General features: G+C 38.2%; 4 long non-coding RNA genes across 7 annotated transcripts; 2 read left to right on the top strand and 2 right to left on the bottom strand.

Moving 5' to 3' along the window:
• Window positions 1-41,644: 41,644 nt before the first annotated feature.
• LOC309500000 lies at window positions 41,645-53,052 on the bottom strand. Its single transcript, XR_014206428.1, has 3 exons — window positions 52,622-53,052; window positions 43,888-44,040; window positions 41,645-41,838 (listed from the first exon to the last, which is right to left on the bottom strand). It is a non-coding gene; the product is annotated as an uncharacterized lncRNA (long non-coding RNA).
• Window positions 46,012-52,274, bottom strand: LOC309499975. Of its 3 annotated transcripts, XR_014206398.1 has the most exons (8): window positions 51,524-52,274; window positions 50,639-51,463; window positions 50,223-50,260; window positions 49,971-50,041; window positions 49,641-49,696; window positions 49,317-49,398; window positions 47,128-47,238; window positions 46,012-46,569 (listed from the first exon to the last, which is right to left on the bottom strand). It is a non-coding gene; the product is annotated as an uncharacterized lncRNA (long non-coding RNA). The 3 variants fall into 3 exon arrangements; XR_014206400.1 differs by having other exon boundaries at window positions 50,639-52,175; XR_014206399.1 differs by lacking the exon at window positions 47,128-47,238 and having other exon boundaries at window positions 50,639-52,190.
• A 7,578-nt stretch (window positions 53,053-60,630) lies between the features above and the next one.
• LOC309498953 lies at window positions 60,631-68,680 on the top strand. Of its 2 annotated transcripts, XR_014206080.1 has the most exons (5): window positions 60,631-61,477; window positions 63,245-63,290; window positions 64,457-64,515; window positions 65,964-65,997; window positions 68,147-68,680. It is a non-coding gene; the product is annotated as an uncharacterized lncRNA (long non-coding RNA). The 2 variants fall into 2 exon arrangements; XR_014206081.1 differs by lacking the exon at window positions 68,147-68,680 and having other exon boundaries at window positions 65,777-67,867.
• LOC309499872 lies at window positions 63,503-64,432 on the top strand. The gene is made up of 2 exons (XR_014206381.1): window positions 63,503-63,924; window positions 64,011-64,432. It is a non-coding gene; the product is annotated as an uncharacterized lncRNA (long non-coding RNA).
• Window positions 68,681-72,089: the final 3,409 nt, after the last annotated feature.

The raw sequence follows: 72,089 nt of genomic DNA, 5'->3' as shown, positions 1-72,089 counted from the left end.
ATATATATTATATAAAAATGTAAGGGATAAGACACAGATAATTTTACTTGCCTGACCTGATTAGAACAATGAAAAAAACTTAAATGAAAAAATAACTTGGGAATCAATAAAACGGGGGCGCGATTGAACAGTGGACACATAAAAACATACTCTGTCATTTTGTTCAGAACATCATTCAAACTGCAAAGTGTTAACTTATATTTTTGTACAGTAGCAATAAAACACAACATTGTGCTTTTTTTAAATACATTCAAGCAATCCGCCCCGAAAATGAAACTAAAATGCTCACGGCTGCACAGGCATTCATAATGGTGCGCGTCCTCAGCGAGGAACGAGCAGAACAGAGTCAACGTTTTTTAGGTCATTCCTCCTTCCATAGGAATTTATTGAAAACGCTCGCTCTGCTCCGCACCATTATCAATGTCCGTGCGGACGAACATATTTTACTTTCGTTTTTAAGTTAGCGATTAAAAAGCCCCCAGCGGTGTCACACGTCAGTTAACCAGTGGTAAAATATTCTCACCGTCACATACCTAGTATATTTTTATATAGATATAATAGGCCTACCTGATTTTGAACACAAGAGGGCAGTATAGCACTATGTTTGACTTTATTTATTTATTGTTTAGACTAAACAACCATTCTGGCAGTTTTTAAACTTAAACATTCTTAAATTGAAAAAAAAGAATAAAATGAGTTAAGTTCTGATATTTGTATACTTTTATATAGTAATAAATGGTGTATAATTACATTTTTAGAATATATGAGCCTTTGAGTGTTTCCTTTTTAGACAATACTTTAATCCCTCGCCATAGCAAAACCGTTTGAGATATTTATTATCCGTTCACAATTTAGCATCATTAATATATTTTTATCATGTTGAAAAAGTTTGGTGGGAATAAAATAAACCACTTAGATAAAGGTGGCTAAAAATTCAGAGGCTGATTTAGCAAAAAAATCCACATTCAGACCAAAATATCTGACTTCCTGATGGTCAGAGCTAATGACTTTAAATTAGAAAGTTGTCCGGCTCGATGAGACCAATATACGTACTGATTTTTGTAATTGTGGGTAAAACTAACCCCCCCACTTTTGTCAAAAACATTTTGAAAGTGACACACTTCCTGCTGCCAGTTGGTGGCGCTATAACTTTGACTCACAATAGTTACATCCATCTGATCGGCCTCTTACCACGAACACACTGCTGAAGTTTCATCAAGATCAGTTAATGCATGCAGAAGTTATTCCACTTCGTGTTTCTCTTTTCTCGCCATAAATTCGATTCCTCGCCACGGCCAAACCGTTCGAGATATCAAAAATCCGTCCGCAATTTAGCATCCTCAAAGTCTTGACTACATGCACACCGAGTTTGGAGGGGACACGGTGAATTTTCTAGGAGGAGTATTTCACATTCCACAGCAAGGGTTTTCCAAACAACCCATAATAGCCGACTTCCTGTTGGGCTGGCGTAAAACTTGACCAGGGGAAAGTTGTTCGGCACAATGAGATCTATATGTGTACCGAGTTTCATATTAATTCATGCAAGCGTGTTTGATATATGGACCAAGTTTTAGAACCCCGTTCAAGGGGGCGCTGTTGAGCCCCCCTGCCACGCCCGGGTACCAGCTTCAGCCCGTCCCTGATGGCAGGGGGTTCTGACTTGTGTGCAAAGTTTCAAGAGTTTTTGAGCACGTTAAGGACCCCAAAAGCCCCTGAAACCTTGATTAACAATATAAAAGCAATAGTCAAATCCCCCCCTCCCCTCACACACACAGAGACACAGAGAGAGGGAGAGAAAATTCTTCAGAAAATCCACATTCAAACCAAAATATCTCTCTTCCTGTTGGTCGGAGGTAGTTAATGTCAATTAGAAAGTTGTCCGTCTCGATGAGAACAATACACATACCAAGTTTTGTTGCTGTTGATAAGACTAACCCCCCCACTTATGACTAAAGGTGGCGCTACTGAGCCCCTCACCACGCCCGTTTCTGAAACTTTGCACATGTCTACGGGCTAATAAATGTGATGTGTCTGTCGAGTTTCATCCAATTTCAAGTATGTTAAGAGTCTCAAAAGCATCAAAAAAGAATATTAAAGTTTGAAGCGTTGCCATGGCAACAGTATTAAAGATATCAAAAATCCTTTCACAGGTCTACATCTGCCGTGTGTTTACAATATACACATAAAGTTTGAAGCAAATCGGGTAAAAATAAGAGGGTGATTTCAAAGCATTTTGAAAGGGACACACTTCCTACTGCCAGTTGGTGGCGCTATAACTTTGACTCACAATAGTCACATCCATGTGATCGGCCTCTTACAACGAACACACTGCTGAAGTTTAATCAAGATCAGTTAATGTATGCAGAAGTTATAACACACTTCCTGTTTGCATTATTCGCCATAAATTTGCTTCCTCGCCACAGCCAAACCGTTCGAGATATCAAAAATCTGTCCGCAATTTAGCATCCTCAATGTCTTGACTTCATGCTGACCGAGTTTGGAGGCGAATGGATGAATTCCCTAGGAGGAGTACATTAAATTCCACAGCATGCGTTTCCAAACAACCCATAATAGCCGACTTCCTGTTGGGCTGGCGTAAAAAGTAAAAGTACGAAAGTTGTTCGGCCCGATGAGATCTATATGTGTACCGAGTTTCATATTATTACATGCAAGCGTGTCTGATGTATGGACCAAGTTTTCGGACCCCGTTCAAGGGGGCGCTGTCGAGCCCCCCTGCCACGCCCGGGTACCAGCTTCAGCCCGGCCCTGATGGCCGCGGGTTCTGACCCGTGTGCAAAGTTTCAAGGGTTTTCGAGCACGTTAAGGGTCTCAAAAGTGCCCGAAAGGTTGACAGAAAAATAAGAATAAGAAGAATAATAATAATAAATAATCCTACCGAAAACAATAGGGCCTTCGCCCTTTCAGGGCTTGGGCCCTAAATATAGCTGCGAGCAGCGATTGCGGGCCCAAGCCGGTGGCACCGCAACCCCGGTGCCTTTAGTTACCTAGGCAACACCTAATGGCGGTTTAGTGTTACGTTTAAAAGTATCATTCTTTCCAACGTGTGTGCACCATTATCAATGTCCGTGCGGACGTCCGAATTTTACTTTCACTTTTATATTAGCGATTTAAAAGCACCCGCTCGTGTCACACGTCGATTAACAGTCATATACCTAATACATTTATATTTAAATACAATATAGGCCTACCTAGTAAAAAGTTTTATATACTATATGTATATCCTTTTGGACACAAGAGGGCAGTATTGCCCTATATTTGCTTTTTTGTTGAACCAAATAGCACTAAATAGCCTGTTTTTAACTTTTTTTATACTTCTTGAATTGCAAAAACAGAATAAAATGGGTTTAGTTCTAATATTTGTATAATTTTATATAAAAATAAACGGTGTATAATTACATTTGTAGAAGATATGAGATGTTTTCTGATTCCTTTTTTGACATTACTTTAATCCCTCGCCATATCAAAACCGTTTGAGATATTCAATATCCGTTCACAATTTAGAATCTTTAATGTATTTTCATCATGTTGAAAAAGTTTTGTGGGAATAAAATAAACCACTTAAGAGGACTGGGTAAAAATTCAGAGGCTGATTTTGCAAAGAAATCCACATTCAAACCAAAATACCTGACTTCCTGTTGGTCTGAGCTAATGACTGTAAATTAGAAAGTTGTCCGGCTTGATGAGACCAATATACGTACTGATTTTTATAACTGTGGGTAAAACTAACCCCCCCACTTTTGTCAAAAGCATTTTGAAAGTGACACACTTCCTGCTACCAGTTGGTGGCGCTATAACTTTGACTCACAATAGTTACATCCATCTGATCGGCCTCTTACCACGAACACACTGCTGAAGTTTCATCAAGATCAGTTAATGTATGCAGAAGTTATAACACTTCGTGTTTCTCTTTTCTCGCCATAAATTCGTTTCCTCGCCACGGCCAAACCGTTCGAGATATCAAAAATCCGTCCGCAATTTAGCATCCTCAATGTCTTGACTTCATGCTGACCGAGTTTTGTGGGGATTGGACGAATTCTCTAGGAGGAGTATTTCACATTCCACAGCAAGCGTTTTCCAAACAACCCATAATAGCCGACTTCCTGTTGGGCTGGCGCAAAACTTAGAGCACGAAAGTTGTTTGGCCCGATGAGATCTATATGTGTGCTGAGTTTCATATTAATTCATGCAAGCTAGTTTGATCTATGGACCAAGTTTTCGGACCCCATTCCAGGGGGCGCTGTTGAGTCCCCCTGCCACGCCCGGGTACCAGCTTCAACCCGTCCCTGATGGCAGGGGGTTCCGACTTGTATGTAAAGTTTCAAGAGTTTTTGAGCACGTTAAGGACCCCAAAAGCCCCTGAAACCTTGATTAACAATATAAAAGCAATAGTCAAATCCCCCCTCCCCTCACACACACAGAGACACAGTGAGAGGGAGAGAAAATTCTTCAGAAAATCCACATTCAAACCAAAATATCTCTCTTCCTGTTGGTCGGAGATCGTTAATGTAAATTAGAAAGTTGTCCGTCTTGATGAGAACAATACACATACCAAGTTTTGTTGCTGTTGATAAAACTAACCCCCCCACTTATGACTAAAGGTGGCGCTACTGAGCCCCTCACCACGCCCGTTTCTGAAACTTTGCACATGTCTACGGGCTAATAAATGTGATGTGTCTGTCGAGTTTCATCCAATTTCAAGTATGTTAAGAGTCTCAAAAGCATCATAAAAGAATATTAAAGTTTGAAGCGTTGCCATGGCAACAGTATTAAAGATATCAAAAATCCTTTCACAGGTCTACATCTGCCGTGTGTTTACATTATACACATAAACTTTGAAGCAAATCGGGTAAAAATAAGAGGGTGATTTCAAAGCATTTTGAAAGGGACACACTTCCTGCTGCCAGTTGGTGGCGCTATAACTTTGACTCACAATAGTCACATCCATGTGATCGGCCTCTTACAACGAACACACTGCTGAAGTTTAATCAAGATCAGTTAATGTATGCAGAAGTTATAACACACTTCCTGTTTCCATTATTCGCCATCAATTCGTGTCCTCGCCACGGCCAAACCGTTCGAGATATCAAAAATCTGTTCGCAATTTAGCATCCTCAATGTCTTGACTTCATGCTGACTGAGTTTGGAGGCGAATGGATGAATTCCCTAGGAGGAGTACATTCAATTCCACAGCATGCGTTTCCAAACAACCCATAATAGCCGACTTCCTGTTGGGCTGGCGTAAAAAGTAAAAGTACGAAAGTTGTTCGGCCCGATGAGATCTATATGTGTATTGAGTTTCATATTATTACATGCAAGCGTGCCTGATTTATGGACCAAACTTTCGGACCCCGTTCAAGGGGGCGCTGTTGAGCCCCCCTGCCACGCCCGAGTACCAGCTTCAGCCTGGCCCTGATGGCCGCAGGTTCTGACCTGTGTGCAAAATTTCAAGAGTTTTCGAGCATGTTAAAGGCCCCAAAAATGCCCGAAAGGTTGACAGAAAAATAATAATAATAATAATAATAATAATAATAAATATAGCTGCGAGCAGCGATTGCGGGCCCAAGCCGGTGGCACCGCCACCCTGGTGCCTTTAGTTACACTAAAGGCACCGGGGTGGCGGTGTCACCGGCTTGGGCCCTCCATCGCTGCTCGCAGCTATATTTATATATATATATATATATATATATATATATATATATATATATATATATATATATATATATACATATATATATATATATATATATTAGGGGTGACCCCGAATAGTCGAAGATTCGATGCTTCGATAGGAGGAGCCTGATTCGACTACCGATCTCACGGTCGAATCTTCGCAGAGGTGTTATGAAACGAGGATCATGCCACTTTGGCTATATGAGGGCGCTCAATGTCTGATTTCACATAGAACTAGCTTTTCTGTCAATACGTTAATATTCAGCCTATTATGATAATGCTGTATATAAAAAATGTGCAAAGAAAGAAGCTTTTTAATAAATATTTTTTAACGTGCGTGAATAAATCAAAACACCCCGTGACAGATTTAAGTTTCACTTTCAATCCGTGACCGACAGAGGAGCGTCTTCGCGGCAAGGATTTAAATCTTTAACAATGTCTGGGATAAGAAAATCTAAAGTGTGGATGTACACCATCAGAAAGGATATTCTCCAAGGCTGGATTTAGCATCAGGAAAACCATGATCGCACTTCTGCCGGCCAACGTTAACATGTTTCACGCATAGACTGGGTTTCACGTTAGAATGTATTTTATCCGCGCGCACAATTTGAAAAGACTCCAACGGACAGACAGAGTGAAAGACTTTCAGGATTTGTTCTCTCGATCAGGTACAAGTGATTTCAAAACTTTTCAGCCGGTTCTAATTTTATTTTTGGATGCTGTGAACATGTTTAGCTAAAGACTGCCTCTCCAGTTTAGCATTTATTGTTGTTTCTGCAGTTAAAAAGACAAAGTTGAAAATTCTGGCTTCTATCGTTATTTTAATAATTTCATTATTTTTATTTATTGATCTGTCAGGGTTATCTAACTAGCCTATTTGTGGCTTGTGTTTTGAATATATGTTCCCCTGCACTTTAGGCATTTTGCACACATTGCTCCTCATCCTGTGACTTGATTCTGATTTATTTCGTTTTGTATATTTATTTACATTTACATTTACATTTATTCATTTAGCTGACGCTTTTATACAAAGCGACTTACAATTGCTATATATGTCAGAGGTCGCACGCCTCTGGAGCAACTAGGGGTTAAGTGTCTTGCTCAGGGACACATTGGTGTCTCACAGTGGATTCGAACCCGGGTCTCTCACACCAAAGGCATGTGTCTTATCCATTGCGCTACCACCACCCCTATATTTATTAGAAAGGTATTCTGTTCTAATTTAATTTGGTAAATTAATTGTTTATTTTTTCGGTGCATCGATGTTGTGCTGTAGGCTGGCCTGCTCGCACAGGTAATTTAGCCGATTTAATTTGATTTGCATGTGAAATGCAAATCTGCAGTGTGGCCTTTCTGGAGTTATGTTATTTCTTAGTTTTATTGATCAAAAATGTTTTTATACATTTTCTTCTATATCTTTGTGTGATTTTCTGTACATTGCGGCTTTGGAACGTTAAAGCCCCGCCCCCAGCCCCACCCCCATACACATGATTCGACTATTAGTCGACTATAGGCAAGACATGACGATTCTGATTCGACTATGAAAATCCATAGTCGGGGACAGCCCTAATATATATATATATATATATATATATATATATATATATATATATATAATAAAGACGGGAAATTTTACTTGTCTTACCTTATTCTGATTTTATGATACACTCAAAATATTCCACAACAAATCCTTTAAATTTAATGTAAAAATAAAAACGAAAGTAAGCCGTGTTGGTCTCACGTAACCCTCTCATTAGAATCAAAATGTTTCAATATTTGCGATGTATTTGGATGCTAAACTATCCTTTATTATAGGCTTTGTACTTCACTCGTGTTCCAATATCGATGGAAAAAATCATCCTCTTCACACGCGCAAAAATGTGCTTGGAAACATCACAGTGGAGCTCTGCTTACTGTGAATGGTACAAATTGTACTACTGACTATTTAAACAGAGCAGTGTAATTCGTATATGTTATGTTGACTATTTTGATTATTATATTGTATTAGGGCTATAATGAACAGGCTGCGATGTCAAGATTGCAATTCTGGAATGTGTGTGTGTGTGTGTGTGTGACGCGGTTGCGGTTGAACAGTGGACACATAAAAACATGAATAAAATGTATTCGTTTATTCCTACTTCCATAGGAATACATTGAAAATGCTCGCTCTACTCCGCACCATTATCAATGTCTGTGCGGACATCTGTATTTTATTTTCGCTTTTAAGTTAGCGATTTAAAAGCCCTCAGCGGTGTCACACGTCGATTAACCGGTGGGAAAATGTTATCACAGTCACATCCCTAATATATTTATATATAAATACAATAGGCCTACCTGAAAGAGAATTTTACTTGCCCGACCAGAGTATAGCCTGATTAGAACGTCAATAACAAAAAAAATTACTTGGGAATCACTAAAACAAGAGATTATTCTAATTTCATTACATTCATTTTAAGTTGCAATCAGCAGTTAATAATAAATGTATTACTGATCAATGGTAACAAGGTTGCCCTGCTGAGGCTCATGCAGCTTCTCCAGGAGAATTGTAAACAAATGAGCGCAGCACACAAAAAAGCAACCCAGTTAACAACATACTGACTATAAAAATTACAAATATGGAGTTTTTATATATTTTATAACATAGAGTTAAGCAACCTCACTTGACGAGTAGGCTACTATTTCCTGAATACAATCACGATTGAAACTGTGACATTGATTTCATACAACAGGTTAATAAACAGTTACAATTAAGTCACTTACATTTTAGATGCAATATTGACTGTTTTTGTTCTGTTTCAGCAGCAAAAATAGTTAAACAAAGATCACAGCAGAACCATCGCGCATCTCACAGCAACTTGTTTTCTCATTACTGAATGATTCAGCATTTTGAAACGAATCGGTTGACTCAAAGATTCAATGGTCAATCCATAAACATCTGTCTCAATCATGAATGACTCAGTCATTCGAACGAATCGTTTGAACGAATGAATCAATGACTCGCTCATTAAGATGGTCGCCTGGCAACACCTAATGGCGGTATAGTGTTTAAAATTATCATTCTTTCCAACGTGCACCATTATCAATGTCAGTGCGGACGTCCGTTTTTTACTTTCACTTTTATATTAGCGATTTAAAAGCACCCGCTCGTGTCACACGTCGATTAACCGATGGGAAAATATCCTCACAGTCATACCTAATACATTTATATTTAAATACAATAGGCCTACCTAGTAAAACGTTTTATATACTATTTTGATTTCCTTTTGGACACAAGAGGGCAGTATAGCCCTATGTTTGCTTTTTTGTTGAACCAAATAGCACTAAATAGCCTGTTTTTAACTTTTTCATACTCCTTGAATAGCAAAAACAGAATAAAATGGGTTTAGTTCTAATATTTGTATAATTTTATGTAAAAATAAATGGTGTATAATTACATTTTTAGAAGTTATGAGATGTTTCCTGCTTCCTTTTTGACATTAATTGAATCCCTCGCCATAGCAAAACCGTTTGAGATATTCAATATCCGTTTACAATTTAGCATCATTAATATATTTTTATCATGTTGAAAAAGTTTGGTGGGAATAAAATAAATAGTTTAAGAGGAGTGGCTAAAAATTCAGAGGCTGATTTTGCAAAAAAAATCCACATTCAGACCAAAATATCTGACTTCCAGATGGCCGGAGCTAATGAATGTAAATTAGAAAGTTGTCCGGCTTGATGAGTACAATATACAAACTATTTTTTTTTTACTGTAGTTAAAACTAACCCGCCCACTTTTGTCAAAAGCATGTTGAAAGTGACACACTTCCTGCTGCCAGTTGGTGGCGCTATAACTTTGACTCACAATAGTTACATCCATCTGATCGGCCTCTTACCACGAACACACTGCTGAAGTTTCAACAAGATCAGTTAATGTATGCAGAAGTTATTCCACTTCGTGTTTCTCTTTTCTCGCCATAAATTCGTTTTCTCGCCACGGCCAAACCGTTCGAGATATCAAAAATCCGTCCGCAATTTAGAATCCTCAATGTCTTGACTTCATGCACACCGAGTTTGGTGGGGATTGGATGAATTCTCTAGGAGGAGTACTTCGCATTCCACAGCAAGCGTTTTCCAAACAACCCATAATAGCCGACTTCCTGTTGGGCTGGCGTAAAACTTAGAGCACGAAAGTTGTTCGGCCCGATGATATCTATATGTGTACTGAGTTTCAAATTAATTCATGCAAGCGTGTTTGATCTATGGACCAAGTTTTGGGACCCCGTTCCAGGGGGCGCTGTTGAGCCCCCCTGCCACGCCCGGGTACCAGCTTCAACCCGTCCCTGATGGCAGGGGGTTCCGACTTGTATGTAAAGTTTCAAGAGTTTTTGAGCACGTTAAGGACCCCAAAAGCCCCTGAAACCTTGATTAACAATATAAAAGCAATAGTCAAATCCCCCCTCCCCTCACACACACAGAGACACAGAGCCTCTCTCTGAGAAAATTCTTCAGAAAATCAACATTCAAACCAAAATATCTCTCTTCCTGTTGGTCGGAGATCGTTAATGTAAATTAGAAAGTTGTCCGTCTTGATGAGAACAATACACATACCAAGTTTTGTTGTTGTTGATAAAACTAACCCCCCCACTTATGACTAAAGGTGGCGCTACTGAGCCCCTCACCACGCCCGTTTCTGAAACTTTGCACATGTCTACGGGCTAATAAATGTGATGTGTCTGTCGAGTTTCATCCAATTTCAAGTATGTTAAGAGTCTCAAAAGCATCAAAAAAGAATATTAAAGTTTGAAGCGTTGCCATGGCAACAGTATTAAAGATATCAAAAATCCTTTCACAGGTCTACATCTGCCGTGTGTTTACATTATACACATAAACTTTGAAGCAAATCGGGTAAAAATAAGAGGGTGATTTCAAAGCATTTTGAAAGGGACACACTTCCTGCTGCCAGTTGGTGGCGCTATAACTTTGACTCACAATAGTCACATCCATGTGATCGGCCTCTTACAACGAACACACTGCTGAAGTTTAATCAAGATCAGTTAATGTATGCAGAAGTTATAACACACTTCCTGTTTCCATTATTCGCCATCAATTCGTGTCCTCGCCACGGCCAAACCGTTCGAGATATCAAAAATCTGTCCGCAATTTAGCATCCTCAATGTCTTGACTTCATGCTGACTGAGTTTGGAGGCGAATGGATGAATTCCCTAGGAGGAGTACATTAAATTCCACAGCATGCGTTTCCAAACAACCCATAATAGCCGACTTCCTGTTGGGCTGGCGTAAAAAGTAAAAGTACGAAAGTTGTTCGGCCCGATGAGATCTATATGTGTACCGAGTTTCATATTATTACATGCAAGCGTGTCTGATTTATGGACCAAGTTTTCGGACCCCGTTCAAGGGGGCGCTGTCGAGCCCCCCTGCCACGCCCGGGTACCAGCTTCAGCCCGGCCCTGATGGCCGCGGGTTCTGACCCGTGTGCAAAGTTTCAAGAGTTTTCGAGCACATTAAGGGTCTCAAAAGTGGCCGAAAGGTTGACAGAAAAATAAGAATAAGAATAATAATAATAAATATAGCTGCGAGCAGCGATTGCGGGCCCAAGCCGGTGGCACCGCCACCCTGGTGCCTTTAGTTACACTAAAGGCACCGGGGGTGGCGGTGTCACCAGCTTGGGCCCGCCACCCTGGTGCCTTTAGTTACACTAAAGGCACCGGGGTGGCGGTGTCACCAGCTTGGGCCCTCCATCGCTGCTCGCAGCTATATTTATATATATATATATATATATATATATATATATATATAATAAAGACGGGAAATTTTACTTGTCTAACCTTATTCTGATTTTACGATACACTCAAAATATTCCACAACAAATCCTTTAAATTTAATGTAAAATTAAAAACGAAAGTAAGTGTTGGGCTCACGTAACCCTTTCATTAGAATCAAAACGTTTCAACAGTTGCGATGTATTTGGATGCTAAACTATTCTTTATTATAGGCTTTGTACTTCACTCGTGTTCCAATATCGACGGAAAAAATCATCCTCTTCACACGCGCAAAAATGTGCTTGGAAAAATCACAGTTGAGCAGTGCTTACTGTGAATGTACGAATTGTACTACTGACTATTTAAACAGAGCAGTGTGTATATGTTAGGTTTATTATTTTATTATATTTTATTAAGGCTATAATGAACAGGCTGCGATGTCAAGTTTGCAATGCTGGAATGTGAGTGTGATTTAACAGTAGACACATAAAAACATAATTGGCACATAATTTTGTTCATACAGGACATCATTCAAACTGCAGAGTGTTTACTTATATTTATATACACTCGCAATAAAACACAACATTGTGCTTTTATAAAATAAATTCAAGCAATCCACCCCCCGAAATGGCGTTCATTTTAAAATTAAACTAAAAGTTCTTGGCTAAACAGGCATTCATAACTGTGAGCGCCCACGGCGAGGAACGAGCAGAACAGAGCGAACGTTTTTTAGTTAATTCCTACTTCCATAGGAATTCATTGAAAATGCTCGCTCTACTCAGCACCATTATTAAAGTCTGTGCAGACATCTGTATTTTACTTTAAGTTAGCGATTTAAAAGCCCCCAGCGGTGTCACACGTCGATTAACCGACATCCCTAATATATTTATATATATATACAATAGGCCTACCTGAAAGAGAATTTGGCTTGCCCGACCAGAGTAGCCTGATTTGAACGTCAATGACAAAAAATAACTTGGGAATCACTAAAACGAGAGATTATTCTAATTTTATTACATTCATTTTAAGTTGCAATCAACAGTTGATAATAAATGTATTACTGATCAATGGTAACAAGGTTGCGCTGCTGAGGCTCGTTCAGCTTCTCCAGGAGAAACGTAAACAAATGAGCGCAGCACACAAAAAAGAAACCCAGTTAACAACATACTGACTATAAAAATTACAAATATGGAGTTTTTATATATTTTATAACCTATGATAGAGTTAAGCAACCTCACTTGACGAGTAGGCTACCGTTTCCTGAATACAATCACGATTGAAACTGTGACATTGATTTCATACAACAGGTTAATAAACAGTTATAATTAAGTCACTTACATTTTAGATGCAATATTGACTGTTTTTGTTCTGTTTCAGTAGCAAAAGTAGTTAAACAAAGATCACAGCAGAACCGTCGCGCATCTCACGGCAACTTGTTTTCTCATTACTGAATGATTCAGCATTTTGAACGAATCGGTTGACTCAAAGATTCAATGATCAATCCATAAACATCTGTCTCAATCATGAATGACTCAGTCATTCGAACGAATCATTTGAACGAATGAATCAATGACTCGCTCATTAAGACGGTCGCCTGGCGACACCTAATGGCGGTTTAGTGTTATGTTTAAAAGTATCATTCTTTCCAACGTGTGTGCACCATTATCAATGTCCGTGCGGACGTCCGAATTTGACTTTCACTTTTATATTAGCGATTTAAAAGCACCCGCTCGTGTCACACGTCGATTAACCGATGGGAAAATATCCTCACAGTCATATACCTAATACATTTATATTTAAATACAATATAGGCCTACCTAGTAAAAAGTTTAATATACTATTTTTATATCCTTTTGGACACAAGAGGGAAGTATAGCCCTATGTTTGCTTTTTTGTTGAACCAAATAGCACTAAATAGCCTGTTTTTAACTTTTTTTATACTTCTTCAATTGCAAAAACAGAATAAAATGGGTTTAGTTCTAATATTTGTATAATTTTATATAAAAATAAACGGTGTATAATTACATTTGTAGAAGATATGAGATGTTTTCTGATTCCTTTTTGGACATTACTTTAATCCCTCGCCATAGCAAAACCGTTTGAGATATTTATTATCCGTTCACAATTTAGCATATTTAATGTATTTTCATCATGTTGAAAAAGTTTGGTGGGAATAAAATAAATAGTTTAAGAGGAGTGGCTAAAAATTCAGAGGCTGATTTTGCAAAGAAATCCACATTCAGACCAAAATATCTGACTTCCTGATGGCCGGAGCTAATGAATGTAAATTAGAAAGTTGTCCGGCTTGATGAGTACAATATACAAACATTTTTTTTTTTACTGTAGTTAAAACTAACCTGCCCACTTTTGTCAAAAGCATGTTGAAAGTGACACACTTCCTGCTGCCATTTGGTGGCGCTATAACTTTGACTCACAATAGTTACATCCATCTAATCGGCCTCTTACCACGAACACACTGCTGAAGTTTCATCAAGATCAGTTAATGTATGCAGAAGTTATTCCACTTCGTGTTTCTCTTTTCTCGCCATAAATTCGTTTCCTCGCCACGGCCAAACCGTTCGAGATATCAAAAATCCGTCCGCAATTTAGAATCCTCAATGTCTTGACTTCATGCACACCGAGTTTGGTGGGGATTGGATGAATTCTCTAGGAGGAGTACTTCGCATTCCGCAGCAAGCGTTTTCCAAACAACCCATAATAGCCGACTTCCTGTTGGGCTGGCGTAAAACTTGACCGGGGGAAAGTTGTTCGGCCCGATGATATCTATATGTGTACCGAGTTTCAAATTAATTCATGCAAGCGTGTTTGATCTATGGACCAAGTTTTGGGACCCCGTTCAAGGGGGCGCTGTTGAGCCCCCCTGCCAGGCCCGGGTACCAGCTTCAACCCGTCCCTGATGGCAGGGGGTTCCGACTTGTATGTAAAGTTTCAAGAGTTTTTATAGCACGTTAAGGACCCCAAAAGCCCCTGAAACCTTGATTAACAATATAAAAGCAATAGTCAAATCCCCCCTCCCCTCACACACACAGAGACACAGAGAGAGGGAGAGAAAATTCTTCAGAAAATCCACATTCAAACCAAAATATCTCTCTTCCTGTTGGTCGGATATCGTTAATGTAAATTAGAAAGTTGTCCGTCTTGATGAGAACAATACACATACCAAGTTTTGTTGCTGTTGATAAAACTAACCCCCCCACTTATGACTAAAGGTGGCGCTACTGAGCCCCTCACCACGCCCGTTTCTGAAACTTTGCACATGTCTACGGGCTAATAAATGTGATGTGTCTGTCGAGTTTCATCCAATTTCAAGTATGTTAAGAGTCTCAAAAGCATCAAAAAAGAATATTAAAGTTTGAAGCGTTGCCATGGCAACAGTATTAAAGATATCAAAAATCCTTTCACAGGTCTACATCTGCCGTGTGTTTACATTATACACATAAACTTTGAAGCAAATCGGGTAAAAATAAGAGGGTGATTTCAAAGCATTTTGAAAGGGACACACTTCCTGCTGCCAGTTGGTGGCGCTATAACTTTGACTCACAATAGTCACATCCATGTGATCGGCCTCTTACAACGAACACACTGCTGAAGTTTAATCAAGATCAGTTAATGTATGCTGAAGTTATAATACACTTCCTGTGTCCCTTTTTCGCCATCAATTCGTGTCCTCGCCACGGCCAAACCGTTCAAGATATCAAAAATCCGTCCGCAATTTAGCATCTTCAATGTCTTGTCTTCATGCACACCGAATTTGGAGGCGATTGGATGAATTCTCTAGAAGGAGTACATTAATTTCCACAGCATGCGTTTCCAAACAACCCATAATAGCCGACTTCCTGTTGGGCTGGCGTAAAAAGTAAAAGTACGAAAGTTGTTCGGCCCGATGAGATCTATATATGTACCGAGTTTCATATTATTACATGCAAGCGTGTCTGATTTATGGACCAAGTTTTCGGACCCCGTTCAAGGGGGCGCTGTTGAGCCCCCCTGCCACGCCCGGGTACCAGCTTCAGCCCGGCCCTGATGGCCGCGGGTTCTGACCCGTGTGCAAAGTTTCAAGAGTTTTAGAGCACGTTAAGGGTCTCAAAAGTGCCCGAAAGGTTGACAGAAAAATAAGAATAATAATAATAAAATATAGCTGCGAGCAGCGATTGCGGGCCCAAGCCGGTGGCACCGCCACCCTGGTGCCTTTAAAGGCACCGGGGTGGCGGTTTCACCGGCTTGGGCCCTCCATCGCTGCTCGCAGCTATATTTATATATAAATATATATATATATATATATATATATATATATATATATATATATATATATATATATATAACAACAAAAACAAAAACAAAATATATATATATATATATATATATTTTTTTAAGTGTGTTTATATATATATATATATATATATATATATATATTTTTTTTATATATATATATATATATATATATATATTAAATTTTTTGGATGCTAAACATTTGTTTATTATAGGCTTTGTACTTCACTCACGTTCCACTATTGAAGGGAAAAATTATCCTCTTCACATGCGCAAATATGTGCTTGGAAACATCACAGTTTAGCGGTGATTACTGTGTTTAAATAGTCAGTACAATTCATACTATTCAGAGCAGTGTAATTTTTATATGTTAGGTTGACTATTTTATTATTATATTTTATAAAGGCTATAATGAACAGACTGCGATATCAAGATTGCAATGCGCTCGCTCTGCACCATTATCAATGTCCGTGCGGACGAACATATTTTACTTTCGTTTTTAAGTTACCGATTCAAAAGCCCCCAGCGATGTCACACATCGATTAACCGGTGGGAAAATTTTCCCACAGTCACATCCCTAATATATTTATATATAAATACAATAGGCCAACCTGAAAGAGAATTTTACTTGCCCGACCAGAGTAGCCTGATTAGAACGTCAATGACAAAAAAATAACTTGGGAATCACTAAAACGAGAGATTATTCTAATTTTATTACATTCATTTTAAGTTGCAATCAACAGTTGTTAATAAATGGATTACCAGTAATCAGTTGATCAATGGTAACAAGGTTGCGCTGCTGAGGCTCATGCAGCTTCTCCAGGAGAAATGTAAACAAATGAGATCAGCACACAAAAAACAAACTCAGTTAACAACTTACTGACTATAAAAATTATAAATATGGAGTTTTGATATATTTTATAACAGTTAAGCAACCTCACTTGACGAGAAGGCTGTTTCCTGAATACAATCACGATTGAAACTGTGACATTGATTTCATACAACAGGTTAAAAAACAGTAACAATCAAGTCACTTACATTTTAGATGCAATATTGACTGTTTTTGTTCTGTTTCAGCAGCGAAAATAGTTAAACAAAAAGATCACAGCAGAATCATCACGCGCATCTCTCAGCAATGTGTTTTCTCATTTCTGAATGATTCAGCATTTTGAACGAATCGGTTGACTCAAAGATTGAATGATCAATCCATAAACATATGTCTTAATCATGAATGTCTCAGTCATTCAAACGAATCGTTTGAACGAATGAATCAATGACTCACTCATTAAGACGGTCGCCTGGCGACACTTAATGGCGGTTTAGTGTTATGTTTAAAAGTATCATTCTTTCCAACGTGTGTGTGATTTGTGTGTGCAACATTATCAATGTCCGTGCGGACGTCCGTATTTTTCTTTCACATTTATATTAGCAATTTAAAAGCACCCGCTCGTGTCACACGTCGATTAACCGGTGGGAAAATATCCTCAGACACATACCTAATAAATGTATATTTAAATACAATATTGGCCTACCTAGTAAAAAGTTGTATATACTATTTTGATGTCCTTTTGGACACAAGAGGGCAGAATAGCCCTATGCATGACTTTTTTTTTCTTTTTTTTACTTTACTGTTTTTAATTTTAGAATAAAATTAGAATAAAATTCTTTTTAAAAACAGAAAAAAATGGGTTTAGTTGTAATATTTGTATACTTTTATATAGAAATAAATAGTATATAATTACATTTTTAGAAGATTTGAGGCTTTTTAGTGTTTCCTTTTTGGACATTAATCCCTCGCCATAGCAAAACCGTTTGAGATATTTATTATCCGTTCACAATTTAGCATATTTAATGTATTTTCATCATGTTGAAAAAGTTTGGTGGGAATAAAATAAATAGTTTAAGAGGAGTGGCTAAAAATTCAGAGGCTGATTTAGCAAAAAAATCCACATTCAGACCAAAATATCTGACTTCCTGATGGCCGGAGCTAATGAATGTAAATTAGAAAGTTGTCCGGCTTGATGAGTACAATATACAAACTATTTTTTTTTTACTGTAGTTAAAACTAACCCCCCCACTTTTGTCAAAAGCATGTTGAAAGTGACACACTTCCTGCTGCCAGTTGGTGGCGCTATAACTTTGACTCACAATAGTTACATCTATCTGATCGGCCTCTTACCACGAACACACTGCTGAAGTTTCATCAAGATCAGTTAATGTATGCAGAAGTTATTCCACTTCGTGTTTCTCTTTTCTCGCCATAAATTCGTTTCCTCGCCACGGCCAAACCGTTCGAGATATCAAAAATCCGTCCGCAATTTAGAATCCTCAATGTCTTGACTTCATGCACACCGAGGTTGGTGGGGATTGGATGAAGTCTCTAGGAGGAGTACTTCGCATTCCACAGCAAGCGTTTTCCAAACAACCCATAATAGCCGACTTCCTGTTGGGCTGGCGTAAAACTTGACCAGGGGAAAGTTGTTCGGCCCGATGATATCTATATGTGTACCGAGTTTCAAATTAATTCATGCAAGCGTGTTTGATCTATGGACCAAGTTTTGGGATCTCGTTCAAGGGGGCGCTGTTGAGCCCCCCTGCCACGCCCGGGTACCAGCTTCAACCCGTCCCTGATGGCAGGGGGTTCCGACTTGTATGTAAAGTTTCAAGAGTTTTTGAGCACGTTAAGGACCGCAAAAGCCCCTGAAACCTTGATTAACAATATAAAAGCAATAGTCAAATCCCCCCTCCCCTCACACACACAGAGACACAGAGAGAGGGAGAGAAAATTCTTCAGAAAATCCACATTCAAACCAAAATATCTCTCTTCCTGTTGGTCGGAGATCGTTAATGTAAATTAGAAAGTTGTCCGTCTTGATGAGAACAATACACATACCAAGTTGTGTTGTTGTTGATAAAACTAACCCCCCCACTTATGACTAAAGGTGGCGCTACTGAGCCCCTCACCACGCCCGTTTCTGAAACTTTGCACATGTCTACGGGCTAATAAATGTGATGTGTCTGTCGAGTTTCATCCAATTTCAAGTATGTTAAGAGTCTCAAAAGCATCAAAAAAGAATATTAAAGTTTGAAGCGTTGCCATGGCAACAGTATTAAAGATATCAAAAATCCTTTCACAGGTCTACATCTGCCGTGTGTTTGCATTATACACATAAACTTTGAAGCAAATCGGGTAAAAATAAGAGGGTGATTTCAAAGCATTTTGAAAGGGACACACTTCCTGCTGCCAGTTGGTGGCGCTATAACTTTGACTCACAATAGTCACATCCATGTGATCGGCCTCTTACAACGAACACACTGCGGAAGTATCATCAAGATCAGATAATGTATGCAGAAGTTATAACACACTTCCCGTTTGCATTATTCGCCATAAATTTGTTTCCTCGCCACGGCCAAACCGTTCGAGATATCAAAAATCCGTCCGCAATTTAGCATCCTCAATGCCTTGACTTCATACACACCGAGTTTGGTGGCGATCGGGTGAATTCCCTAGGAGAAGTGTTTAAAATACCAGACCATGCGTTTCCAAACAACCCTTAATAGCCGACTTCCTGTTGGGCTGGCATAAAACTTAGAGCACGAAAGTTGTTCGGCCCGATGAGATCTATATGTGTACTGAGTTTCATATTATTACATGCAAGTGTGTTTGATTTATGGACAAGTGTTCGGATCCCGTTCCAGGGGGCGCTGTCGAGTCCCCCTGCCACGCCCGGGTACCATCTTCAGCCCGGCCCTAATGGCCGCAGCTTCTGACCTGTGTGCAAAGTTTCATGAGTTTTTGAGCACGTTAAGGGCCCCAAAAGCCCCCGAAACCTTGAACAACAATAATAATAATAAATATAAATATAAATATAGCTGCGAGCAGCGATTACGGGCCCAAGCCGGTGTCACCGCCACCCCGGTGCCTTTAGGCACCGGGGTGGCGGTGCCGCCGGCTTTGGCCCTTCATCGCTGCTCGCAGCTATATATATATATATATATATATATATATATATATATATACACACACGTACACATGTACATATATAAATAATGTATATATATATATATATATATATATATATATATATATACATTATTTATATGTATGTGTGTGTATATATATATATATATATATATATATATATATAAGGGACAAGACACAGAGAATTTTACTTGCCTGACCTGATTAGAAAAAAAAAAAAAAGAAAAGATAACTAGGGAATCACTAAATCGAGAGAATTATTTTGATTATATGATACACTCAAATAATTCCACAACAAATCCTTTAAATGTAATGATATTCAAAACGGAACAAGAATAGAAAAATAACTATAAACAAGCAAAAAAAAAATATAAAAAAAAAAAAAATTCAAGCAATCCATGACATGACATGATTTATTTATATTTTGGACTAAAACATTCTGGCTGTTTTTAAACTCAAACATAATTCTTAAATAAAAAAAATAAAAAAAATTGGGTTTAGTTCTGATATTTGTATAATTTTATAGAGAAATAAATGGTGTATAATTACACTTTTAGAAGATATGAGGCTTTTAGTGTTTCCTTTTTTAAAAATTACTTTAATCCTTCACTATAGCAAAACCGTTTGAGATTTTATTTTTATATTTTATTAAGGCTATACTGAACAGGCTGCGATGTCAGTGTGTGTGTGTGTGTGTGTGTGTGTGTGTGTGTGTGTGTGTGTGTGTGTGTGTGTGTGTGTGTGTGTGTGTGCGCGTGTGTGTGTGTGTGTGTGTGTGTGTGTGTGTGTGTGTGTGTGTGTGTGTGTGTGTGTGTGGCGCGGGCGCGATTGAACAGTAGACACGTAAAACATACTCCCTAATTTTAAAATGAAAGTAAAAAGCTCACGGCTAAACATGCATTCATAACGGTGCGCATCCACAGCGAGGAACGAACAGAATAGAGCGTACGTTTTTTTTAGTTCATTCGTATTTCCATAGGAATTCATTGAAATCGCTCGCTCTCAAACTGTGACATTGATTTCATACAACAGGTTAATAAACAGTTAAAATTAAGTCACTTACATTTTAGATGCAATATTGCCTGTTTTTGTTCTGTTTCAGCAGCGAAAATAGTTAAACAAAGATCACAGCAGAACGCATCTCACAGGAACGTGTTTTCTCATAACTGAATGATTCAGCATTTTGAACGAATCGGTTGACTCAAAGATTGAATGATCAATCCATAAACATCTGTCTTAATCATGAACGACTCATTCGAACGAATCGTTTGAACGAAAGAATCAATGACTCGCTCATTAAGACGGTCACTTGGCGACACCTAATGGCGGTTTAGTGTTGTTTAAAAGCATCATTCTTTCCAACGTGTGTGTGATTTGTGTGTGACCATTATCAATGTCGGAAATACCGGTGGAAAATATCCTCAGACACATAATAAATGTATATTTAAATACAATATTGGCCTACCTTTCTGAAACTTTGCACATGTCTACTGGATAATAAATGTGATGTGTCTGTTGAGTTTCATCCAATTTCAAGCATGATAAGAGTCTCAAAAGCATCTGAAAAGAATATTAAAGTTTGATGCGTTGCCACGGCAACAGTATCTAAGATATCAACAATCCTTTCACTGGTCTACATCTGATGTGTGTTTACATTATACACATAAAGTTTGAAGCAAATTGGGTAAAAATAAGAGGGTGATTTCAAAGCATTTTGAAAGTGACACACTTCCTGCTGCCAGTTGGTGGCGCTATAACTTTGACTCACAATAGTCACATCAATGTGATCGGCCTCTGACCACGAACACACTGCTGAAGTTTCATCAAGATCAGTCAATATATGCAGAAGTTATAACACACTTCCTGTTTCTCTTTTCTCGCCATAAATTCGTTTCCTCGCCACGGCCAAACCGTTTGAGATATCAAAAATCCGTCCGCAATTTAGCATCTTCAATGTCTTGACTTCATACACACCGAGTTTGGAGGGGACCGGGTGAATACTCTAGGAAAAGTACTTCACATTCCACAGCATGCGTTTTCCAAACAACCCATAATAGCCGACTTCCTGTTGGGTTGGCGTAAAACTTAGAGCACGAAAGATGTTCGGTCTGATGAGATCTATATGTGTACCGAGTTTCATGTTAATTCATGCAAGCGTGTTTGATCTATGGACCAAGTTTTCGAACCCCGTTCCAGGGGGCGCTGTCGAGCCCCCCTGCCACGCCCGGCTACCAGCTTCAGCCTGGCCCTGATGGCCGTGGGTTCTGACCTGTGTGCAAAGTTTCAAGAGTTTTCGAGCACGTTTAGGGACCCAAAAGCCCCAGAAACCTTGAAAAACAAATGAAAAAGTAAATCTCACTGAACAGACAAATCACCCCCACCCCTCACACACACAGAGACAGGGCCAGCTTCAGCCTGGCCCTGATGGCCGTGGGTTCTGACCTGTGTGCAAAGTTTCATGAGTTTTTGAGCACGTTAAAGGCCCCAAAAGCCCCCGAACCCTTGAACAACAATAATAATAATAATAAATATAGCTGCGAGCAGCGATTGCGGGCCCAAGCCGGTGGCACCGCCACCCTGGTGCCTTTAGTTACACTAAAGGCACCGCGGTGGCGGTGTCACCGGCTTGGGCCCTCCATCGCTGCTCGCAGCTATATTTATTTATATATATATATATATATATATATATATATATATATATATATATATATATATATATATATATATAAAAATGTAACAAAATATATATATATATATATATATATATATATATATATATATATATATATCAGACAAGTAATATTCTCTGTCTTGTCACAAAAAAAAAAAATATATATATATATATATGTAATGAAGATGAAGTTGAAATATGGTGAAATATGTTCACAATCCCCTATGATGTCTTTATGTCCTATGTATGTATTCTGAGTGGCAGTTTCTAGAGGATGAGGTTATGATCCGTGATAGCATTGGAAATAATTAGCCAAAATGTAGGCCTACAGTATGAGCCCTTTAACGTGTTAAAGTGATATAAAGCCATAGAATAGCTTTAATATTTTTTTTGTGACTGAGTATGTTTAGGCATAAAATAATATAAAAATATATATATAAAAAATCTAACTTATTTAAAAAACACTGTGTGAGAGAGAGAGAAAATTCTCCAAAAAACCCACTTCAAACCAAAATATCTGACTTCCTGTTGGTCGGAGATAATGACTGTAAATTAGAAAGTTGTCCGGCTCGATGAGACCAATATACGTACTGATTTTTGTAACTGTGGGTAAAACTAACCCCCCCACTTTTGTCAAAAGCATTTAGAAAGTGACACACTTCCTGCTGCCAGTTGGTGGCGCTACAACTTTGACTCACAATAGTTACATCCATCTGATCGGCCTCTTACCACAAACACACTGCTGAAGTTTCATCAAGATCAGTTAATGTATGCAGAAGTTATAACACTTCGTTTTTCTCTTTTCTCGCCATAAATTCGTTTCCTCGCCACGGCCAAACCGTTTGAGATATCAAAAATCCGTCCGCAATTTAGCATCCTCAATGTCTTGACTTCATGCTGCCCGAGTTTCGAGGCGACTGAATTAATTCTCTAGGAGGAGTGTTTCAAATTCCACAGCAAGCGTTTTCCAAACAACCCATAATAGCCGACTTCCTGTTGGGCGGAGCTAATAACTTAGAGTGCGGAAGTTGTTCGGCCCGAAGAGATCTATATGTGTACCGAGTTTCATATTAATTCATGCAAGCGTGTTTGATATATGGACCAAGTTTTCAGACCGTGTTCAAGGGGGCGCTGTTGAGCCCCCCTGCCACGCCCGGGTACCAGCTTCAGCCCGGCCCTGATGACCGTGGGTTCTGACCTGTGTGAAAAGTTTCAAGAGTTTTTGAGCACGTTAAGGGCCCCAAAAGCCCCTGAAACCTTGATTAACAATATAAAAGCAATAGTCAAATCCCCCCCTCCCCTCACACACACAGAGACACAGAGAGAGGGAGAGAAAATTCTTCAGAAAATCCACATTCAAACCAAAATATCTCTCTTCCTGTTGGTCGGAGGTAGTTAATGTCAATTAGAAAGTTGTCCGTCTTGATGAGAACAATACACATACCAAGTTTTGTTGCTGTTGATAAGACTAACCCCCCCCACTTATGACTAAAGGTGGCGCTACTGAGCCCCTCACCACGCCCGTTTCTGAAACTTTGCACATGTCTACTGGCTAATAAATGTGATGTGTCTGTCGAGTTTCATCCAATTTCAAGTATGTTAAGAGTCTCAAAAGCATCAAAAAAGAATATTAAAGTTTGAAGCGTTGCCATGGCAACAGTATTAAAGATATCAAAAATCCTTTCATAGGTCTACATCTGCCGTGTGTTTACATTATACACATAAAGTTTGAAGCAAATCGGGTAAAAATAAGAGGGTGATTTCAAAGCATTTTGAAAGGGACACACTTCCTGCTGCCAGTTGGTGGCGCTATAACTTTGACTCACAATAGTCACATCCATGTGATCGGCCTCTTACAACGAACACACTGCTGAAGTTTAATCAAGATCAGTTAATGTATGCAGAAGTTATAACACACTTCCTGTTTATCTTTTCTCGCTATAAATTCGTTTCCTCGCCACGGCCAAACCGTTCGAGATATCAAAAATCCGTCCGCAATTTAGCATCCTCAACGTCTTGTCTTTATGCTGACCGAGTTTGGTTGTGATTGGACGAATTTTCTAGGAGGAGTATTTCAAATTCCAGAGGATGCGTTTTTCAAACAACACATAATAGTTGACTTCCTGTTGGGCTGGCGTAAAACTTAGAGCACAAAAGTTGTTCGGCCCGATGAGTTCTATATGTGTACTGAGTTTCATATTATTATATACAAGTGTGTTTGATTTATGGACCAAGTTTTCGGACACCATTCCAGGGGGCGCTGTCGAGCCCCCCTGCCACGCCCGGGTACCAGCTTCAGTCCGGCCCTGATGGCCGCGGGTTCTGACGTGTGTGCAAAGTTTCAAGAGTTTTTGAGCATGTTAAGAACCCCAAAAGTGCCTGAATAGTCGTAAGAAAAATAATAATAAATATATATATATATATATATTTATATATATATATATATAAATATAGCTGCGAGCAGCGATTGCGGGCCCAAGCCGGTGGCACCGCCACCCTGGTGCCTTTAGTTACACTAAAGGCACCGGGGTGGCGGTGTCACCGGCTTGGGCCCTCCATCGCTGCTCGCAGCTATATTTATATATATATATATATATATATATATATATATATATAAATATATATATATATATATATATATATATATATATATATATAAATAAATGTAACAAAAAAAATATATATATACATTATATGTATGTAAAAAAAAAAAAAAAAAAAAAAAAATATATATATATATATGGTGTGCATCCACGGCGAGGAACGGGCAGAGAAGAGCAAACGTTTTTTAGTTAATTCCTACTTCCATAGGAATTCATTGAAAACGCTCGCTCTGCACCATTATCCATTACAGTGCGGACGAACATATTTTACTTTCATTTTTAAGTTAGCAATTCAAAAGTCCCCAGCGGTGTCACACGTTGATTAACCGGTGGTAAAATATTCCTCACCGTCACATACGGGTACCTAGTATATTTTATATTTTACATAGATACAATAGGCCTACCTGACTTTGAACACAAGAGGGCAGTTTAGCACTATGAATGACATTTTTTTTTTTTTTTTTTTTTTTTTTGGACTAAAAAAACATTCTGGATGTTTTTAAACTTAAACAATTATTAAATTGAAAAAACAGAATAAAATGGGTTTAGATCTGATATTTGTATAATTATATATAGAAATAAATGGAGTATAATTACATTTTTAGAAGATAGGTTTTAGGCGTTTCCTTTTTTGACATTACTTTAATCCCTTGCCATAGCAAAACCGTTTGAGATATTTATTATCTGTTTACAATTTAGCTTCTTTAAAGTATTTTCATCATTTTGAAAAAGTTTCGTGGGATTTAAATAAACCACTTAAGAGGAGTGGGTAAAAAATCAGAGGCTGATTTTGCCAAAAGTCCACATTCAGACCAAAATATCTGACTTCCTGTTGATCCAAGCTAATGACTGTTTTTTTTTTTTTTTAATGGTAGTATTATTTTATACAAAAATTTATAATTCTGATGAGAATAAAATTAGTGTTGATTAAAATTTTAAGGAAAACATATATATTGATCTAATATATATAGCACATTAATTTTAAATTCATTCAGCTTGAATCACCAAACATACAATATTAATTTTATTTAAAGCAAACAATACATTTAAAAGATATACATAAAGTGCTATGCAAAAAGACAAGACCTTAGATATTTCTTTATCCTTTTAATGCAGGACTAATTTTAAACAAACTAAGTGCACGGCTGCATGGTCATTCATGACGGTGCGCGTCCACGGCGAGGAGCGAGCAGAACAAAGCGAACGTTTTTTAGTTCACTACTTCCATAGCAAATAATGGAAAACCCTCGCCCTGCTCCGAAGCATTATCAATGTCGGTGCGGACGGGAGTATTTTACTTTCATATTAGCGATTTAAAAGCCCTCGCCGGTGTCACACATCGATTAACCGGTGGGAAAATATCCTCAGTCACATACCTAATATATATTTATATATACATATAATTTTTATATATAAATATTTTATATACAAAAAAGCAAGGCCTTAGAGAATTATTTATCATTTAATGCAGAACAAATGAATGAAATAGTTAAGCTCTTTTCACTGTAACAGACAGACAACCACAGTGAGACCCCCTCCTCCTCCTCGCCACACACACACAGACACCCCCCTCCCCTCCCCACACAGACACACACAGAATGGCAGAGGGCACTCTCTCTGTCAGAGAAAATCCACATTCAAACCAAAATATCTGACTTTCTGTTGATCCGAGCTAATAACTGTAAATTAGAAAGTTGTCCGGCTCGACGAGAACAATATATGTGGCGAGTTTTGTAACTGTAAGTAAAACGGACTAAGTTATAACACACATTTTGTTTCTCTTTTCTCGCCATAAATTCATTTCCTCGCCACGGCCAAACCGTTCGAGATATCAAAAATCCGCTGGCAATTTATCATCCTCAATGTCTTGACTTCATGCTGACCGAGTTTGGTGGCAATCCGATCAATTCCCAAGGAGAAGTATATCGAAATCCAGGGGCATGCGTTTCCAAACAACCCATAATAGCCGACTACCTGTTGGGCTGGCGTAAAACTTAGAGCACGAAAGTTGTTCAAGCCGATGAGATCTATATGTGTACCGAGTTTCATATTATTACATGCAAGCGTGTTTGATTTATGGACAAGTGTTCGAATCCCATTCCAGGGGGCGCTGTCGAGCCCCCCTGCCACGCCCGGGTACCAGCTTCAGCCCGGCCCTAATGGCTGCGGGTTCTGACCTGTGTGCAAAGTTTCAAGAGTTTCCGAGCATGTTAAGGGCCCCAAAAGCCCCTGAAACCATGAAAACCAATAATTAAAAGTATTCTCACTCAAAGAAAAATCTCTCCCCCCCCTCTCCCTCTCCCTCTCACAGAGAGAGAGAAAATTCTTTGAAACATCCACATTCAAACCAAAATATCTGACTTCCTGTTGGTCGGAGGTAATGAATGTAAATTAGAAAGTTGTCCGGCTCGACGAGAACAATATACGTACTGAGTTTTATCATTGTAGATAAAAGTATAGACCTAACTCCCCCTCTTTTGTCAAAAGGTGGCGCTACTGAGCCCCTGCACCACGCCCGTTTCTGAAACTTTGCACATGTCTACTGGCTAATAAATGTGATGTGTCTGTCGAGTTTCATGCAATTTCAAGTATGTTAAGAGTCTCAAAAGCATCAAAAAAGAATATTAAAGTTTGATGCGTTGCCACGGCAACAGTATCTAAGATATCAATAATCCTTTCACAGGTCTACATCTGCCGTGTGTCTACATTATACACATAAAGTTTGAAGCAAATCGGTTAAAAATAAGAGGGTGATTTCAAAGCATTTTGAAAGTGACACACGTCCTGCTGCCAGTTGGTGGCGCTATAACTTTGACTCACAATAGTCACATCCATGTGATCGGCCTCTTACAACGAACACACTGTGGAAGTTTCATCAAGATCAGTTAATGTATGCTGAAGTTATAATACACTTCCTGTGACCCTTTATTCGCCATAAATTCGTTTCCTCGCCACAGCCAAACCATTCGAGATATCAAAAATCCCCTGGCAATTTTTCATCCTCAATGTCTTGACTTCATGCACACCGAGTTTGGAGGCAATTGGATCAATTCTCTAGGAGGAGTACATCAAATTCCTGAGCATGCGTTTCCAAACAACCCATAATAGCCGACTTCCTGTTGGGCTGGCGTAAAAAGTAAAAGTAGGAAAGTTGTTCGGCCCGATGAGATCTATATATGTACCGAGTTTCATATTATTACATGCAAGCGTGTCTGATTTATGGACCAAGTTTTCGGACCCCGTTCAAGGGGGCGCTGTTGAGCCCCCCTGCCACGCCCGGGTACCAGCTTCAGCCCGGCCCTGATGGCCGCGGGTTCTGACCCGTGAGCAAAGTTTCAAGAGTTTTCGAGCACGTTAAGGGTCTCAAAAGTGCCCGAAAGGTTGACAGAAAAATAATAATAATAATAATAATAATAAAATATAGCTGCGAGCAGCGATTGCGGGCCCAAGCCGGTGGCACCGCAACCCCGGTGCCTTTAGTTACCTAAAGGCACCGGGGTGGCGGTGCCGCCGGCTTTGGCCCTCCATCGCTGCTCGCAGCTATATTTATATATATATATATATATATATATATATATATATATATATATATATATATATGTGCGCGCATCTCACGGCAACTTGTTTTCTCATTACTGAATGATTCAGCATTTTGAACGAATCGGTTGACTCAAAGATTCAATGATCAATCCATAAACATCTGTCTCAATCATGAATGACTCAGTCATTCGAACGAATCGTTTGAACGAATGAATCAATGACTCGCTCATTAAGACGGTCGCCTGGCGACACCTAATGGCGGTTTAGTGTTATGTTTAAAAGTATCATTCTTTCCAACGTGTGTGCACCATTATCAATGTCCGTGCGGACGTCCGAATTTTACTTTCACTTTTATATTAGCGATTTAAAAGCACCCGCTCGTGTCACACGTCGATTAACCGATGGGAAAATATCCTCAAGGTCATATACCTAATACATTTATATTTAAATACAATATAGGCCTACCTAGTAAAAAGTTGTATATACTATTTGTATATCCTTTTGGACACAAGAGGCCAGAATAGCCCTATGTTTGCTTTTTTGTTGAACCAAATAGCACTAAATAGCCTGTTTTTAACTTTTTTTATACTTCTTGAATTGCAAAAACAGAATAAAATGGGTTTAGTTCTAATATTTGTATAATTTTATATAAAAATAAACGGTGTATAATTACATTTGTAGAAGATATGAGATGTTTTCTGATTCCTTTTTTGACATTACTTTAATCCCTCGCCATATCAAAACCGTTTGAGATATTCAATATCCGTTCACAATTTAGCATCTTTAATGTATTTTCATCATGTTGAAAAAGTTTGGTGTGAATAAAATAAACCACTTAGCAGGACTGGCTAAAAATTCAGAGGCTGATTTTGCAAAGAAATCCACATTCAAACCAAAATATCTGACTTCCTGATGGCCGGAGCTAATGAATGTAAATTAGAAAGTTGTCCGGCTTGATGAGTACAATATACAAACTATTTTTTTTTTACTGTAGTTAAAACTAACCCGCCCACTTTTGTCAAAAGCATGTTGAAAGTGACACACTTCCTGCTGCCAGTTGGTGGCGCTATAACTTTGACTCACAATAGTTACATCCATCTGATCGGCCTCTTACCACGAACACACTGCTGAAGTTTCATCAAGATCAGTTAATGTATGCAGAAGTTATTCCACTTTGTGTTTCTCTTTTCTCGCCATAAATTCGTTTCCTCGCCACGGCCAAACCGTTCGAGATATCAAAAATCCGTCCGCAATTTAGAATCCTCAATGTCTTGACTTCATGCACACCGAGTTTGGTGGGGATTGGATGAATTCTCTAGGAGGAGTACTTCGCATTCCACAGCAAGCGTTTTCCAAACAACCCATAATAGCCGACTTCCTGTTGGGCTGGCGTAAAACTTAGAGCACGAAAGTTGTTCGGCCCGATGAGATCTATATGTGTACCGAGTTTCATATCATTACATGCAAGTGTGTTTGATTTATGGACAAGTGTTCGGATCCCGTTCCAGGGGGCGCTGTTGAGCCCCCCTGCCACGCCCGGGTACCAGCTTCAGCCCGGCCCTGTTGGCCGCACGTTCTGACCTGTGTGCAAAGTTTCAAGAGTTTTCGAGCACGTTTAAGGCCCCAAAAGCCCCTGAAACCTTGAAAAACAGGAATTTTAAACAAATCTCACTCAAAAGACAAATCCCCCCACCCCTCACACACACAGAGACGCAGAGGCAGAGAGAGAGAGGGAGAGAATTCTCCAAAAAATCACATTCAAACCAAAATATCTCACTTCCTGTTGGTCACAGCTTATGACTATAAATTAGAAAGTTGTCCGGCTTGATGAGAACAATATACATAACGATTTTTGTGACTCTACTTAAAACTAAGCCCCCACTTATGACTAAAGGTGGCGCTACTGAGCCCCTCACCACGCCCGTTTCTGAAACTTTGCACATGTCTACGGGCTAATAAATGTGATGTGTCTGTCGAGTTTCATCCAATTTCAAGTATGTTAAGAGTCTCAAAAGCATCAAAAAAGAATATTAAAGTTTGAAGCGTTGCCATGGCAACAGTATTAAAGATATCAAAAATCCTTTCACAGGTCTACATCTGCTGTGTGTTTACATTATACACATACAGTTTGAAGCAAATCGGGTAAAAATAAGAGGGTGATTTCAAAGCATTTTGAAAGGGACACACTTCCTGCTGCCAGTTGGTGGCGCTATAACTTTGACTCACAATAGTCACATCCATGTGATCGGCCTCTTACAACGAACACACTGCTGAAGTTTAATCAAGATCAGTTAATGTATGCAGAAGTTATAACACACTTCCTGTTTCCATTATTCGCCATCAATTCGTGTCCTCGCCACGGCCAAACCGTTCGAGATATCAAAAATCTGTCCGCAATTTATCATCCTCAATGTCTTGACTTCATGCTGACTGAGTTTGGAGGCGAATGGATGAATTCCCTAGGAGGAGTACATTAAATTCCACAGCATGCGTTTCCAAACAACCCATAATAGCCGACTTCCTGTTGGGCTGGCGTAAAAAGTAAAAGTACGAAAGTTGTTCGGCCCGATGAGATCTATATATGTACCGAGTTTCATATTATTACATGCAAGCGTGTCTGATTTATGGACCAAGTTTTTGGACCCCGTTCAAGGGGGCGCTGTTGAGCCCCCCTGCCACGCCCGGGTACCAGCTTCAGCCCGGCCCTGATGGCCGCAGGTTCTGACCTGTGTGCAAAATTTCAAGAGTTTTCGAGCATGTTAAAGGCCCCAAAAATGCCCGAAAGGTTGACAGAAAAATAATAATAATAATAATAATAATAATAATAATAAATAATCCTACCGGAAACAATAGGGCCTTCGCCCTTTCAGGGCTTGGGCCCTAATAATCCTACCGAAAACAATAGGGCCTTCGCCCTTTCAGGGCTTGGGCCCTAATAATCCTACCGAAAACAATAGGGCCTTCGCCCTTTCAGGGCTTGGGCCCTAATAATCCTACCGGAAACAATAGGGCCTTCGCCCTTTCAGGGCTTGGGCCCTAATAATAATAAATAATTCTACCGAAAACAATAGGGCCTTCGCCCTTTCAGGGCTTGGGCCCTAATAATAATAAATAATTCTACCGAAAACAATAGGGCCTTCGCCCTTTCAGGGCTTGGGCCCTAATAATCCTACCGGAAACAATAGGGCCTTCGCCCTTTCAGGGCTTGGGCCCTAATAATAATAATAATAATCCTAACGAAAACAATAGGGCCTTCGCCCCTTCAGGGCTTGGGCCCTAAATATATATATATATATATATATATACATACATACATACACACACATACATATATATGTATATGTATATATATATATATATATATATATATATATATTATTGTTCAGAAGTTCGGGGTCAGCAAGATTTTTAATGTTTTTAGGAGAAGTCTCTTCTGCTCACCAAGGCTGCATTTATTGATTAAAAATACAAACAAAAACAGTAATATTGTGAAATATTATTCCAATTTAAAACAGCTGTTTTCAATTTTAAAATATTTTACATAGTAATTCATTTCTGTGATCAAAGTTGAGTTTTCAGCATCATTACTCCAGTCTTCAGTGTCACATGATCCTTCAGAAATCATACTAATATGATGATTGATGCTCAATAAATATTCATTATTATTTTCAATGTTGAAAACAGTTGTGTACAGATTTTTTTTTTTCAAAATGCTTTGATGAATGTAAAGTTCAAAAGAACAGCATATATTTCAAATATATATATTTTTAACATTATAAATGTCTTTACTGTAACTGTTGATCAGTTTAACTCATCCTTCATAAATAAAAGTACTGATTTATTTTATTTCTTTCCCCCAAAAATAAAATTGTAATTATTACTAACCCAAAACTTTTGAGCGGTAGTGTTTAACGTTACAAAAGCTTTAGATTTCAGATAAATGCTGTTCTTTTGAACTTTCTATTCATCAAAGACTGTACACAACTGTTTTCGACATTTAAAATAATAATGAATGTTTCTTGAGTATCAATCATCATATAAGAATAATTTCTGAAGGATCATGTGACAGTGACGACTGGAGTAATGATGCTGAAAACTCAGCTTTGATCACAGGAATAAATAACATTTTAAAATATATTAAAATAGAAAGCAGCTGTTTTAAATTGGAATAATATTTTACAATATTACTGTTTTTGTTTGTATTTTTAATCAAATAAATGCAGCCTTGGTGAGCAGAAGAAACTTCTCTGTTATGTGCGCGCCACAGACTGCACGCACGTCCGCTTAGAGTTCCGCCTTTTGCCTTCCGTCAATATTACGTTATTAGAAATTTTTTTTTTTAGAGAATCGATTTTTTGACATTTGTGAATCGATTCAGAATCGTCCACGTCCGCATCGCGATGCATCTAAGAATCAATTTTTTCTCCCACCCCTAGATTTCATACAACAGGTTAATAAACAGTTACAATTAAGTCACTTACATTTTAGATGCAATGTTGACTGTTTTTGTTCTGTTTCAGCAGCGAAAATAGTTAAACAAAGATCACGGCAGAACCATCACGCATCACATGTTTTCTCATAACTGAACGATTCAGCATTTTTAACGAATCGGTTGACTCAAAGATTGAATGATCAATCCATAAACATCTGTCTTAATCATGATCGACTCATTCGAACGAATCGTTTGAACGAACGAATCAATGACTCGCTTATTAAGATGGATGCCTGGCGACACCTAATGGCGGTTTAGTGTTGTTTAAAAGCATCATTCTTTCCCACATGTGTGTGATTTGTGTGTGCAACATTATCATTATTTTTCTTTCACTATTATATTAGCGATTTAAAAGCACCCACTCGTGTCACACGTCGATTAACCGGTGGGAAAATATCCTCAGACACATACCTAATAAATGTATATTTAAATACAATATTGGCCTACCTGGTAAAAAGTTTTATATACTATTTTGATGTCCTTTTGGACACAAGAGGGCAGTATAGCCCTATGTTTGCTTTTTTGTTGAACCAAATAGCACTAAATAGCCTGTTTTTAACTTTTTCATTCTTCTTGAATTGCAAAAACAGAATAAAATGGGTTTAGTTGTGATATTTGTATACTTTTATATAGAAATAAATGGTATATAATTACATTTTTAGAAGATTTTTTGTGTTTCCTTTTTGGACATTACTTTAATCCCTCGCCATAGCAAAACCGTTTGAGATATTTATTATCCATTCACAATTTAGCATATTTAATGTAGTTTCATCATGTTGAAAAAGTTTGGTACGAATAAAATAAATAGTTTAAGAGGAGTGGCAAAAAATTCAGAGGCTGATTTTGCAAAAAAATTCACATTCAGACCAAAATATCTGACTTCCTGATGGCCAGAGCTATTGAATGTAAATTAGAAAGTTGTCCGGCTTGATGAGAACAATATACAAACTATTTTTTCTTTACTGTAGTTAAAACTAACCCCCCCACTTTTGTCAAAAGCATGTTGAAAGTGACACACTTCCTGCTGCCAGTTGGTGGCGCTATAACTTTGACTCACAATAGCTACATCCATCTGATCGGCCTCTTACCACGAACACACTGCTGAAGTTTCATCAAGATCAGTTAATGTATGCAGAAGTTATTCCACTTCCGTGTTTCTCTTTTCTCGCCATAAATTCGATTCCTCGCCACGGCCAAACCGTTCGAGATATCAAAAATCCGTCCGCAATTTAGCATCCTCAAAGTCTTGACTACATGCACACCGAGTTTGAAGGGGACACGGTGAATTTTCTAGGAGGAGTATTTCACATTCCACAGCAAGCGTTTTCCAAACAACCCATAATAGCCGACTTCCTGTTGGGCTGGCGTAAAACTTGACCGGGGTAAAGTTGTTCGGCCCGATGAGATCTATATGTGTACCGAGTTTCATATTAATTCATGCGAGCGTGTTTGATATATGGATCAAGTTTTAGAACCCCGTTCAAGGGGGCGCTGTTGAGCCCCCCAGCCACGCCCGGGTACCAGCTTCAGCCCGGCCCTGATGGCCGTGGGTTCTGACCTGTGTGCAAAGTTTCAAGAGTTTTTGAGCACGTTAAGGACCCCAAAAGCCCCTGAAACCTTGATTAACAATATAAAAGCAATAGTCAAATCCCCCCCTCCCCTCTCACACACAGAGACACAGAGAGAGGGAGAGAAAATTCTTCAGAAAATCCACATTCAAACCAAAATATCTCTCTTCCTGTTGGTCGGAGATGGTTCATGTAAATTAGAAAGTTGTCCGTCTTGATGAGAACAATACACATACCAAGTTTTGTGATTCTAGGAAAAACTAAGCCCCCATTTTTGACTAAAGGTGGCGCTACTGAGCCATTCCACCACGCCCGTTTCTGAAACTTTGCACATGTCTACTGGCTAATAAATGTGATGTGTCTGTTGAGTTTCATGCAATTTCAAGTATGTTAAGAGTCTCAAAAGCATCAAAAAAGAATATTAAAGTTTGATGCGTTGCCACGGCAACAGTATCTAAGATATCAATAATCCTTTCACAGGTTTACATCTGCCGTGTGTCTACATTGTACACATAAAGTTTGAAGCAAATCGGGTAAAAATAAGACACTGATTTCAAAGCATTTTGAAAGTGATGTACTTCCTGCTGCCTGTTGGTGGCGCTATAACTTTGACTCACAATAGTCACATCCATGTGATCGGCCTCTTACAACGAACACACTGCTGAAGTTTCATCAAGATCAGTTAATGTATGCAGAAGTTATAACACACTTCCTGTTTCATTTTTTCGCCATAAATGTGTTTCCTCGCCACGGCCAAACCGTTCGAGATATCAAAAATCCGTCCGCAATTTAGCATCCTCAATGTCTTGACTTCATGCACACCGAGTTTGGAGGCGAATCGATGAATTCCCTAGGAGGAGTACATTAAATTCCACAGCATGCGTTTCCAAACAACGCTAAATAGCCAACTTCCTGTTTGGCTGGCGTAAAACTTAGAGCACGAAAGTTGTTCGGCCCGATGAGATCTATATGTGTACCACATATTCTGAATGCCTTCGGCAGAATTCAAATGAGCCATTTTAATCTAGATTAATCTAGATTAATTTCAAAATTAATCTAGATTAATCTAGATTAAAAAAATGAATCTATGCCCACCTCTAATATATATATATATATACATATATATATATATATATATATATATATATATATATATATATATATATATATATATATAATAAAGACGGGAAATTTTACTTGTCTTACCTTATTCTGATTTTATGATACACTCAAAATATTCCACAACAAATCCTTTAAATTTAATGTAAAAATAAGTGTTGGGCTCACGTAACCCTTTCATTAGAATCAAAACATTTCAACAGTTGCGATGTATTTGGATGCTAAACTATTCTTTATTATAGGCTTTGTACTTCACTCGTGTTCCAATATCGACGGAAAAAATCATCCTCTTCACACGCGCAAAAATGTGCTTGGAAAAATCACAGTGGAGCAGTGCTTACTGTGAATGTACGAATTGTACTACTGACTATTTAAACAGAGCAGTGTGTATATGTTAGGTTTACTATTTTATTGTATTTTATTAAGGCTATAATGAACAGGCTGCGATGTCAAGTTTGCAATGCTGGAATGTGTGTGTGATTTAACAGTCATGGCCTAGTGGTTAGGGAGTTGGACTGGTAACCCAAAGGTTGCTGGTTCGATTCCAGAGCCGGTGGGAAATGACTGAGGTGCCCTTGAGCAAGGCACCTAACCCCTAATCGCTCCCCGGGCGCCAAAGGCACAAAGGCTGCCCGCTGCTCTGGGTGTGTGTATCCACGTTTGCAGTGTGTGTGTGTTAACTACTCACTACTCTGCTCCTAATGTGTGTGCATTAACTTGGATGGGTTAAATGCAGAGGTCAAATTCCAAGTATGGGTTACCATAATTGGCCGTCACGTGTCACTTTCACTCACTTTCACTCACTTTCACTTAACAGTAGACACATAAAAACATAATTGGCACATAATTTTGTTCATACAGGACATCATTCAAACTGCAGAGTGTTTACTTGTATTTATATACACTCGCAATAAAACACAACATTGTGCTTTTATAAAATAAATTCAAGCAATCCACCCCCCGAAATGGCGTTCATTTTAAAATTAAACCAAAAGCTCTTGGCTTAACAGGCATTCATAACTGTGAGCGCCCACGGCGAGGAACGAGCAGAACAGAGCGAACGTTTTTTAGTTAATTCCTACTTCCATAGGAATTCATTGAAAATGCTCGCTCTACTCAGCACCAATATTAAAGTCTGTGCAGACATCTGTATTTTGCAGGGGGTTCCGACTTGTATGTAAAGTTTCAAGAGTTTTTGAGCACGTTAAGGACCCCAAAAGCCCCTGAAACCTTGATTAACAATATAAAAGCAATAGTCAAATCCCCCCTCCCCTCACACACACAGAGACACAGAGAGAGGGAGAGAAAATTCTTCAGAAAATCCACATTCAAACCAAAATATCTCTCTTCCTGTTGGTCGGAGATCGTTAATGTAAATTAGAAAGTTGTCCGTCTTGATGAGAACAATACACATACCAAGTTTTGTTGCTGTTGATAAAACTAACCCCCCCACTTATGACTAAAGGTGGCGCTACTGAGCCCCTCACCACGCCCGTTTCTGAAACTTTGCACATGTCTACGGGCTAATAAATGTGATGTGTCTGTCGAGTTTCATCCAATTTCAAGTATGTTAAGAGTCTCAAAAGCATCAAAAAAGAATATTAAAGTTTGAAGCGTTGCCATGGCAACAGTATTAAAGATATAAAAAATCCTTTCACAGGTCTACATCTGCCATGTGTTTACATTATACACATAAACTTTGAAGCAAATCGGGTAAAAATAAGAGGGTGATTTCAAAGCATTTTGAAAGGGACACACTTCCTGCTGCCAGTTGGTGGCGCTATAACTTTGACTCACAATAGTCACATCCATGTGATCGGCCTCTTACAACGAACACACTGCTGAAGTTTAATCAAGATCAGTTAATGTATGCTGAAGTTATAATACACTTCCTGTGTCCCTTATTCACCATCAATTCGTGTCCTCGCCACGGCCAAACCGTTCAAGATATCAAAAATCCGTCCGCAATTTAGCATCTTCAATGTCTTGTCTTCATGCACACCGAGTTTTGAGGCGATTGGATGAATTCTCTAGAAGGAGTACATTAAATTCCACAGCATGCGTTTCCAAACAACCCATAATAGCCGACTTCCTGTTGGGCTGGCGTAAAAAGTAAAAGTACGAAAGTTGTTCGGCCCGATGAGATCTATATATGTACCGAGTTTCATATTATTACATGCAAGCGTGTCTGATTTATGGACCAAGTTTTCGGACCCCGTTCAAGGGGGCGCTGTCGAGCCCCCCTGCCACGCCCGGGTACCAGCTTCAGCCCGGCCCTGATGGCCGCGGGTTCTGACCCGTGTGCAAAGTTTCAAGAGTTTTCGAGCACGTTAAGGGTCTCAAAAGTGCCCCAAAGGTTGACAGAAAAATAAGAATAAGAAGAATAATAATAATAAAATAATAAATAATCCTACCGAAAACAATAGGGCCTTCGCCCTTTCAGGGCTTGGGCCCTAATAATCCTACCGAAAACAATAGGGCCTTCGCCCTTTCAGGGCTTGGGCCCTAATAATCCTACCGGAAACAATAGGGCCTTCGCCCTTTCAGGGCTTGGGCCCTAATAATAATAATAATCCTAACGAAAACAATAGGGCCTTCGCCCTTTCAGGGCTTGGGCCCTAAATATAGCTGCGAGCAGCGATTGCGGGCCCAAGCCGGTGGCACCGCCACCCTGGTGCCTTTAGTTACACTAAAGGCACCAGGGTGGCGGTGTCACCGGCTTGTGCCCTCCATCGCTGCTCGCAGCTATATTTATATATATATATATATATATATATATATATCTCAGATAAGTAATATTCTCTGTCTTGTCACTTAAAAAAAAAATATATATATATATATATATTTTTTTTTTTTTTTTTTTTCCCTATTGAAAAAATTGCCTAGGAGGATTATTTCAAATTCCAGAGCAAGCGTTCTCCAAACTTGATGAGAACAATATACATAGCAAGTTTTGTTGCTGTAGATGAAACTAACCCCCCACTTTGGTCAAAAGGTGGCGCTACTGAGCCATTCCAGCACGCCCGTTTCTGAAACTTTGCACATGTCTACTGGCTAATAAATGTGATGTGTCTGTCGAGTTTCATGCAATTTCAAGCATGCTAAGAGTCTCAAAAGCATCAAAAAAGAATATTAAAGTTCGATGCATTGCCATGGCAACAGTATCTAAGATATCAATAATCCTTTCACAGGTCTACATCTGCTGTGTGTCTACAATATACACATAAAGTTTGAAGCAAATCGGGTAAAAATAAGAGAGTGATTTCAAAGCATTTTTAAAGTGACAAACTTCCTGCAGCCAGTTGGTGGCGCTATAACTTTGACTCACAATAGTCACATCCATGTGATCGGCCTCTTACCACGAACACACTGCTGAAGTTTCATCAAGATCAGTTAATGTGTGCAGAAGTTATAACACTTCGTGTTTTTCTTTTCTCGCCAAAAATTTGTTTCCTCGCCACGGCCAAAGCGTTAGAGATATCAAAAATCCTTCCGCAATTTAGCATCCTCAATGTCTTGACATCATGCTGACCGAGTTTGGAGGCGATTGGATGAATTCTCTAGGATGCGTACATCAAATTCCACGGCATGCGTTTTTCAAACAACCCATAATAGCCGACTTCCTGTTGGGCGGAGCTAATAACTTAGAGTGCGGAAGTTGTTCGGCCCGAAGAGATCTATATGTGTACCGAGTTTCATATTAATTCATGCAAGCGTGTTTGATATATGGACCAAGTTTTCAGAACATGTTCAAGGGGGCGCTGTTGAGCCCCCCTGCCACGCCCGGGTACCAGCTTCAGCCCGGCCCTGATGACCGTGGGTTCTGACCTGTGTGAAAAGTTTCAAGAGTTTTTGAGCATGTTAAGGGCCCAAAAAGCCCCTAAAACCTTGAAAAACAAAGATTAAATTGAATAGACAACCCCCTCCCCCCACCCCACCCACACACACAGAGACACAGAGAGAGAGATAGAAAATTCTCCAGAAAATCCACATTCAAACCAAAATATCTGACTTGCTGTTGGTCTGAGCTAATAACTGTAAATTAGAAAGTTGTCCGGCTTGATGAGAACAATATACGTACCAAGTTTTGTGATTCTAGGAAAAACTAAGCCCCCATTTTTGACTAAAGTTGGCGCTACTGAGCCATTCCACCACGCCCGTTTCTGAAACTTTGCACATGTCTACTGGATAATAAATGTGATGTGTCTGTCGAGTTTCATGCATTTTCAAGCATGTGAAGAGTCTCAAAAGCATCCGAAAAGAATTTTAAAGTTTGATGCGTTGCCACGGCAACAGTATCTAAGATATCAATAATCCTTTCACAGGTCTACATCTGCCGTGTGTCTACATTATACACATAAAGTTTGAAGCAAATCGGGTAAAAATAAGAGAGAGATTTCAAAGCATTTTGAAAGTGACACACTTCCTGTTGCCAGTTGGTGGCGCTATAACTTTGACTCACAATAGTCATATCAATGTGATCGGCCTCTGACAATGAACACACTGGAAGTTTCAGCAAGATCAGTTAATGTATGCTGAAGTTATAATACACTTCCTGTGTCCCTTATTCGCCATAAATTCGTTTCCTCGCCACGGCCAAACCGTTCGAGATATCTAAAATCCGTCCGCAATTTAGCATCCTCAATGTCTTGACTTCATGCACACCGAGTTTGGAAGCGATTGGATCAATTCCCTAGGAGGAGTAGATCAAATTCCACAGCATGCGTTTCCAAACAACCCATAATAGCCGACTTCCTGTTGGGCTGGCGTAAAACTTAGAGCACGAAAGTTGTTCGGCCCGATGAGATCTATATGTGTACCGAGTTTCATATTATTACATGCAAGTGTGTTTGATTTATGGACAAGTGTTCGGATCCTGTTCCAGGGGGCGCTGTCGAGCCCCCCTGCCACGCCCGGGTACCAGCTTCAGTCCTGCAAAGTTTCAAGAGTTTTTGAGCATGTTAAGGGCCCCAAAAGTGCCCGAAAGGTTGACAAAATAATAATAATAATAATAATAATAAATAATCCTACCGAAAACAATAGGGCCTTCGCCCTTTCAGGGCTTGGGCCCTAATAATCCTACCGAAAACAATAGGGCCTTCGCCCTTTCAGGGCATGGGCCCTAATAATAATCCTACCGAAAACAATAGGGCCTTCGCCCTTTCAGGGCTTGGGCCCTAATAATAATCCTTCCGAAAACAATAGGGCCTTCGCCCTTTCAGGGCTTGGGCCCTAATAATAATCCTTCCGAAAACAATAGGGCCTTCGCCCTTTCAGGGCTTGGGCCCTAATAATAATCCTTCCGAAAACAATAGGGCCTTCGCCCTTTCAGGGCTTGGGCCCTAATAATCCTAACGAAAACAATAGGGCCTTCGCCCTTTCAGGGCTTGGGCCCTAATAAATAATCCTACCGAAAACAATAGGGCCTTCGCCCTTTCAGGGCTTGGGCCCTAATAATAATAATAATCCTACCGAAAACAATAGGGCCTTCGCCCTTTCAGGGCTTGGGCCCTAATAATAATAATCCTACCGAAAACAATAGGGCCTTCGCCCTTTCAGGGCTTGGGCCCTAATAATCCTACCGAAAAAAATAGGGCCTCGCCCTTTCAGGGCTTGGGCCCTAATAATAAATAATCCTACCGGAAACAATAGGGCCTTTGCCCGTTCAGGGCTTGGGCCCTAATAATAATAATAAATAATCCTACCGAAAACAATAGGGCCTTCGCCCTTTCAGGGCTTGGGCCCTAATAATAATAATCCTACCGAAAACAATAGGGCCTTCGCCCTTTCAGGGCTTGGGCCCTAATAATAATCCTAACGAAAACAATAGGGCCTTCGCCCTTTCAGGGCTTGGGCCCTAAATATAAATAGCATTCAAAGTTATTTTTTTACACCAAAGTTCAAAACACTCGATCAAAGCGTGTATTAATATTATGTTCAATTAGTCTAATGAGAGTAATACAAATAAATCACAGTAACTTGGTAAAGAGAACTTTAAAGAGAAATTGAGAAAGTTAAAGCAAACTTGAAAGGTAAAGAGTTGAGAAGTGTGTTGATGTGCAGAGAAGTCTCCAATGAGGGTCGACAATGTGTTGACCTTTTCCAGTAAGGGGATTCTGCCTGACTGCACCTGCAATAAAGAAGAATTTAAATAATGTTAGCAGCAATACAACCTGGAAGCTAGAGCTGCAGGATAATGAAAAAAAAAAAAAAAAAAAAAAAAAAATCATTAATCTAAATTTCCTTTAATATTTTAATTGCAATTATTAACAAATTAAACACCTCTGAATTACCACTGTATGAAAGTTTTTTTCCAGTAAATTTGGAATTGCAAATTGTATTTTTCAATATGTGGGCCAGAATTATACCATAATTCCTTATGACAAATTATTTAGATTTTTAGAATACTTTTGCACCAACCGGTTAAAATGTAAAGCACTGCATGTATTCTGCTTTTTTTTTTTTCTTTTTTTTTAAAGACATGCACACTCTAATATAAAAACACACCAACACAGATAGCATTAATGTCATGTTTTAGTCCAAAGACAGAGTCTACAAAAATAAGTGTTTTTACTAACACAAAATAAACTCAAGATAATCCGCAATGATGAGAGACAATTTGGAAGCAGAAACACACAAACAATAATGGGCCAAGTACTGAATGCAAGGCGGAACATAAAGGGTTAGTTCGCCCAAAAATGAAATATTCTGTCTGTAATTACCCTCAAGTTTTTCCAACTTCTGGGTTGTACGTCAGAGCGTAGACTCACTATTGGCCGACGCTGGTCATGTGTGGGATGCTGGCCAATCGTGAGCCTACGTTCTGACGTACAACACAGAAGCGCTGTGCTGTTACACTACATGAACTCACTTAGAGGAAAATGAAGAGTTGAATAAAGTCGTTATTTTTGCTTGTTTTGCGCACAAAAAGTATTCTCGACACTTGATAAACTTAAGGTTGAGCCACTGTATTCTTGGACTATTTTAACAATGTCTTTACTAACTTTCTGGGCTGGCAAGTTTCAATAACAGAGAAGCCTATGGAGGAGTGAGACAGATCTCAGATTTCATCATAAATATCTTAATTTGTGTTCCGAAGATGAACAGAAGTCTTACGGGGTTGGAACAACATGAGGGTGAGTAATAACTGACAGAATTTTCATTTTTGGGTGAACTAACCCTTTAAATACACAGTGATAATGAACTAAATACAGATAGTTGTAGGCATGCTGGTATGAGACTTTGACAGAATGATAATCTTATATTGTGATTACAGCTTTAAAATGTATGATTGAAACGATATGATTCGCAATATATAAAAAAATAACTTTCTTTAAAAACAAAAAATAAAACTTCCAAATAAAAAAAGCAGTCACTTAAGTGAGCCACGGATGTGATCAGGTAATGACAAAAAAGAGTGAAAACCAGAATAGCTAACCCCATCCCCTGTAATTAATTTTAATATTTTAATTAAATTAATAAAGATGTATCTTAGTTTTGCAATTATATACTGTAATTATTGTACTGTAAATATTATTTTTTTATAATGCATTCCTAATAATAACAACATTACAATAATATTTCGATTGCTTCTGATAAACAATAATACACTTCATCCTTACGCATCGCTTTCTGTGAGGACTTTTACATGCTTTTCCCAAATCACTGAAGTGACGTCAACGTCCGTGTTAGCAGTAGCATTCGCCGTCAGGTGAATAACATCAAAGATGATGAATAACATCAAAGTGTTATATAAATAAACTCCCGATGTACTTACAAACTTTCCCATGCCTCGTTTTATGAGTACAGAACCTATTTGTACTACTGTAGAAGTTTGGTAGGCCTACCATTCTGGGCATTATTAGTGGGTAATTTATGAGATAAACCTGGAGCCGTTAGCGCCTGCACAAAGCCATCCGGCTGATATCTCTAAATAAGCTCTAACTTTAATATTGTTTGGCTCGATCTCATGGTGCAAATGGTTGATTTTACTCCGAACCATCCCTTTAAGCTCTGAACCATGAATTTGTGACTATTACTATTACTGAGATAACAGAAATAAAAACGCAATGTTCTGTAAAGCGGTTTTGAAAAGTTGTGCATTGTGCAAAGTACTATGCAAATAAAAGTGACTTCTAAAAAATGTCTCACCAACTTAGAACTTAGAACATCAACTTCCTTTACGACCAGGCGTGGACACCAATCTTCCCATTGACTTCTCTCCAATTCATAACGTGCCACAGCAGTTGTAAAAGTGCCTTTCAGCACTCTCCACACGGTGTTATTCAGGTCAAAGCCACCAACCAAACCCAGATAGGTAATCTGATAGGGAAAAAAAAAAACATTGTGTAAGTGGTTGAAATATGCATTTAAATAGACCACCCAATTTTTTATTTGAATGTGTTAGTAAATGTTGAAATTAACATTAACACATATTAATTATGCTGTAGAAGTGCAGTTCATTATTAGTTCATGTTAACAAGGTATTTTAATCAGGTATTGTATCGAAAGTCATAATTTTGGTATTGTGACTTGACGCTAATAGCCTAATGTTACAACTTTAATTTTAAAGAGGGAAAAGTCAAATAATCATTTCAGAGTTAAATAAAAAGATACATACAGTACAATAATGCACACGTATTAATGTGTTTATTCTTGGCATTTTTATATTATGATTAGTTACACAAATTAGGATTTAGTTTTTTTTTTGCCAAACAGTAACTTAACACCGACATTGGACCGCGTCGCCTTAATTCACAAATAGGCTACATGACAAACTATACTATTTTATATGTGTACGACAGTGTGCTGTTGATTTATAAACAAAAACATCTTCATTTAAAACGGCAAACCAGCGAACTGCTATAGCCTACATTAAACTTTATTGTAAGTTATAGCTAGCCTGGGTTTCCCCATGCTGCCTTGAGCGCAGCGCGATTTTATTCACGCTGCTAGTCAGCATGGATTCCATGGACCAGATTTTCGCCTCAGCTAGGGAACCAATCACAGAACGGGGAGGGAGCAGCAAGACGATGACTATGTGACACACCGAAGCAGTTTGTTTATATCTATGGATCCAACATGACAGACGTAAAAATATATGCATATTTTTAGGAACACATCTACAAAAATATGCCTGTATTTCAAGTTGATAAAATAATTTAAAATCCACATCAGTTTATTTGTGCCGACGCGCCACGCCCTCCCAGGATCTATAACGTTACCTAGGCTACTTTCACTTTTAAAAATTCATCATAACCGCACGCGCGATCTGCTTGCAGTCGTCGAGATGGATGCTGAGGAGTTGAAGAAAAGACCCAGCTAACAATTTAACGTTCTGGGAACGTTAGTTTTTGGTTCCCAGAATGTTCCCAAGAACGTTCCCTATTGGTTAGCCAGGAAAGTTTTCTTTACGTTAATAGAACGTTCCCTATAGGTTAGGGGAACGTTCCCGGAACGTTGCCGAAAGGTTCCCAGAACGTTCCCGAAAGGTTCTCGGAAGGTTCCCAGAATGTTGCCAAGAACGTTCCCTATTGGTTAGCCAAGAAAGTTTTCTTTACGTTAATAGAACGTTCCCTATAGGTTAGGGGAACGTTCCCGTAACATTGCCGAAAGGTTCCCAGAACGTTCCCGAAAGGTTCTCGGAACGTTCTCCTAACGTCTACACACCCTGATATGCCTGTACACAAATTATAGGTCTACAAACAACATATTCTACATTGTTTATTGTTCAAACACTTAAGAATCCTATGAATATATTATTACAATAAATTGAATTTATAGAAACTGTCATTAATAAGTAAATCAATCAGTTTGTATTAAATAAATCAGCACACAATCCATGTTTTTGTTGATTCATTGTTTAATTATCAACCTAAAATAAGTCATTAAAAACAGCGTTAGCAAAATGTATTCAGGAACAGTAATTTACATTTAATATTTCAAACATGAAAATATTTCAATAAATAAAACTGCACAAACATTTTAATTAAAACTATCTTTTTGCAAACTGTAGCCTATAACTTTGGCTAAAAAGTTGAAAAAGTATTCATTTATATACAATATACATGAATGTGCCAATCTTCACTCCGCTCAAAACATTTAAACTCCCAACACCATCTGCAAATTTTACAAGAAAATAAAAAGACAACGCGTTACATGTACACACAATCCCATGCCAAAATTCAAGCCCTGTAATGGCATTAATATTCATCCTGAGCAAATGAAAAGAGTGAGGTGGGATTGTGTGTCACAAGCTGTAGGAGATATGAGAGCACGAGCGCTGCTGGTATCGTGTATTTATTCAGATATTTCAGCATCAATGTGTATAGAAAAATGTATATATTTGAAAACACTACATTGCATTTATTTATATTGCACTATTTATTATTTCAGACTACAAATCAAAAAAGGAATGTTTTATATAGGGGTAAGGGTACCCATTAAGCCTATGTACCCTTTAAGCCCACTTTCAACTCTGAAGTCAAATAAAAAACAGAGAAAATAATATTTAAGTCTAGTGAACTCTGACCTGCGAATTCGCTCTACATATAACGTATAAGTCTCACCTCCAATGAAGAATTTGAAAACCTGTAACTGCTGTGTTGTTTATGAGAGAGAAAGTGAAAAAAAGTTTGAAACTGCTATCAAATTTTTTTTTTTTTTATCTCTGTGACTTTACACCTACAAATTCCACTGTCACAGGTGCTCAGTTTTGCTATAATGATGCCCTCACAGAACATGGTAATAATCAGCCATCCATGCAAAAGCAAAGGTCGGTGTAGTTTACAGGTACATCTGTCCAGGCCAACATCTGATGCCTTGATGCCTTCCGCTGGGATCCCAGAAAACCTGAAATAAAAAAAATAGTACAGTTCAAAATCTATCATACATACATCTCATCTGGTATCACAAATTATCATTCCAGGTTCACTTTAAGATATGCTCAATATTAGTGCTGCACGATATTGAAAAATTTAGAGTTTATTTAGAGATATCAGCCGTATGGTTTAGTGCATGCGTGCATTTAGGGCTCCAGGTTTGTATCTCGTAAATTACCCCACTAATAATGCCCAGAATGGCACCAAACTTCTACAGTAGTTCAAATAGGTTCTGTACTCATTAAACGAGGCATTGGAAAGTTTGTAAGTACATCAGGAGTTTATTTAAATAACACTTGCCTGACGGCGAATGCTACTGCTGATGTTGACGTCACTTTATGAGTACAGAACCTATTTGTACTTCTGTACTACTCATTTTCCCCGACATAGAGCAGACCGGCACACAACAAAAACTGCTTTTCGGATGTTCCCATTTCTGATATTTTAGCATTCGTGACATTTTAATTAAAACAGAAATAAGAATTTTAGTGTAATAAGCGAGAATTAACAGTAAACTGAGATCACCTACCACTGCAGATGTGTACGGAAGTGAAAAGCGGAAATGCTTAGACCTCTTTCCGGTTCGACCGCTGGGCGCTCCGCATAACCCCTATTGGGGGGATTTTGTAGAGGAGTGAACCTGCATAGAAAATTACAATAGATAACAAGCATTGATAAATACAATAGAAGAAAAACACAGTTGAAATAAGCAGTGCATTATGTTTTTCAGTTAAATCCAGTGGTGGACGAAGTACACATACCATGTACTTGAGTTAAAGTAAAGATACTCAAGGTAAAATATTACTCAAGTAAAAGTAGAAGTGCTGCCTTTAAACATTCACTTGAGTAAAAGTACAAAAGTATTTGCCTTCAAATGTACTTAAGTATCCAAGTACTATGATTTTTTTATGGCTATAATGTCCTATTATAATTTTTGTCACAAGACTCTTGCTTAACTCAGTCCTTGAAGACTCTAATGTCACTCTTGGCACATCAATCTATTAATAAAATGACATTAATTAGTCTATATATATATATTTGAATTGAATACATTTTTTGTGTGTTTTAATTTTGGACGGAAGGGGACTGTTCCCATAAGGTATAATACATTTACAGTATTTACTGTACATATTTTTCACGAGCGTCTATGGTCATAATTATAAACATCCTAATGTTATGATACATTCAACATAAACCTGCACAATGCCATTGAATATATATATATATATATATACACACACATTATATATATATATATATATATATATATATATATATATATATATATATATATATATATATATATATATATGAAGAGTTCAGATGCAAAAGCCTCTAAGTGCCATCTGAAATTTTCTTCTAGAATGATCATTTTCATAAAGCTTGTATATTTACGTTAAGTAATTTCACTTAAATGACAATTAATAGGTAATTTAAGTGAAATTACTGAACTTAAATATACGAGCTTGATAAAAATTACCATTCTAGAAGAAAATTTCAGATGGCACTTAGAGGCTTTTGCATCTGAACTCTTCATATATATATAAATATTACACATTATGGGAGCAGCCCATTTCCCTACAAAATTAAACACCAAAACGTATTAATGCAGTGTTTCTGCTACTCCTCAGAAAAATAAATAATTTGCAAGTAATCTTAGTGTCAACGTAATAAGCAATGTTCATTATGCGTCAGTATTTACCGATAATTGCTGCAATAATAGCTGCTGCTCTCTGCCCCGCTTAAAATCATTGGCAACACCAATTGTTTGGAACTATTGAGAGCTACATGAATCACCTGACCGCACGGCGGCGAGATCACAGTAGGCTTGTTCGACTTGAAACGGCACACTGCACCGACCAATCGGTGAATGACATTAAAATACCGCGAGAGCGATTAGAGAGTAGACGGCTCTGTATGCTTTTCAATCGCTCTCGCGATTTCGCTCTATACTTTGATGTCACAAACTGATCGGTCTGTGCAGCGCCGGTTCAAGTCGAACAAGCCATGTGTGTCGCAACCTCTTATATACTGTCTATGGTCGCAACTCTCATATTTAACGGCTCTGGTTTGCGCTTAGTAGATACCGCCAAGGCAAGTTCAAAACAAAGCGCGCACGTTGTAGGCTACTGTGATTGGTGGCTCGTTTGACCAGTTAAGTTTTTATCCACTCATAAATAAAAAGGAACAACGGATTTTGAAAATGTAGTAGAGTAAAAAGTAAGATATTTGACTTTGAAATGTAGTGGAGTTAAAGTAAAAGTCTTCCCAAATTTAAATACTTCAGTAAAGTACAGATACGCAAAAAAGCTACTTAAGTACAGTAACGAATTACATTTACTTCGTTACTGTCCACCACTGGTTAAATCTGAAAACATCAGGTACAGAAATTGAATTATCAAAATGTAAAATAAGTCTTCACTGTAAAAATAAAATAACTATAAATTAATTAAATGTATCTTTGCTAAAGCTACAAGTCATTTTCTCTTTTGATGTTTGATCACCATTGGCGACACAGCTGCGGGTACGTTAGGCTGCTGTCCCTTTAAGACGAATGCGCAGTAATATAAATGACACGCATACGTTTTCTTTCTGTTTAAAACACAAGACTGTTTACGAGGAAAATCGCCAAGATGGGCATTTTGCCTTAATTTTGCGTGCACGTGTCCGTTTAAGCTCAAAAGAAAGGGAAAGAGAACTGAATTCGGCTAAACTCACCTTCTTCATCTACTGACTGTGGATGGCATCAAGGTCTTGTCCTGAAGAATCACAGGGCCAAACAATAGGGATTATATCTCATCTGGTAACAAGAGCAAAGCCATAACTTTAAGAACTCTAATGATATATTTACCCCCTGATATTGCATTGGGGATATCAATTCAAACATTTTTAAAGGCTAAGAGTATGAGCCACAGCTGCCCAATATATCTGTGAAAAATAACTGACTAAAGTTGTCGACCCCCTGAACCACATTCAGCATTTAAAAGTACAAAGAATTTCAGTATTGATCAATAAAAAAAAAACATACAAATACATAAATACCTTTGAGTTGGACAGTATGGTGTCAGTCTCATTGGCCAACATAATTCAAAAGAGACCTAAAGAAATAAAATAAAATATACTAATGATCAGGATATCATGTTATCATAATAGTTAAATGAATTATAATTATATCTATGACCATTATAATACTGTATTAGTCGCCTATTATTTAGCTGATTATTTAGCCTACAGGCTTCTCAAGGACAATCTCACTGAAAAAACCTGGGGTTAATGATTTTAAAATGTGAGACTTATTTCAAAAGCATAAATCTTACAGACCCCAAACCTTTGAACAGTAGTGCACTGTATGTTTGAGGTGGTTTTGCTTACTAGTCATATGGTTCATAGCCGTGGAGATTTTCTTGGACAGGGGGTGCAGCAGGCCATCACAGCATGATGATCTAGGAACATAACATGCTATTTGTCACAGAGCCAACAATATTACATGGGATTGGTTTAATAAAAGGAACCAAGCTAGAACAGAGGTGAAATGCAGAAAAGATAAATATATAAAAATCTTAAGATAATATATTGTGAAATAAATGCATATGGAATTATCATCATGATTAAACAATAACTCACCCCTTGTTGTAGAGGATTTTTTTTTCTCTCTCGCTATTCTGAAATCACATTTTAGCAATATTGGTAAGTGACGTCACTGATTAAGTTAACAATACAGTGCATTCTTTTAGGTTAAATAAATTAGCTTACTTCCAATCACCCATTGACAAATTACCAGCAAAACTATAAAAAACTGTTATCTACACTAAATATGTGTTTAAAAACCCAAACTTTCATAAATAAGACCTTAACTTAACGTATCTTAGGCCTAACGATCTCTTCTGAAAACGGTTAGCTTAGATGCTAACGGACTTTTTCAAAGACACAAAACCATTTCTTTAAAGTAAATATTCAACAGAAACGTGTCAATTACACGTAAGAAATGTGTCAGGGACGTTTGTGTGTATTATTTGTGAGATTTTGTTGACTAAACTTACCTGAAAGCAGTGAAACCAACAGCGACGGAGTTTTGTTGTTTGTCAGTTGTTGATGACATTTCTGGTTTCCATCTGCTCTCGCGCAGCGCACGTGCGCGCTCCAGTGTTTGATTAAGCGCATGCGCATTAAAACACTTCAAAGTCACGCAGCATTTAAATAAACATATAGAATTAAAATGTACAACATAATTTAAAATATCATTAATAAAAAGTTATTGCGAATAGATCTGAACGTTGTTGGTTATCTTATAACCTTAGGGGACGTTGTCAGTTGGTAATCTGCCTGTTAAGTGATATTAAAATAATAACCTGCAGAGAACGTTCCCAGAACGTTCTCTTTAGGTTATAAAAATAAAACCTAAAAATAACCTGCAAGGAAACGTTCTGTGAAGGTTCTCTTTAGGTTATAAAAATAAAACCTAAAAATAACCTGCAGGAAACGTTCTGGGAAAGTTCTCTTTAGGTTATTAAATAACAACCTGCAGGGAACCTTCCCAGAACGTTCTCTTTAGGTTATAAAATTAAACCTAAAAATAACCTGCAGGGAACGTTCTGGGAAGGTTCTCTTTAGGTTATAAAATTAAACCTAAAAATAACCTGCAGGGAACGTTCTGGGAAGGTTCTCTTTAGGTTATAAAAATAAAACCTAAAAATAACCTGCAGGGAATGTTCTGTGAAGGTTCTCTTTAGGTTATTAAATAAAACCTAAAAATAACCTGCAGGGAACGTTCTGTGAAGGTTCTCTTTAGGTTATAAAAATAAAACCTAAAAATAACCTGCAGGGAACGTTCTGTGAAGGTTCTCTTTAGGTTATTAAATAACAACCTGCAGGGAACATTCCTAGAACGTTCTCTTTAGGTTATAAAAATGAAACCTAAAAATAACCTACAGAGAACGTTCCTAGAACGTTCTTATTTGGTTCCCAAAAAAATAACCAAATGGGAACCATATGGGAACGTTAGGGGAACGTTCTGTGTTTGCTGGGGAATAGCTAGTGGAGATTGTAAAGTTGTCGACAATACGTCATCAAAAATCAAGTCCAGTGTGTGGGAGAAATTTGGAGTTATCTGAAGAAAATATTGTGAAAGGCTTGCTGCAAACATTTTCGTGTTGGATAGCCGCAAATGTGGAACTTCATCCCTGAGGAAGCACGCAGATAACTGTGGTAACAAAGCAGTTCTATCGAACAGTATTTTTCATATTTAACACTGTTAAGTATGTGTGGTGTGCAGGGCGTGTTTGAACCCAAAATGGTCAGATGTAGGCTAGACGAAATTGCGTGGCATATAGTGTTGTAGCCGCTACTGTTCGATTGGTAAAATGTTATAAGGCTACTCAGTTTTGTGGTAACGTTAGCCATGTTCTTCATGTACCGGCCTTTTGACAGCTTCGGCTGAAGTTGTCCTTGTGTTAATTGTCGTGTAATAACTTCTGTATGACCTGGCAATAAACATTTTTCTAAGTGTGTCTATAATGTGATAGTCTAAACTGATTTTATTTCGGGTGCGGGTCGGGTGCAGATTTTAATTAGTGCTGCTGTCGGAAAACGGGTCGGGTGCGGATTTATAAAATCGGACCCGTGCAGTACTCTGGTGTACACATAAATCTCTGACCCATCCTCGTATTCTTCGTTGAATATCTGTCGCTCTACATACGTCATCTGGTATAATTGAAACGATTGGCTATGAGGTACGTACAGGCGCATTTGATAGACATTTGTAGCGCCCAATAAACAGCTCTGGGCATTCGTTAACCACGCCTCAAATACGAGAAAATGAACATGTGGTTCCCAGACCACGTCTCAAAGAGAAAGAGGTCTGACGTTAGCCAGGCTAAGTTATAGCAGTAAACTGAGGAAAATATTAGCTAGTTCAACCCCTTCCTCGATGAAACGAATAACTAAACGTATAATAACATGCAATATTGACACATAATGCTGCATATTTCAATTATAAGACTTTAACATGCCAAAACATCACTTACCTGAATGTACACAGATGTGAGGAAAGCAGAGTAAATGGCGTCAGCTGCCCAGCGTCGCAGTCAAATTAGCGCCGTAGTCTCTCCACCAATAGGAGGGAAGATGCATAGCAACCTGAGGTGTGAAACAGCGGATGTTTGCTGCACTTGACTTCAGGATTCCTGTGTTTTTCCACGTATAAGCCAAATGTTTACCACAAGTCAGTGTTTCTCACTGTGTGCCATAGCTCAACCACATATGGTTCTCCTGTGTTCGTTGTTATCTGGGCCATATACCTCAAAATCAGCTGTGAACCAAGAGAGCATTTCCCGCAGATTTTAAAGTTATGGCAAAACAAATGTGGCTACAAATTGGCCCATATCTGTTCAGCCATGCCACATCTAGGCCATATGTGCCAGATAATACCCACATGTGGCCCAAATGTAATTGCTATCTGGGGGGGGGATGGTGATTGCAAATACTGTAATGCCAATCGGCTGAGGGTGGTCACCGATGATGGTGAAATACATTTTTACTGAAACTGTGATCATAGCCGCAACCCGCGAGAATGAGACAGATGATTGACAGGACAGCTCAAAGGAGGCACTGTGAATTTACATAGCAATTTCATTCTAAGAGGCTATTAAATGTGAAGTGACAACATGAAACACTACTTTCAATATATAAAAAAAACACCAGTAGTTGGTGGCAAGTCAGCCTGATAATGATTGAATACCAATTTACTCATTTAGGCTCACAATATGCAGATTACATAATTATACCATAAAAAAAAAAAATTAAAAAAAAAAATATATATATATATACAGTATATAGTTCATCAGACAGCCTAAAGCCTCTTACGTTGTTGATTTATATTTCAAACAACAATTCGACATTTGCTCGCAATGTTTTTTCTTACAAAAAACTTCATCATTCTGCAGGACAATTGTCTATTACAGTATACAACACAGATAGAAGGGTGTCAATAAATCTGTGGTGATATACAACACGCTTTAAGAAAAGTTTATTTCCATCACACTGTAAAGTGTTTTTTAGATATTACATATAGATTACATATACCAAAGATTTTACATATAAACTGGGTCAGCATACTGTTAATTACAGTTAGTACCATGGGAAGTAGAGGTGCTGAGCGTGACCCCTGGAGTGGAGCCCATGAAAAAATATGGTTGGGGATAAAAGTTCACACAAACAAAACCAAAAAAACTGTGGTGTTTTGCCTATAGGCATACATATTACGTGTGTTTGTTTTTATTTATGCTGTATTATAAAATACCCATATTATAACAAATAAATAAAATATATTTGGAAATTGCCCTTTAAAACAAAGGCTCAGTTTGTGGTTCACAATTATTTGATCAAAAACAACAAAAACAATAAAACAAAGACAAAGTCACTTATATATATATATAAAAAAAAAATATATATATATATATTTGTTTTTTTTAAAGAATGAAAATAAGAATGAAATAACTCAGAAAAACAAATAAAATCACCACTTTTCCCTTAATAATAAACATGAGCGCTATTGTTGTTTACCTGTACATATCTGTTAATACCTCAAAAAAATATGTTTTAGGGTCTAATGACCCTTTAATTATTCATATATTGCATTTTTTTTTGTCAGGTATTTTATTTATTTTTAATTTATGAATACTTTCATTCATTCATCAATTCATAGTAATATTCTGTTTGATGTTTTTTCCAGGTTAATTTGAGCATTTTAACCATTTAGAAGAACAAAGTAATTAAAGACACAAAGAGTAAAATCGTAACATCATTGTTTTGGACAATCTAATTATTGAATTGTATAAATTTACAACACACAAAACAAAACAACACTTTGCCTGACTTGAAATTTATGAAAAATATCTGAGAACAAAAATAATCTGAGAACAGTTCTACCATTATATTAAAATCTATACCTTCCTTATATAAAATCGAAGAATCGAGGGACAGTACACTCAAGTGAAATAACAGACGTTTGTTAGGAAAAAGTGTCATAGAGAATATTTGGAATAAAATTAAGTTGTATCCAGCCTATATGTTATAAAGTTATCTGAACCGTTGGCTTAGTAACCAGACCAACCCTGTATTAACTTATAAACAGGGACAGATGCCAGTTACTGAGTCGACAATTCAGAGAGATATACAGTCATCAGTGAGTTTACAGGCAACCGTTGCCCTATAGGAAAGAAAAAAACTTTTATAGCTGCATACTCTTACTGTATGTCAACAATTGTCATTTGTTTCCATTTTCATTTCTTCTAAGGAATCTTGGTAGCACTTTATTTTACAATCCTGTTCCCCGTGTACATACGATATATGACAGTGTGGCGAGCAGGACGAGGCCGAGGGCCGTGAGAGAGCAGCACGAGGCCGGTGGCGTGATTACTGATGAGCAACACCTGCGCGATGCACCGGTCTCGATCTCCACTGTCGTTGCTCCCCCTTTATGCTTCTGCTCCGCCGTGAGAGATACGAGACCGGTGCGTTGCGCAGGTGTTTCTCATCAGTAATCACGCCACCGGCCTCGTGCTGCTCTCTCACGGCCCTCGGTCTCGTCCTGCTCGCCACAGACAGTAATTACAATAATTGGGTAATAACAAACCCTGAACCTACCCCTCTAAACCTAACCTTAACCCCTGTAGTTACCTTATATTACCCAGTATTTTCTTTGGTAAGTACACTGTATCAACCTCTGATCACATGCTTCTAAATCCACATCATAAATGTTTCCCATTATATCTCATAAATGTTTTCTATTATATCTCATATCACTCAATAGATAGAGGGTAAGCATTTACCATTCATCCACTCAGCCTTCTCTAGCAAATGTCTGACAATGTCCTGATATGGGTCAGGTTCAACATTTATCTTCTGTCTTCACACAGTGTTGTGCTCTTGCCTGTTCTATTCAATGTTTCACTGTACCCCCTCCAGACCCGAGATGGTCCTCACTGCAGAACACGAGGTCCAGAGGGCCAGGTTGGATCCAGATCCAACTCCTCCCACTTTATAGACTTTGCTCCACTAGATTAAGCATATTTGTGAAGTTGCAGCCTGCAATTTTAAGAGTAAGTTGCAACATTTGAGTGTGTTGTGTGCATCATGTAGTGCAGTCCAGTGTGAAAGGATGAATGAGTGATTTATCGTTTCATTCTATGTGTAAGTTCTAATTTTGGATGTCCTGTGGTTTCCCTCTTATGTTGGTCTGTTATTAGTGTTTAGTCAGTGTGCTCACGATGTGCTCTCAATGTTGTTTTCCTTATGTTTCGCATTCAAAGTTTCCCAAATGTATTTAGTGTCTGTTTTACCTTGTGTTAATAAATGTTTATTTTCTATTTCATTGTGCTGGTAATGCATTTTGCATGCATTTACGTAAATGTAAGCACTTATTATGTTATATAAATTAAGTCAGATGCCCTTGTGAAGTTATTTATAAGTATAAAATTGCAGAAGACCTGATAGTGCTAGTATACTTCTTTAGTCACATACAGCTTTATAATAATATGCATAATCAGTGGTGGGAAAAAGCACACATATTTTATACTTCAAGTAGAAAGAGAACTTGATTTAATATTACTCCAATAGTGCCTACTTATTAATCTACTTAAGTATTTGAAGTCAGCCAATCAAAGAATACACTTCTTTTTAGGAAATATTTATTCTTACATGTAACATTGAACTATGGGCTTTTCAGGGAAGGTGAAATGTAATTATTTATTTATTTTTGTTATAATGTTTTGGAGTAAAAGCAAACATTTCTCCAAATGAAAATATTCTAATTAAATATTTGGTTATTGCCCACCACTGTACGAAATTATAGGTGCACATTCACACAATGTACAAACTACAGTGTTTGTAACTAACCATTTAAAACGTTATTAAATAAATGTAGTTTTCTACAAAAGTATTTTTTTTTATATATATTTTGTGTCAAAAGAATAACTTACTTTAGTTAATAACTCAATGTGGAAACGGTAGAGCAACAGCACGAGTAAGTATGACATGTCTTGTGGCAAAACTCCAATCAAAATTCAGTGGGAAGAGATCCAGCTCCTCCCCCTGGATCTTATGTACTGCAGAGAGGAGCTACTGCTGCCAGACCCTCCATTCCCACACAAATAAAACATTAACTGTAGTTTATCTCAATTTCACAGGTGTTTAAATGAGCAGCAGGTTACAGGCTCATGCACTGTGAGTGTTTAAACGATTAAAATCTACAATCAACTGTTATTTTATGAGCACATTTAAAAACACAAGTTGACCAAAGCGCTTTACATGTCTAAAAATTGCTCTATAAACACACAACAACAACTCAATATACAACACTGATCACTGTCACAAAAACCAAGGGGCAATGTTTTTTCAGCATTGATTTAAAACATTCTAACGAGTCACAGGATCTGATATGCAGAGGAAGACTATTCCAAAGACGTGGGGCTGCCACAGAGAAGGCACGATTTCTTTTGGTTTCCAACCATGATTTGCGAACATGTAAGAGCAAACTCTGGGAAGATCTTAGAAGTCTAGCAGAACAATGATGCTATAACAGACATTATATATACTCAGGAGCAAGACCGAGCAAACCTTTAAAAACCATAATCAAAACTTTATATTGGACTCTAATATCAACAGGATGCCAGTGCAAAGAGGCCAGCGCCGGAGAAAGGCTGAGACCATTTACTTGTGCCTGTCAACAGTTTGGCTGCTGCAACGTTGAAAGCAAGTTTCTAGACAACCCCAAATATAACAAGATGCAATAATTCAATCTGGATTAAATAAACACACAAAAGACAGAAAAGACAGAATTCTCTTCAATTTAGCGATGCTCCACAATTGATAGAAGCTACGTTTAACCACGGCATTGACTTACTTGTCAAATTTGAGCTCCGAATTAAAAAGCACTCCAAGGTTCCATTGTTGACATTAGTGGCTAAAGGGCCAAGATGTACAGAAAGCTGTTTGGCTAAATTTGGGGAACCAAAAATTACCACTTCAGATTTTGACTTTTGACTGTTATTTTTTTGTTTTTCAGTAGAGGGAAAGATGTTGGTAGATTATGTTAATGTTTAATGTTCAGTTATGTTGGACATTCAGAGGAGTTTCTGTTACTGAATTTTGTGGTTACCATTGTGCTGGTAAGAAGCGCTTGAGCTTAGGCTGTGAGCACTCAACTTATTATGCTCAATATTGACACTTGTCTTTACTTAGAGGTTCATTTTATATATTGTGCATTATGTTTAACAAATCTGTTGACTTAACTAAACTTATTAACTATGAATAAATAAAATTGTGTAAAAATGTCTACAATTAAATTAAGTAAAGATAATTAATTATTTTTTGAGTGTATTTATGTTTATGTATCAAGGTAGTGATGGGAGAAATTAAGCTTTTCCGTTTCAGAATGGGAGGTATGTCAAACCCGAGAAAGACCGTTTCTGAAAGAGAGGCAACTTATACTTACACACTGAGCAAGCGACGTCTGTGGACGTACAAAACAGGTTGATATCAAGTCCGCCCGTCCAGGCCATGATCTGAACGTCCATTGACAGCCAGAATTAGTCGATTAATGACACTGAGAAATTATGTCCAATCTGGCCATAATCTAAACGTCTACTGACAGCCAGAACTAGTTCAGAAAAGACGTTCATACTGACTATAATCTGGACGTCCGTTGACATCCAGAAACAGTCCATAAATGACGTGAATAATATGTCCAATCCGGCCATAATCTAAACGTCCACAGACAGCCAGAACTAGTTCAGAAAAGACGTTCATACTGACTATAATCTAGACGTCCGTTGACATCCAGAAACAGTCCATAAATGACGTGAATAAAGATGTCCAATCCGGCCATAATCTAAACGTCCACTGACAGCCAGAACTAGTTGAGAACAGACGTTCATACTGACTATAATCTGGACGTCCGTTGACATCCAGAAACAGTCCATAAATGACGTGAATAAAGATGTCCAATCCGGCCATAATCTAAACGTCCACTGACAGCCAGAACTAGTTCAGAAAAGACGTTCATACTGACTATAATCTGGACGTCCGTTGACATCCAGAAACAGTCCATAAATGACGTGAATAAAGATGTCCAATCCGGCCATAATCTAAACGTCCACTGACAGTCAGAACTAGTTCAGAAAAGACGTTCATACTGACTATAATCTGGACGTCCGTCGACATCCAGAAACAGTCCATAAATGACGTGAATTAAGATGTCCAATCCGGCCATAATCTAAACGTCCACTGACAGCCAGAACTAGTTGAGAACAGACGTTCATACTGACTATAATCTGGACGTCCGTTGACATCCAGAAACAGTCCATAAATGACGTGAATAAACATGTCCAATCCGGCCATAATCTAAACGTCCACTGACAGCCAGAACTAGTTCAGAAAAGACGTTCATACTGACTATAATCTGGACGTCCGTTGACATCCAGAAACAGTCCATAAATGACGTGAATAAAGATGTCCAATCCGGCCATAATCTAAACGTCCACAGACAGCCAGAACTAGTTCAGAAAAGACGTTCATACTGACTATAATCTGGACGTCCGTTGACATCCAGAAACAGTCCATAAATGACGTGAATAAAGATGTCCAATCCGGCCATAATCTAAACGTCTACTGACAGCCAGAACTAGTTCAGAATAGACGTTCATACTGACTATAATCTGGACGTCCGTTGACATCCAGAAACAGTCCATAAATGACGTGAATAAAGATGTCCAATCCGGCCATAATCTAAACGTCCACTGACAGCCAGAGCTAGTTCAGAACAGACGTTCATACTGACTATAATCTGGACGTCCGTTGACATCCAGAAACAGTCCATAAATGACGTGAATAAAGATGTCCAATCCGGCCATAATCTAAACGTCCACTGACAGCCAGAACTAGTTCAGAACAGACGTTCATACTGACTATAATCTGGACGTCCGTTGAAATCCAGAAACAGTCAATGACTGACAGCCAGAACTAGTTCAGAACAAAATGACAAACAATATCTGTAAATTAATTAACTGACTGTTACGGACTATATCATTAACTGTTAAATTGATCTTGCTGGTCAGACACCAACAGGGTTCATGATGCACACATGGCACTTTTAAGTCCTCCTGGGAAGTTTGTATTCATGAGGTTTTACTATTATTTTTTTATTTTTTTTATGTTTTAAATTAATTTATGAAGCCACTGTAAAATGTATCATTAGCCTACATGTTATGTTATACTATAACACTGTCATATTTTGTGCAGGCATTAGCTTACTTCATCGTAAATAGAAAAGCCTGACAATGTAACTGCTAAATACCCAAGTATTGTGGTATTCCACAATGTTTCTCACTGACACACTCATAACTCGAGATTGTGGATTAAAGAAAATCCCAAGCTTCCTACTCATATTTTCATCATTGTGGCGGCGTTCATGTGTGTTCAATTTGTAAATACGATCTTTATGATACTAGGTATGTCTTGAATGCATCAATAGCTCTAGTTTAGGGACAATCCATACAAACAATCTTTACTAAACAGACTGTCACATTGAGAAGATTTTTGTCCTTAATCAATGCTAAAGGCCTAACCACTGCAGTTAACACCATGCTGTTAAATAAAAGTCTGTAGACAAGTCTTAAGGTTAGGGTTAGGGTTAACCTTAACCCTTAATTTCTAACCCAGACCCGGATTCACAGACAGGGTTTAGATAAAGCCAGGATTTGTCCTTAGTTCAATTTGGGTATTTAATTATAGCTTTTAAAAATGTGCCTTAGAAAAAAAAAAACCATTACTGGCGTGCATCTTGAGACAAAACAATGGCACTGCCATAAGATATGTTGCTTTCAGGTAATACAGCTCAAACATGCATTTTAGTCTGGGACTACAGGCTTGCCTGTGAAGTGTGAAACCCGGGGTATTATGTTGTAACTTGTTTATAATTATGCCAATGTTACCAAAGTGTTGCGTTGGACTAACTCTAAACCAACAGGTTGTGTACCAGTGCCACACAGGGTGAAAAGGGATGTTGACATTATTAGGCATAAGAGTGTTTCTAAAGGAAAGGTCAAGAATTTGTGAAAGTGTAAAAGGGTCATTATGGGTCACATGAATGTAACTGTCACCACCATGATACCAATTCATTAGATTTTCATATAGATCTACATACAGAATTGTATATGAATATATGCAGTGTTTGCTCTGTTTAATATACTGTTTGCTCTATTAAATTGCACTTTATCAGAACAGTGGTAAATAAATATTATATATGGTCAGTTACTGTAAGTTCTTACAGTATTTTTAATCTTTCATTTTTATTGTTTAATTTTTAATCATGCACTGCAATGAAAAAACAATTTAACCAATTGATTAAATATAACAGCCAGCCTACAAATACAACCAAATAAATAGCACATAATATATTTTATATATATATATATATATATATATATATATATATATATATATATATATATTCATATTTCCCTGTAATTGCAATGTTGCCACACTATTGGCTGTCTCTCCTAGCTGTTTTGAGCATGATTGGTTATTCTCTGTTTATTCTGACTGTCATCCAGGAATCTAGCCAATGACAACTATGCGCGCCTTTACGAGTCAAGTTTGAATAAACGTCAGTTGAGTGAGTCGGTGTTTCCTTTGCTGCTGCGCGGGATCTTCAATTTGCCTATTCTGTGGGTTTTACATCGTTTAAAACATGGATTATTTTTCATCGGACTGCTAAATGTTTATTTTGAGCGAGTTGCTGGGTGTTGCTGGATGTAAATGAAGAACAAACAAGGAATATGGACAAAGAATTTTATCAACGGAAATATTGCAATCTACGGAAGGTAAAACTTTATTTTATACAAATTCTGCTACATCAAGATATACATTTACATTTACATTTACATTTAGTCATTTAGCAGACGCCCTTATCCAAAGCGACTTACAAATTAGGACTAAGTTCAGCGAGTCATCATAAAGAGGCAAAAGCAACAACAACGCAGGAAGTGCTCAAAATACGAAGTTCAGGTATTATTCAGAGTAGCATAAGCCTGATAAGTGATGTTTCAAAGGGAAAGGATTTTTTTTTTTTTTTTTTTTTTTTTTTTTTTTTTTTTTTTTTTTTCTATAAGGTTAAGTGCTCACGGAAGAGATTGGTTTTCAGCTGTTTTTTGAATGTTGTCAGGGATTCTGCATTCCGGATGAGGGTGGGGAGAGCGTTCCACCAGCATGGAACTGTAAATGAGAATGTTCTGGAAAGTGATTTTGTGGCTTTCTGTGATGGAACCACGAGACGTCGCTCGTTGACCGATCGTAGGTGTCTGGTAGGGATGTAGACTCGTAGGAGTGAGTGAAAGTAGGAGGGAGCTGAGCCTGTGATAGTTCTGTAAGCAAGCGTCAGTGCCTTGAACTTGATGCGAGCAGCTAGAGGTAGCCAGTGCAGAGAGATGAACAGAGGAGTGACGTGGGCCCTCTTGGGCTCGTTGAAGACAAGACGAGCTGCAGCATTCTGGATCATCTGTAGGGGTTTGGTCGCACATGCTGGGAGTCCAGCCAGAAGGGCATTGCAGTAGTCAAGCCTAGAGATGACCAGGGCCTGGACGATAAGTTGTGTTGCATGCTCAGTTAGGAAAGGCCTGATCTTCCTGATGTTGTGCAGTGCAAACCTGCATGATCGAGCTGTCTTTGAAATGTGATCTGTGAAGGTCAGCTGGTCATCAAACGTTACTCCAAGATTTCTGACCGATCTTGATGGGGTGATTAATGATGACTCTAGCTGGATGGTGAAGTCGTGCTGTAGAGACGGATTGGCAGGGAGGACGAGAAGCTCAGTCTTTGCCAGGTTGAGCTGCAGGTGGTGTTCCTTCATCCATGTGGAGATGTCCGCCAGACAGCTTGAGACCCGTGCAGCTACTGTGGGATCATCTGGTTGAAAGGAGAGGAAGAGCTGTGTGTCATCAGCATAGCAGTGGTAGGAAAAACCATGTGCCTGTATGATGTGTCCCAGTGATGTGGTGTAGATGGAGAAGAGGAGGGGACCAAGAACTGAACCCTGGGGAACCCCTGTGGTCAGCTGATGTGCTCTGGATACCTCGCCTCTCCATGCGACCTTGAAGGACCTACCTGTGAGATAGGACTCAAACCAGTGGAGTGAAGTTCCTGTGATGCCCAGCGATGAGAGGGTGGACAGAAGGATCTGATGATTCACCGTGTCGAAGGCAGCAGACAGATCCAGGAGAATGAGGACTGAAGATTTGGAAGCAGCATATAGTGTATTAAATTGAGAATCTAAACGCGATTAGAGCAATATTGTTAGTGCATACGGTATTCCAATGTTAATGTTATGTGCTGCCAGCATGTGTAACTTGTCTAACTTAGTTTATGATAAAATAAAACTCAACTGTCACAGTCTTATACTATAAGAATCTGCACACTAGGCTTATGAATGATCGCGGGATGGCTAACCGATCAGTTAAATTAACGAGTCGTAATAATATGTTTTGGAGCTGGTGAGTCAATTTAGCAAGCTTTTGCAAATGTCTCCGTAAGTAGGCTAAGTAAAACAAATAACTAATATTGATGTGTATGTGTGTGTTTCCTTCATGATCCAGGCATTTGGGGAATAAATATTATCCAGCCACACGATGTTCAGATGCGGTGTGAGTATTGTCATAAAATACACGTGAAATAGAGGCAGAATATGTGAATCTTCTCAAATGCACTGGTTCAAACCCTCCAGACAAGCTTTATCTTTTTGAGTTTACAGGCCTAGCTGACCCAAAAATAAATGTCTTTCAAAATGAAAGTATTTTCAAACCTGTATAACTTACTTTTGTGAAACACAAGAATTTGGGGAATAAAACAACTGTATGCATTGTAGCCTGTGACAAAAATAAATGGCATTTTTCAAGATATCTTAATTATGGTTCTACATAAGAAACTCATACAATTTCAACATATGGGTGAGTAAGCTACATAATGAGATAACTCTTTTTTTTTTCTTTTTTTTTTTTTTGGATGAGCTGTTCTTTTAAAGGATTAGTTCACGTCAAAGTTGAAAATTGTGTCATCATTTACTCAACCTCAAGTTGTTTCAAACCTGTATGAATTTCTTTCTTCTGCTGAACACAAAGAAAGATATTTTGAAGAATGTCTGTAACTTGGGTCCCATTGACTTCCATAGTATTTTTTTTTCCTACTATGGAAGTCAATGGGACCCAAGTCTGTCTGGTTACCGACATTCTTCAAAATATCTTTCTTTGTGTTCAGCAGAAGAAAGAAATTCATACAGGTGAATTCAAATACAAATTCAAAACAACTTGAGGGTGAGTAAATGATGACACAATTTTCAACTTTGAGGTGAACTAATCCTTTAAGGACATTTGCTAAATTAACCATGTTTTTTATTATAGTGTAGAAACCATGTTTTTATGGTGGATTGATTACAATAATTTATTAAGTGAGTATAGGAGCAGGCTTCACTGCATATATTAATAAACTTTTAGAGTGCTGGCCTGGATAATTGTAATACATAAAATAGGTAAGTGGCCGCACTATGCATAAACTTTTATTTGCAAAAATGCGTTTAGGCGCGTGCCGAAACCTGTTTTTGCAAATAAAAGTTTATGCATAATGCGGCCTCTTACCTATTTTACATATTACAATAATTTATTACCATTTGGTTAGTGTCGCAAAACATTGTTAATTTTTAGTAAGGGTTCTCCAGATTTATATAACACTTATGGAACATAAAAAAATGGTCCTATGTTACGCGATCAATAATCCTATTAACACACTTTTTTTATATATATATATATTTTTAGATCAAGCATTGGACTTACGGAGCAGAATAGGCACCAACAGAGAAACAAGTCCATCACTAGTAAGTATCCACTGCAGTATCTGGTTACACTTTATTTCGATAGTCCACTTTCACTAACATGTCAACTAACTCTCATTAGAGTATTAGTAGGCTGTAGTAGACAGTCAATAGACTGGTAGGTTAAGTTTAGATGTTAGGATTCGGGTTAGGAGAATAAGTTGACTTGTAGTTGCCAAGTAACTTATAGTCAGTAGAATGTCTGTTGGGGGACCAACAAAACAGAGTGTTATTAAGCAGACAGTCTACTAATACTCTAATGACAGATAGTTGACATGTAGTTGCAAAGTTACTTATAGTTAGTAGAATGTCTAAAGTGGACTATCGAAATAAAGTGTTACCCAGTATTTAAATCCGCAGTCAATTTTAAAGGCACAATGCACTCCGAAATTAAAAAAATATCTATTTTTTTCTTCTCTCGTGCCATTCCAGATATATATCTGACTTTCTTTCCACAAAGATTTTTTGAAAAATTATCCATTATTGTAAGCCAATATAATGCAAGAGCATACGCCAGAAACTTCATACAGCGTACTCACAGCTTGCTGTGTTGTTCACACAAGATGTTTTCTGCACTTATCATGTGAGCTTTACAATGCTCTTGGACTTTTTCGACCTTCAGCATTTTGGTGTCTATTCACTTGCATTATTTGACACACAAACACAAGAGATGGATAATATTTCTAAAAGTCTAGTTTATTTTTTCTAAAATATGTGTTTTCATCTGAAGAAAGAAAATCATATACCTTTTGGTCGGCATAAGGTAGATAAAATGAAGGGGGAATCAGTTTGCTCTCCTTTACCTAGTATTATTTATAAACATTACATGTGATTTAATAAATGTACAATTAAAGGGGTGTTCGATGCATCTAAATCCCTTCACAAAGAGCCCTTCCACAAAAGGGTTAGCAAAGGGAGACATGCATCCGATGGTAAATTAACTGAAGTAATTTTATCTTATAGTAATTTAATATTATATTTATGGTAATGTGACCTAGGATGGCAAGTTCCTGTGTTTCATTTTAAAGTAGATATGGTGGAAGAGTTCAATTTAACATAGAATAATTGAGTTGTTTGTTTGGGTTTGCTATATTACACACATTTTCATCATACCGAAGTTCCATAGGTAAAACTTTTATTAATATATAAAATGTAATGTAACTACCTGCAGGGTTAAAAGAAAAGACGTCAAGAACACACAAACTTAAGGAACTTTTACACATCAACAATGTACTAAAAACGGAAGAGTTTTTTCTTTGTACAGATGACAATGTTATTAAAACGATTACCGTTTGGACAGATCCACTGTGTTAATCTACATGTTCCTTCTTTTGGTGATGCACATTTTTCTATCAGACATAAGTTTTAGATACCAGACAAAACGAATGAAATGTGACCCATGCTAATTAATTCCCCCCTTTTACCTCTCTCTTTTATCTTTCTGTGGCCAGGATCCGTCATTCATCAGAACAGCTACCAAGAGAAGTGAGTATTCGTCCTCTACCTCCTTTGTCTCAATGTTATTTCAACACAATTGGTCTCCAAAGTACTATATGTATGTGTTTATATTAGGGGTGTAAGATTAAGAAAATGTCATAATTCGATACAATTGCGATTTTCGATGGAAAAAACAATTCACAGTATGTAAATGTAGTTACTTTTCCTATATAGGTATTAGGGATGTGCATCTCCATAACTGAGGCCGATACGATACGCATCTCGATGCATAGCCAACGATACAATACATTAATGATACATATAAGCAGCTGCCAGCTACCGATGCAATGCAATACGATTCACTTTTATTACGATCCGGTGCGATTCGATTTCGATTCAACGCATTGCAAAAATATGATGCTATGCAATTCAATATGGTATAGATAGTTAACTTTTATTTCTTTTGTTCAGACATAGGGCAAATCATAAAGTAGATTAAGTGCCATCTGACTTTTAACACATGGCTCTCTCACAATCAAAAGATTTGGTTTCCACAAAAAAAGCAGGTACTGTAGGCTAACTGACCAGAAAGCAGGTGCTGTTATTATGTGCTTCACGGGCCGTTTATCAGTTTGGACCAGTGCAGCGCGAGCCGATCTTGATCAAGCGACACTGTTACTACACAGCGCTAAGAGATCCCCACTGAAGTAATAACATCGCTGCGAGATCTATTGAGAAGCATTCATATTTCTCTGTTATTAACGGATCAAACAGCGCTGACGTGGAAACAATGTGCCATGAATGAACAATCCAGTGTCCACAGATCAGCAACATTCACCATGGATTTACTGTAGTAAAACAAACTGTAACCATGGAAGTTTGGCAGGAATAGTAGGCTATAATGCTTTCAAGTTACATTACGTTGGTTTTATTTTGACATGAATAAAATTACTGCCCTCAAATGTTAATCTGAACTAAAATAAACCTTTGTTTATAACTACAATATTACATTACATTTTTTTTCAAGGAGCTGTTTTACATGCTTCTAAGAGTCAATTATAGCTTCATCATTCCTCAAAGTAAAAAAAAAAAAAATCATACTTTATGATGTTACGTTTAATACAAAAAAAAAAGTTACAAATATTAAATCAAGGAAATTTCTCTGGCATTTCTTTCTTTTTCCTGTATCGAAAACGTACCGAACCATGACACAAAGTGTATCGTATTGAACCGAACCATGAATTTTGTGAACCGTTAACTTACACCCCTAATATGTGTGTGTGTGTGTGTGTGTGTGTATATGGGGCTGTTTAAACCTGGCCACTTGATGCGTTTTCTCAGATCGGATAGCTATCTGTTTTATCACAACAATTCCATTTACACCTGGTCACATAAATGTGTTTTTGCAAAACGGATATAAATCAGATCTTCGATTCCCTCGCTATGCAAATTTAATGGTGTTCACGTCACCGAAAGCAACAGATATGAACTGCATTTTATTGATCATCCGTTAAAATTTCTAAATCAAAGACCGCAATAGGAGAGAGCGCAACAGCCCTGGTAAGATCATTTTGTTTCTTTACTTTTAATGATGATAACTGTGTGTTAAGCATCGGGGACTTACTTTCACTTTAATTTGCGATAGTTTGCACGTTGGCTTGATGAATATCGTTAGATGGTCAGCGGCGATGCGGCAGTAGCGTCGTCATAACTTGCTATAACATGACATATAGCCTATAACACGCTCTTACAACTTTATTTTAGAGCGTTTTTGGGAGGAGTAAAATTTGCATGTGGTTTCAACAACCAGATGCATTTACACTTGTCCAGTTTCTTCTGGAATGCGGCCCAGACCACCTCCTGAAGTGGTTTGAGCAATCAGATTCAAATGCGTCACGAATGCATTTCGGAGGGCATTTACACCTGGTCTTTTAAAGATCATATAGCTATCCGATCACTAAAATCACATGAAGTTGTAAATGGCACCTATATGTGTGTGTGTGTGTGTGTGTGTGTGTGTGTGTGTGGAATGCCTTATATCAGGCTTGATGTAATTTTACTTGATTTTTGATTTATTTCATTTAATTGATTCGAGTACTCAAATTTTCAACTATGTATCTCTGCTATAAGCTAAACCACAACAGTGGCATTTGTATTTATTTATTTAACATGTGGATTTTTTTTGCTTTGATTGTAGCTGCTGTCATGAAATGGGACCCAGCTGCAATAGAGGCCCAAATAAAGTCTGTAGCCGATCATCTGAAACTGCTTGCTGCTATAAATGAAGCTTGTGAACCTTATAGCAGCCATATTTTGTTAATTGTTATGTTATATTGTTTTAACATTTTATAGATTATTTAAAGGGAAATTGTGTTAATTTACAACTTTACTGTTCAGGCTTTTAAGTTGTATTGTGTTAATTTATACTTTAGTCTTCCGGCTGTTAAGTTTTGGTCCAGCAGAACAAAATAGTAATAAAAATATATTTTGAGATTTAAATAGTTGATTTCTTGGAGTGATTAGTTTGTTTTACAGGAAAATGGTAAGCAGTTTATTACAGTTATATTGTTAAGATATACAAATGCAAGTATATACACTACACAGTTATTCAATTGAATATTCAATATTATCAATATTCTTTAAAATCTTATTTAGGTCTATGGTCTGTGTGTCTGCAGTTTCATGACACGACAACCATTAACATTGAGTAACTGGGTTTTTCTCAGTGAGAACTAGCTCAGTGAGTGGCATACACTCACTGCCACTGTTTTGTAAATATTTGTAAGAATTTTTTTTTTAAACTTGGATCCTTGAAAAATGCACATATAGGATTTCCATGTCAGTATGGGTCTTTAACAGTCTTTGACATTTCTACTACAGAAAACACGTCTAATACAACTTTTATTCTGACTGCCTTTAGATGTCTAACAATTACATCTGTAGCAAGTCTTTACTTGACATCTATAGAATGTCCAGAAAAGACGTAAAAAAAACTTTCATTCTGGCTCCTGTGAGGACGTCTTCTGGATGTCTAAGAATGACGTATTTAGCACGTCTTTAATTGACGTCTATACAATGTCCAGAAAAGACGTATAAAAAACTTTCATTCTGGCTCCTGTGAGGACGTCTTCTGGATGTCTAAGAATGACGTCTTTAGCACGTCTTTAATTGACGTCTATACAATGTCCAGAAAAGACGTATAAAAAACTTTCATTCTGGCTCCTGTGAGGACGTCTTCTAGATGTCTAAGAATGACGTCTTTAGCACGTCTTTAATTGACGTCTATACAATGTCCAGAAAAGACGTATAAAAAACTTTCATTCTGGCTCCTGTGAGGACGTCTTCTGGATGTCTAAGAATGACGTCTTTAGCACGTCTTTAATTGACGTCTATACAATGTCCAGAAAAGACGTATAAAAAACTTTCATTCTGGCTCCTGTGAGGACGTCTTCTGGATGTCTAAGAATGACGTCTTTAGCACGTCTTTAATTGACGTCTATACAATGTCCAGAAAAGACGTATAAAAAACTTTCATTCTGGCTCCTGTGAGGACGTCTTCTGGATGTCTAAGAATGACGTCTTTTAGACGTCTTCTAGACGACTTTTTGCTCGCTGGGAGTTACCATGGTAACTTTCTATGTGAACCTAACCTGGTCAGGAACAGGTTTTCTTCGATAAACCCAGAGTTTCTTTCGGTCTCCTCCCCTTTTTTAACCCTCTGGAGTCTGAGCGGTTTTTTGGGCCCTGGAGGTGTTCTGACATGCTCTGACATTTGTGCTTTTTTCAGTTGCTTATAAACATATTAATGGCAAAGGTGTAAATTCACTCTATATAGCACAAACAGGACTACAATAATATGTGAGCCACATGTACATGTTTTCATTTTTGAGAGAATAATGTTTATGCGTGGTTATCGAAAAAACTAAAAATTAAAGTTTTTGAAATAAGGCCACAAAACACATACTAAATATGTGGCAATAAGACTTTTGACTAATGGATGTCGTCGCCTATAGTTTTTTCTTCAAAATTATGTGAAAATAGTCTTGCTTTATCGTTCACATAAAACCATACATTGATTTAAATTGATGTAAAACAGGTTTTGCTTGGAAAGCCAATATGCGAGGGGGGCGTGAACAAGGAGTGGTTTACACCTTAGAATACAATGTCCCACCCACTCTGCATAATGATGAGCCATTCACTCAGGTGTGACACTGACTGAGCCACAATGCAAGGACAAAATATATATTTAGAAGAAGACTTATATTGACCATTTAAGATTTTGCTTACATCTATCTTGTAAATATGTTTAGCTATTTTATTAAAACGGTTACAATTACAACAATAATTACAATTTCAACAATATTTCAAGTGTACTCTTTCTTTGTAAAAAAAATGATTATAGGCCTACATTTTATCTATGTATTCATTAGTTTGAATATAGCCAACATTGGAACAGCTAACATCTTAGTTGATGACTTTATTTTTGACAAAAATAGTATTTTATATATAGAAATTGCTAAACAAAAGCTTATTTGATGTGGCAGTATATTCTACAGTAAAAACTGTACCCAAATCTACTAAACAAAATGTTGTCTTTCATATTTCGTCTGACTGTAACGTTTTTACTCATCTCAGTACAGCAATACAGTTTGCTAAAACATCATCATTCATTCACACACGCGATTTAAATTTAAACTGTCTTTGCCAGCTGTGGTAAACAGCGCGCATCTCTGCCGTTTATTCATTCATAAACAGAAACCCACGTGAAGAAATTCACGTGAGAAGGAAAAAACTTACTAGTATTCCTCAGCTCGCTCCTCGATATACCCGCACTTCTGAGGGACATTTTCCATTAGTATTATTCCTCACAGCGCTGCAAGACGGTGTAAACAATGATCTAAATAAACGTACTCGGTTACTAACGTAACCTCGGTTCTCTCTAGAAGAGGGAACGAGTACTGCGTAAGATATCTTACGCTAGGGGAAAATCCTTTTCCGCGAGATATTGTAGCCAAAAATTATCCTTAATTTTGTAATAATGCAAAACGCGTTGCAGCAGCAATGCAGACATAGGCGAGACAGCTCGCGCGCCTATTGGCTGCTCTGCGGCAACTGCAGCAGCCTATCGAGCGAGGCCTGGCGTGACGTCAGACCCAATCAGGGCACCCGCCGAAATGGGCGTGGTCTAGGCCTATAAATATCGCTCGCAGGCAGCTATTATCTGGTTTTTCATCATCGAAGCAACCAGAGCGTGTGCATGCACGGCAAGATACGCAGTACTCGTTCCCTCTTCTAGAGAGAACCGAGGTTACGTTAGTAACCGAGTACGTTCTCTTACGAGAGGTCTCTCGTACTGCGTAAGATATCTTACGCTAGGGGACCCAGTGTAAAACGCCGTGCATGCTGAGATCTGACACCAAAGACCCAAGGGCGAAAGCCCGGGGTACATATAGTGCACAATCACTCAGTGAACTCACAGAGAGTCCGGGAAGAAGGAGGGGTGCAGCCTCACTTTTCCACATAAAGTAGCGTCGAAGGGACGCAAATTTCATCATACAGACAGGGCGGGGTACGGCCTGAACTGATGGGAAAAAATGTGGGTCTTACACAGTTTGCCCAGCTTTAAACTGTCGAAAATTGAGCTGTGCTCAGTAAACGCAGCATTCTGAGCTGAACGCATCAGGTCAGATAATACTGGTAGTTTAGACCGACAGCAGCCTGGCCTGCAGGGCGGGAACCTCTAGGTTATAAAACCTTATAAATGTAGACGGGGAGGCCCAGCCTGCCGCCATACAAATATCTTGCAAGGCAATCCCACTTGACCAAGCCCACGAAGAGGCCATGCCTCTTGTGGAATGCGCTCTGACACCCAAAGGGCACTGCATGCCCTTGGAGGCGTATGCCAGCGCTATAGCATCAACTATCCATCTGGATAGGCTCTGTTTCGACGCGGCTAGTCCCTTAGAACGTCCGCTAAACGAAACAAAGAGCTGTTCCGTCTGTCTGAAAACAGACGAGCGAGACACATAAGCTCGTAATGCCCTGACTGGGCAAAGGAGGCTCGCGTCTCTTTCCTCATCAGGGACCGGTAGGGCTGACAGAGAGATAATCTGCGCCCTAAACGGTGTGTTGAGGGATTT

The sequence above is a fragment of the Leuciscus leuciscus genome (assembly GCF_965113295.1).
Source record: "Leuciscus leuciscus genome assembly, chromosome: 5".
Classification (NCBI taxonomy): Eukaryota; Metazoa; Chordata; class Actinopteri; order Cypriniformes; family Leuciscidae; genus Leuciscus; species Leuciscus leuciscus.
The sequence above is the reverse complement of the archived record's forward strand: the minus strand, read 5'-3'. Positions and strand labels throughout refer to the sequence as shown.